The following is a 72,089-nucleotide window of genomic DNA, read 5'->3' as shown; positions in this document are numbered from 1 at the left end:
TATATATATATATATATATATATATATATATATATATAGGTTAGTTTTATAAATATATATAGTAAAACAATTACAATATATAAAAACACAGAAATACCATATCTTCAGGTAACAAAATAAGGAAAAATATTTACAGTACAATATATGGAAATAGGAGGATATGCATTTCCGGCGTTACACACGCTTTGTGGCGTATTCAGAGCAGAGCTATGCGTGTGTGTGGGGGGGGGGGGGGAGGTGTGGGTGGGATCATTTGTTCCCAATTGCCACCTTGAGCTTCTCAGTAATATCTGTGTCCACCGAATATTGTTTTCCAGAGTCTAGGTGCGCTGTGGCCCGTCTACTCAAGGCTACAGTCGTCATTAGTCAAAGCTTACCACTGCCGTCAATAAAATAGCACAGTACGGAGATGTGAATATATAAGGCTTCCGAACTGCGGCAGTTTAAACCGCCCGTACAGTCGTGGCTGGATGCATTCCCGTTTGTGCGCTACGTGACCTCTCGCCGGGACACGAATAACGGGTACGCGGTGGCTACGCGGCCGCCAGTTCCTTGTTATCTTCCGCAGACTCTAGCGGACTCACGTCTGGCCTCGTTACTGTGTCAAAGAAGGCGTGCTAGAGCGGAAACGCACTTACAGTAGAGCCGCATTCACGTGCCGCTGGAACATGGCCAGAGCGCTCTGTGGTCTGCACGCAGGACGACTGCAACTACATACGGCCGTGTTGCAATCTGCAATGGTTTTCCTATATCAAAGCATCACATCTTTACTGTTGCCATCTGACTGCGTCGACCATAAAATACTACAAAGCAAATTGCATCGTTAAGGATGTAAGACGTGTATATTACTATTGTCTATTGTCAAACCACAATTTATGAGAGATGTTTATATTTTATTAATAGGATTAAGCAGGAATAATTAATATTTGTCATTTTGGAAATAATTGTGTTAGCAGGGAATGTCTGCACCAAAGTATCGTTGGCGGGAGTGACCGCACATTGATATAATTTTAAAAAGGGCGGCTGAGACCGCGTATGGATACATTTTAAGAAAAGAGCGGGAAAGACCGCGCATTGATACATTTTGTAATGGTAGCAGGGATAGTCTGCACCAGAAAGCATTGTTGGCGGGAGAGACCGCACTTTAGCATTCGTAGGAAGTCAGTAGTAAGCAAGGTGTGAAGTGAGTCCGTAGTCATTTCATTACCAACAGTAAATATTTGAAGAAACGTTTTCAGAATATAATTAATTTTTGCCAGCAATGTTGCGTTACTTATTATAATCCATCCCAAAAACCATCAACGTAAAACTTTGCAAAATTTTATTGTTGTGAAGAAAATGTTTAACTATGAATTAAATAACTTCAGTCAAATTAATTAAAGAATAACGTCAGCTTTGCTATTAAAGAATGTCAGCTTTGGTTATAATTACAGCCACTTATTATGACAGCCCACCAGCAGCTAATGGAGTATAGTAAAACACAGTAAGTATATTCATGTCGCAGTTTGATGTAGCGGTCAGATGGCGATCCAGTAACAGTAAAAAAGGTAAGGAACAGTTTTGCGTTATTGCAGGTAACGACTGAGGGCCACGACGACGACACACTATGTTTCGTCGAAATAATCAGAAAATCACTTTTAATAATTTACATTTAAATTTGTATGCGAAGATTGCACTTATTATTATTATTATTGAGAAAGGCAATTTCAAAAGGAAGATTGCATTTGTTGTTATTAAGCAAGAGATAGAAATCCTAAGGGAAGGTTTCATATGTTATTGTAGAAGGGAAGGTTGCGTAACAAAAGAGATACAGAGGAGACGGGAAGGTTTCAAGGAGTATATCGATCCATACATTAAGGAGGATTCTGTTTTCACTTATGGATAAATTTCTCCATGTTCCAGCAGACTGTATCGTTAATGAGTATATCGGCCTGTACATTTAGGAAGTTTCTGTTTCCATTTATGGATAAATTTCGCCATGTTTCTCATCAAACAATACGATTTACCTTGTATAAAGGAAGAGCAATGTTTAACGTCTAGTCGAAGACGAGGTCATTGTACAAAGCCGAAAAGCTCGCGGTGGGGAAGAAGAGAATGGGGGAAAAAAGTCGGCTGTGCCCTTTCTAAGGAATCATTCCAGCGTTCGCCCTAAGCGATACAGAGAAATAGCGGGAAAAAATGTAGATGCCAGATGGGGATTTGTACTGTGGCGCAGGATTTCGCTGGGAGTGGAGTTCGGCTGTGGATCGCGCAAGCTTGGGCCAATGACCAAGTTGAGGCGAAACAAGCTCTGTATCATTTCCAGAATGTTCCGTTTGGCGGTCCACTGCGCTCTTATACAAATACAGCCAGAGAGGCACATTGCGCACTCAGGTATCAAGCTGTCGGCGCCAGTCAAACGCCAGCGTGCGTTGTGCCTCAGATGATTTCACAGCTTGGCAGACTTGAATGCGTTTGAGACATCCAAAGTAAATACAAATTCCAGAAATGAAAATAACAAACTGCCAGTTGACCTGTTCCAATGTAGTTTTCTTGAATAATATGCAGCTCTATGGTTAACAACGGTCCAACCGGTAGCGGGCACAAAGACAACGAGTCGACCTCGAAAGCGCGACACCATGCAACGTATCAGGTTGCCTCGCTATGAAGTGTAGCGCGTATTCCTCAAGTTTTCACGCTTGTCCCGTTTGTTTTCGTTTGTTGGTAATAAAGAGAGCCAGATGCAAGGCTCTCGGGGTGCCAGCGTCAGTGACGATTATGTACAGACCGAAGATCAGTCCCAGGTGTCCAGTCTTCGCACTAAATGGCGCCGTCTCAACACACTGGACAGAAACAGACTGGATCAAAGCTTCGACTGGCCACTTGATCTTCCGAAAAACCTCCAAAGATTCACGAGCGTGGAAGCTCAAAGCAACATTCGTGAGATGGTGATGAACTCAATTCTCTGTTATATACGTCGTCCTGTATCACAAGAGCGCCTATGAGCAGACTACACGCGACGAAGGTGGTCCATGAGACGCCCTCTGGTAACGGAATCATCGTAGGAAACCACCTTCGAGTGCTGGTTCGACACATAATCTCCGGTTGTCATACAAAGTGTGTGCTTCGCAAAAGAACAAATTATACAAAACCGTCTAATTTTTTTCTGGCTGCGGATAATTTTTTTTTTCATATATGACAGTGAACCGACAGTTCCTTTATGACAGGTCACCCTGTCTAGAACATATAATCTGACAATGGGAGACAGTGCCGAAAACCGGTAATTTGTGAATAAAAGGCAGCAGTTTGAAAAAACTACACTATTTATTTTAATTCTCAGTTTTATGACTAACTGGATATGGCCCGCCACGAATTCCACTCATGTGCTAGCCTTTTCATTTCAGAGTAGCAGTTGCAACCTATTTCATCAATTATTTGTTTAATGTATTCGAGTTTCTGTTTTCCTGTGCAGATTTTACCCTCTATAGATTTTACCCTCTATAGATTTTACCCTCTATAGATTTTACCCTCTATAGATACTCTCATACCATGCATGTTAATCCCTGATGTCCTACTATTCTGCACCTCCTCCTCCTCCTCCTCCTCCTCCTCCTCCTCCTCCTCTTCCTCTTCCTCGTCAGTGTTTTCCATATATTCACTTCCCCAAGTTCTGTGGAGAAACTCCTTACCTGCCTTATCAGTGGACTTAATTTTCGGCATTCTGCTTTAGCGCTACATCTAAAATGCTTCGATTCTCTTCTTTTCCGGTGACATCTTGGTACACTATACTGAGTTTCACTAGAGTTTCAATTTTTAAAGTAAACGCAGTAATGGGTATTTAACTAGCTAAACTATGAAAAGAGTAGAATATGAGCACAGTGAAATTCTTGATACAAAGCTTCCATGGCATTTTAAAATGCAATCCTTTTGGTTATACAGCCAAAAAGTCCAAGTTTTTCACTTTCTTTTTTTCCGATGAGTTTCATTCAGTTAACGATGAATGTTGTGGATGAGAGCGTCGCAAAGCAAGCGGCATTCCCAGCACCCTCCAGTGTTACAACAGAGAACCGCTGAAGTGCCGAAGAGACATGGCACGTCTGAAAATGATATTCGGTTGGTTGCTTTGTAAATTAAGTGAACACTAATTTTTAACCTGAATCAAATTCAGCTATCCTCAATATTAACTACAGGTGCACATCCACAGCGCATTTCTTCTCGAACAAAGATATTTATGACGCTAAACAGTCAGGCAAACCCGACGGAGCCTTATCTCGACCAGAGCAAACATGTAGAGAAGTGCGAGTTGCGCCATACTTTGCAAACCCGTGGCGCCAGAGACGCGGTTGTCGCCTCAAGGGGTGTTAAGGGATGTTCAAACGAAGCCGCAGTGGGGTGGGGGAGGGGGGGATGCCTGGAAAGATGATTAACAAATACAACTGTAGCATTATGCAAATAAAAATTGCCAGTTGTCTGAATTCGCCTACTGATCCTCTCGTATAAAACAAGAATCACTTAATTCTCCTCTTCCCCCCCCCCCCCCTCCCAGGAATGATATCCGTAGCTGCGACAGATGCCAGCTCTTTTCTGTGCAGGGCCTCGGATGGCGGGTAACGGAGACGTGACGTGGCCGACTACCATCGATCTTCAGCTTCGTTGTCTTCCATGGGGATGGCGGCTGATACAGCCTCGGTAGCCCTTTGTCAGGTTCACATTCCTTTCTTTATTATTAGAGGAATGTGCCGTAAATTGGACTTCCCCGCCCTAAAGAGGACCGCCTGGTCGTTTGTCTGCGCATTTCCCCGAACCTTAGTGAGTCAAAGTGTAAACAGTACTTGAGGCTTCCACCACTACGTAACGCGGACCATAAGTCGCCTTCTTCACGTGTTATTTATCAGTTATCCATTGTGATTTGATAACGGGGAACATTTTCCCATTTCGCTACATGTTTCGTTACTGCTCCCAGGCATTGGCAGGTAAGCCTGTCAACCAAAATGTGTTCTCGAATAGTCTGGTTTACGGTTAAGGCTTGCAATTAAACCGTTTCAGTTGATGGTTGGTTAAAAATTAATTATCTTAATAAAATCCAGGCTTAAACTGCCTGTCTGTACTGGTGCACATCTTTATTCTCATGGAATCTTCTTGCAGATACAAAGAGCATAACATGGTTGGTTGCTGAAAGAAAGTGGAGTCCATTAAAGTTACTGAAGCTCTTGACGGAGTTCAGAAGACAAAAATGAGTTGGAAGGAGCCTAATAAATAGTTTAATCTTTCGTAAACAACACTTCTCAGATTATTCAACATGAAGTACAGAACACCCAATTAAGCAGCAAAAGTAGAATAGCAGACATAAAATTTTGGATATAGGTCTTCAAGAAGAGCTGGTTTAGTATTGTCTTGATATGGAAGCTTCTAACAGAAACTGATTTTCGCTGGGTAATCTGCTATCGTTTGTTTTCTCCGAATGGCGTCTGTATATCCGCTGTTTCAATGTCAACACGACAAAGTGAGATTGTCATTACCTTGGTAACATTTTTTAAAGGAGAAATACAGAGAGAGAGAGAGAGAGAGAGAGAGAGAGAGAGAGAGAGAGAGCCGGCCGCTGTGGTCGAGCGGTTCTAGGCGCTTCAATCCGGAACCACGCTGCTGCTACGGTCGCAGGTTCTAATCCTGCCTCGGGCATGGGTATGTGTGATGTTAGGTTAGTTAGGTTTAAGTAGTGCTAAGTTCTAGGTGACTGATGACCTCAGATGTTCAGTCCCATAGTGCTTAGAACCTTTTGAACCATTTGAATTGACAGCTGGATATCGCGAGGGATGGACCCATCTGTAAAGGCGTGGAGTGATATGTAATGACTACAGAAGCAGTAACAGCAAAATGGGTCGATCAGAGGAGTTCAATGACTTCGAAAGAGGACCGGTCAGCGGATGCCACTTCAATAACAAATCGGTCAGGGACGTTGCAACCCATCTAAAGTTGGCCAAGTCGTTTGCCGACAATGTGAAGCAAAAACGCGAACGAACAACAACAGATAAACCAAGACCAGCTGAGGCAGTGACGAACAGGGACCGTCGAGCACTCCGAAGATTGGCTGTAAGAAATCGCATGAATCCACTTCGGAGTTCCAAAATGCTGCCAGCAGTTCAGATAGCACAGTGGCTGTACCTAAGGAGGTAGAAATAGTGGATACGAAGGTCGAGCAGGTTCTCATAAGCCACGCATTTTTATAGTCGGTGCTAAGCGACTCTTGAGACCAGGTAAAGAGCGACGCCGCTCTACAGTGGCTGACTGGAAACGAGTGATTTTGAGCGTTGAATCACGCTATAACGTGGGGTAATGTGACGGAAGGGTTTGGGTTTGACGATTGCCTGGAGTACATTAGCTACCACCGTTATAGTGTCGGCAGTGAGGTACGGAGAAGGTGGTATTACGGTACAGGGGTGTCTTTCGTAGTGAGGCTGTGGACCTCTTGCTGCACTTAACAAAAAGTTACATGTGCAAGGATATGAACACTTTCTACAACCTCGTGTTCTGCGTACAGTAGTGGAACAGTTCAGTGACGATTACTGTTTCAGCTGTCACAGTCAAAGTGCACCGTGTCAGAAAGTGGCAAATGTGATGAAGTGCTTTGTGGGCAATAACATTGCTGAAATGGTCTGGTTTCGCCAGTGTCCACACCTGGACCCAGTGGGACACCTTTGGGATGAGTTAGAAAGTAGAGTTCGTGCCTCATCGTCCAACCTTCTTTGGTTTCGGCTGTTATAGAAGAGTGGGCTGCCATTCCTGCACAGAAATTCAGAAACCTTATTTAAAGTGTCCCCAGGAGAGTTCAAGCTTCACCCAGTATTAATGTCCACTAATAGGTATCCGGATACTTTCAACCAGATAGTGCGCATTTTCGAACAAATTAACCTCAAGGGTCTTAAACACAGTACACGAATACGTAACGCCAAATTACCAATGTGGGAAGTGACTGTTACGAGTCGTTCTGAATCTTCAAAATGCTGCTACCTTCGTTACAGGTCATCATTTCAAAAACCCTTTCATTAGAGTACGGTTCATGAAGTCTGAGGTTGAAAATACTCCTTCTCTTTCGTATTTTTAGTTATATTTGTTGGTTGTGACTGCAGTTTAGATATTTGGTGAATAGTATCCCAACGTGTTCGTCAACGCCAGCTGTACTTCCCTCAGCCCAGTATCTCATCCTTGTTAGGAAGTGAACTACTGTACAATTAATAAGCTTGATAGGGAAAAAAGATTCCTTTTCCCCAAACACAAACTGCAGACATCTCTTCTGCAAATCTTAACACATTACAAAACAGGTTATCAGCGACAATTCCACCCGCTTTTCGATAGCTTGAAAGTCAGTGTAACTGTATATCCTCACGCCCTATAAGAAGCAAATTTCTCATCGCAAAAATTTCAAGTTACGCGTCAGAAGCCGTTAATCAGTGTGACAGTTCCTATGGAAGACGAAGTTGTAGCGAGTTATTGAAAATATAACACGCCGATAACAGGTCTGTTCCTGGTACTGGATATTGGACATTTAATTCGCAGCATCTCGCAGCGCAGTGAAAAATGGGCAGAGCGGAAACGAAGTTATTAAGATGGAAAATGAAGTGGATGACAAAAGAAGTTGTTAAGATGAGAAATGGATCCAAAGAACAAAGTTGTTGGGATGATAAATGAAGTGGACGGGCGTAGCATCTAACGCAACTAGAGTGCTGTTATAACTGCGGATCGCTTTATGAGTCACTTTAAATCCACACAAGATTGCTAGGGGGAATTTTCTGTACTGTGGTCGGTGTCAAAGTGCACAATTGTTGCAGGAACGTGGAACGTATGGATATAGTAACCCAAATTATATCCCAGAAGGTAATTAAGAGTATTGTTTCATTTCAAACACAACGTTCCTACCGGAAAACATCCATCTCATCCACAAGAAATACGACGGGCGTTGTAATTCAAATCTTTTGTCCACATGTGAAGGATCAGTGAACTGTGATACGTCTGCTTTGGTAATGCATTTATTTCAAATAATTTTTCCATTTAATCCAGTAAGTGTGTGTCTTACGACACTTACAATATCTGTAACTGAAGCCCAGATTCCCAGAGGGGCTAAACCATGAACTATTATCGATCAGAGATGTTTCCAGATATGTCTCAAGACATGGAGATATGACCCCTGTTCGTAATACCTTAGCAGAAAGTACAGGGCTATTACAAATGATTGAAGCGATTTCATAAATTCACTGTAGCTCCATTCATTGACATATGGTCACGACACACTACAGATACGTAGAAAAACTCATAAAGTTTTGTTCGGCTGAAGCCGCACTTCAGATTTCTGCCGCCAGAGCGCACGAGAGCGCAGTGAGACAAAATGGCGACAGGAGCCGAGAAAGCGTATGTCGTGCTTGAAATGCACTCACATCAGTCAGTCATAACAGTGCAACGACACTTCAGGACGAAGTTCAACAAAGATCCACCAACTGCTAACTCCATTCGGCGATAGTATGCGCGGTTTAAAGCTTCTGGATGCCTCTGTAAGGGGAAATCAACGGGTCGGCCTGCAGTGAGCGAAGAAACGGTTGAACGCGTGCGGGCAAGTTTCACGCGAAGCCCGCGGAAGCCGAAGAATAAAGCAAGCAGGGAGCTAAACGTACCACAGCCGACGGTTTGGAAAATTTTACGGAAAAGGCTAAAGCAGAAGCCTTACCGTTTACAATTGCTACAAGCCCTGACACCCAACGACAAAGTCAAACGCTTTGAATTTTCGGCGCGGTTGCAACAGCTCATGGAAGAGGATGCGTTCAGTGTGAAACTTGTTTTCAGTGATGAAGCAACATTTTTTCGTAATGGTGAAGTGAACAGACACAATGTGCGAATCTGGGCGGTAGAGAATCCTCACGCATTCGTGCAGCAAATTCGCAATTCACCAAAAGTTAAAGTGTTTTGTGCAATCTCACGGTTTAAAGTTTACGGCCCCTTTTTGTTCTGCAAAAAAAAAAAAAAAAACCGTTACAGGACACGTGTATCTGGACATGCTGGAAAATTGGCTCATGCCACAACTGGAGACCGACAGCGCCGACTTCATCTTTCAACAGGATGGTGCTCCACCGCACTTCCATCATGATGTTCGGCATTTCTTAAACAGGAGATTGGAAAACCGATGGATCGGTCGTGGTGGAGATCATGATCAGCAATTCATGTCATGGCCTCCACGCTCTCCCGACTTAACCCCATGCGATTTCTTTCTGTGGGGTTATGTGAAAGATTCAGTGTTTAAACCTCCTCTACCAAGAAACGTGCCAGAACCGCGTGCTCGCATCAACGATGCTTTCGAACTCATTGATGGAGACAATCTGCGCCGAGTGTGGGAGGAACTTGATTATCGGCTTGATGTCTGCCGAATCACTAAAGGGGCACATATCGAACATTTGTGAATGCCTAAAAAAACTTTGAGTTTTTGTATGTGTGTGCAAAGCATTGTGGAAATATCTCAAATAATAAAGTTATTGCAGAGCTGTGAAATCGCTTCAATCATTTGTAATAACCCTTTATTAGATATCGCTGGAAAGCTGTCATCGTGAAAATTGAGACTTTTGAAAATGTAATCTTTAGTGGATAAAATAATATAATGGCCGCAGATTTGACTGTAGCGTCCGTGAAATTATCGCAAAAACGTTAAAAAGTCTTGAAAGACTTGTGTTCGTAAAAATTTCAGTTAAGTCTGTAGACTCCACTTACGAATGGTAGGAGGTTGTGTACATGTACAACACGAATGTAATACGCATAATACGCAGTCCTTTAGTTACGTTTCTTTTTAGTGATAGTGAATGTAGGGTCTAATGATAGCTTGCAGAGAGGTATAAGTAGTCGTACTGCGCCCCCCCCCCCCCCCCCCCCCAGTGTGTTCGTGAATGGTACCGAAATAAAAATAGAAAATAATCTCTGTCGAATGGTTCACAGACATTACTGTGGCAATGATGCTGATGTATATGCCGGAATGAACCTACACGAACAAATTAAAGCTGCCAGCATCTAAGATACATATGTTTAGTTAGCTTGATCAGAAGACTGGTCTGTCAGCTTCATGACTCTCTCTGCTACATGTTAATCTACTGAAAACAATTATTTATTCTCCATAGATAGTCATATGATTGATGAATAATTTTATCAACAAGGTTGATCAGTTCCATTGAAAAAGTTTTGAGTCGTTTTCTCTTTGATTAATTATTGAAGAGAGAATGAACTCTGTGACGTGTGTAATACTAAAATTTTTAAATGAGCGAGGTGGCACGATTGGTAAGGCACTGGATTCTAGTTCTGATGTCCAGCCGTTTCGATGTAGGATATTCGTGGCTACCCTCAAATCACCCAAGGCAAAAGCTGTAACGGTTCCCCCCGGCAGACAACGGAAATTTTTCTGCCCGTCCTTCGTATCAGAACTTTGGCTCCCCATCTAATCACGCCACTGATTGGTCGTTAAATTCTGTGGCTAAGCTCCATGTGGCACCAATACTCAGATCTGTAGCACGTCAGTAATTTTTTTGTGTGAACTATCAAAATGCTGACTGTAACTAATACTTCTTCGCTGTGTCTAACTGTCGACCTTCTTTTCGTTTTACAGGTGAGTGTCTCTAGCAGCCTCCCTATCGACGAGGTGTACCAAGTAAGTTTAATAACGACCAACTGAAAAACATAAATTCGTGTATTGTACGTCTAATATCTTTTAACGGCTATTGCTCTCGAAATTAAATGCATCTACATCTATTTCTTAACTCATCAATCTTTAAATTTCTAACAGGTTAAGTAATGTAATAAATCTAGCTTAAATCAGTAAAAAAATGATCCCTGGATTGCCGGAGAATGAATTCCGGCCGTTTGTATCTGTTGGCTGCCTCCCACCGAGTAACTTAGGCACGCAAGTTGGAGGTAGTAAGCATTTAGGTCCAAACAACGCTGCTCCTGATGCGGTGTCACATCAGAAATGAGTACACACTTTCTAACTTCCTCAGAGTCAGGTTTACGAATTCCGAACAGGTTGCACCCATGCGAATTTCTCTCGTTATACACTTGTATGACGAGAATTACGATGTGTAAAAAGAATCGAATGTAAAGCTTTAAAAAAAAAAAATTCTATGAGCCATCTCACTGTACTACGTGCTTAGCGGTGCGTAAGTCCCACTATACTTTATCGGCGCCATTGCAGTCTAAAACTTGAAAAGAAAGGAAATAAACAAGGTTACGTTTGAAACTAGAACTGACTACATTAACTAAGTACAAATATTTGTGTAGCAGCTTGTTATGTATACACAGACAGTGACTTTAACGAACATACACACTGAAGCGCCAAGAAACTGGTATAGGCATGCGTACTTAAATATAGAAATGAAAACAGGCAGCATAAGACGCTGTGGTCGGCATCGCCTATATAAGACAGCAAGTGTCTGGCGCCGTTGTTATATCGGTTACTGCTGCACAATGGCAAGGTTATCAAGATTTACATGAGTTTGAACTTGGTGTTATAGTTGGCACATAAGCGGTGGGACACAGCATCTCCGAGGTAGCGATGAAATGGGAATTTTTCCCGTACGACCATTTCACGAGTGAAATTACAATGAAATCCAGACCTTTAGCTGCTTACAGGCGTTGATAAATATCAACGGGGACAGATGAAAACGTGTGCCCCGATAGGAAGATGGTATCTCTTCTTTCGGACATTTCCGAAAAAACAGATACCATCTTCATATTGATAAGGCTTACCGGCCAATGATCTTCTTCAGTGCGCATGCACTCACATTGCCCGAACGCTTACGGGAATCGGTAGATTGACTGCCGCGAGTAGTAAGTATAGTGGGCAGGGGCACTACAAATGTAGTGCGTTTGGACAGGAAGTTGCGAATGTGTGTCTTACGGGGAGCGTGCCAGAGATAAGTCCCTGCAGTAGCCCTATCCTCTGTGTCCTCGGTGGCTCAGACTGATAGATCGTCTGCAATGTTAGCAGGAGATCCCGGGTTCGAGTCCCGCTCGGGGCCCACGTTTTCAACTGTCCCCGTCAATATTTATCAACGCCTGTAAGCAGGTAAAGCTCTGTATTTCTCTGTAATTTCATTCTTTGACAGCTGCAAGAGCACCAATCTGTTATTTCGGACAGGGCTCGTCAACACCGACATTGGACTGGTGATGACTGAAAACAAGTTGCTTGATAGGACGAATCTTGTTTCAAATTGTATCGAGCAGATGTGTGTGTATGGGTATGGAGACAACGTCATGAATCCATGGACCCTGCATATCAGGTAGGGACTGTTCAAGCTGGTGGAGGCCCTATGATGGTGTGGGGTGTGTGCGGTTGGAGTGATATGGGACCCGTAATACGTCTAGATTTGACCATGACAGGTGACACATACGTAAGCATTCTGTCTGATCACCTGCATCCATTCATGCCCATTGTGCATTCCGACGGTCTTGCGCAATTCCATCAGGACAATGCTACACCCCATACGTCCAGGACTGCTACTAGGTGGCTCCAGAAACACTCTTCTGAGTTTAAGCACGTGAACATTATTGAGCATATCTGGTATGCCTTGCAATGTGCTATTCAGAAGAGATCTCTATCCCCTCTCACTCTTACGGATTTATGGACTGCCCTGCAGGATTCATGGTGTCAGTTCCCTCCAGCGCTACTTCAGACATTAGTCGAGTGCAGAATGAGATTTTCACTCTGCAGCAGAGTGTGAGCTGATATGAAACTTCCTGACAGATTAAAACTGTGTGCCGGACCGAGACTCGAACTCGGGACCTTTGCAAAGGCACTACACTATCTGTGACCTTTGCAAAGGTCCCGAGTTCGAGTCTCGGTCCGGCACACAATTTTAATCTGCCAGAAAGTTTCATTAGTCGTGTCCATTCCACGCCGTGTTGCGGCACTTCTGCGTTCTCGCGAGGACCCCATACGATATTAGGCGGGTGTACCAGTTTCTTTGTCTTTCAGTATATGACAATCACGAGAGAAAACTAAAGTGCGAAGGCATCTACGAGGAGTCCTCACACCGCCCTCATTCCTGAGGGATATTTTTTTATTTTTTATTTCTATTTTTTTTTATTTTACAGCAGAATGAATTGTTTTCATCTGCATGCAAAGTAGATCGTTGCCAATAAAATGGTAATTTTAAGGAATGTTGAAGTAATTTGTAATTCAATATTGCAGTTTTTACGAGGTTTAAGGGGCTCCGGAAAGGCTCAAAATCATGAAAAGTTCAATTTTTACTTTTTTGCGTTTTCTGAATCTGCAGACTATTACCTTTTAGTAGATATATAATTTATTCAATTCCGAAGACTACAACTATTTTTAAATTTTTTTTGAAATGTGTTCTACATGGGCGTGACCCACTGTGGCGCTGTTAAACTGCTGTCAAATGGTGTTATTATTAACGTCCGTGTTCATCAGGTACATTTTAGTGATGTGAGATAAAGTATGTGTTGTGGCTAACCTGTGATGGTTCAATATATATCGCTGGTGTGATTGTCGATTGTTTCATGTTTATTTACTCTGTCGTTATCTCGAAAATATTCGTAATTAATTCTGTTTCTTGAGTCTCTGTTTTGTTGAAGTATAATAATGAGTAAAAGTTAAGTGATTAGAAATCCTCTGAAGGCTTTTAAGAAAAGGAGAAATGTTAGAAAGCCAAAGGTATGTGTTATTACTGTAAACAATAAAGACGATGAAAATCCCCAACATAGCTTGCGTCCCAAAGAAGAAGACAGTTGGTGTAAATATAACAAAGGATTGCTAACTGGTGAAGTGTACACTCATAACCATAGTCTGCCTCATGCAATAATGGAGGTGATAAAACCTATTTTCAGAGACTTAGCAGCACCTGAACTGTTGAAAAAGTGTATTCACGGAAAAACTCAAAACCCCAATGAAAGTGTAAATACTGTTATATGGTCGAGAATCCCCAAGACTGTATTTGTTGGAATAGAAACACTTCACTTTGGTGTGTATGATGCTGTTGCGACTTTCAATGATGGCAACATTGTAAGGTGCAAGGTATTTAGAAATATGGGAATGAAGATAGGTTCTAACATGGTACGAGCGATGCTTGCTTTAGACAAGGAACGCCTTCGGGTTGCAGACAGGGCTGTAAAGAGTCTAGGAATACAAGCAAGAGTAAACAGGAGGAGGAACAAGAGGAAGCTGGAGGAGGAGTTTGCAGAGGATGAAGATAATCCATCCTATGGACCTGGAATGCACTAAAAAGTTAATCCAATCTTTGTCGCTCGATTCCCAAAACTTTTATTTTCTCATACTAATTACATGTTTTCTAAGGATCTTCCAAACATATTTGTTTCAAACTTTCAGTAAATGTTACACAGTACCTTCTGCATAATTTAACACAGCCTTTTTCCAAAAAACTGTATATTTTTGAATATGTAAATAAAAAATTGCAAAAAAAATGTTGTGAATTTTCATTACAATTGAAAAAAAATCATCTTTAATAACTGAACTAAAATTTTGTAAAATCCCTGTGTCAAGTTGTAGCCCATATTCCAATAAATAATCTGTAAAAAGTTCAACTTCCTACCTCAAATACTTTGTGAGGAAAGATGTAATTTATAAGCGTTATTTTAACATTGCAGGTATAGGGCGTTCCGGAGCCCCTTAAGGTATACGAATAACAATTGCATGGTGCACAAACCTCTACTTGGCAGGGTAGCTAGGTGGTGTGATCTCTCATACAGATCTATGTACTTTCCTATTATCATCTGTTCCTCTTTACTATTTTAGAAAATTTTTCCGAATTTCTTATATTTCATAAAGTGATAATACGTCATGATCTCTTTTCATCGTCGCAAATTTCTGTCTTCTATCCATAAACCGATAATTTTAAGATTTTCATTTCTTAATTTCTTTTAAGTCTACATGCATTTATAGCTGCAATATTATTAATCCTCCAAATGAATACCACATTCTGTGCATGTACGATTTCATATTGTGACAATACGACCTGTGTTAGTAACTAGGCGGCTGGTCACCTGTAAACGGCAGCAGCAAATAATAAATAAATATCGGACTGAGCTATTACCGCGCTGCCCTGGCGTAGATGTCAGCGGTAATTTAAACTGCAGTTCCTTTTATTTCAACCTGTAAAGTAGACCACTGAACATTATTACTAATTTATGATTATTTACATGTACATATTCTGTAAGGTGGATGGAGCACCGTCCATCTTACTCCATAATGTCTTAAGTGTTCATTAAAGTGTGGCGCATTCAGTACATGTACAATTTTATATTGCAATTTTTCTGCGCATCTGTCACTAGCCTAGTTTGATTACTACTGAGATACCTTAGAAGCATAGGACATTTTTAGTTTATTGCGTCATCATCGATTGTTTGCGATTTTTAATTTTTGAAATAAGTCTTCATCTAATTGTGAAGGATACGAAACGTCATGCTTCAGGATGACGCTGTTACTCGGTTGGTTCAAATGGCTCTGAGCACTATGGAACTTAACATCTGAGGTCATCAGTCGCCTAGACTTAGAACTATTTAAACTTAACTAACCTAAGTACACACACATACAAGCCCGAGGAGGATTCGAACCTGTGACCGTAGCAGCAGCGCGGTTCCGGACTGAAGCGCCTAGAACCGCTCGGCCACAACGGCCGGTCACACGGTTGGAGATTGCAGACTGTTCAGTAAATAATCACCTCTCTTTCTGTGTCTGCCGGTTTCCAATGGTCACCATTTCTTTGGCTGTGTACGCTGGATTTGTCCTCCTAAGTGCACGTCATACTTGCCTGTGCAGATGCACTCGAAACACAGGTGGCGAATACTGGTGGCAAAAGAAACACTCTTCGCCAGTGTTTGGTCGACAAAGAGAGGAGAGGTCGTGGCGTAAAGTTTCTGATCGCCAGATTTTGTACCAGTGTTCTGGATTAAATCCACAATTCGTAGGAGTCACGAAGGAAAGGCGCCATTTTTTGCTAAAGAAGAAAACCTTTCCAGTGTTGTGAATCGGGGTCGTCCAGACAACAATGTGATACGATTCTTAGATTTCTTTCCAGTAGTCGCAAGATGTCCCCTGTCAGTCCAACCTGACATGAATACGCACACGCGTTCTGCGTTAGTGAACACGATGAGTTTAGTTAAGTCTCGTTTGTACACAAAGGAAAATTTTGCATCGTACTAGCGTTCCATATTACTCGACATGAAAAGCTAGTGTTTTTTTCTTTACAACTTGTTGAAACAGGAAGTCTTCATTTTCAATATTTTATCACGACATTCGCATATTTGGCGGAAGTCCGACATCACAAATAATATTATCCGTAAAGTGCTCTGTAACTTTCTGACATTTGATGCCTAAAAGAAAATAACTGCAGACATTCTTAAGGACACGCAGAACAACCTGAGGATTATTTCTGACTTGTAAAGTAGAGGGCAGCTTTCTTTAAATAGGGAAAAAGCAAGGGAATTGCTGTAACAGAGAGAAAGAAGGGAATACAATTACAAAGCAGACAATGTGTGGAAAACCATCATAATATCTTAGGGAAATACTAAGAAGAGAGATGATACGGAACGAACACCAATCGGTCTTAGGTTAATCCGAGCGAATTACTTTGATTTTTAGCAAGGTTTCAAGGAAAGGGCAGCCGGTTTGTAAAGGAAATCGCCCAAAAGATGTTAACAGAATCAATTCTAGAGTACTGTTCCAGTGTCTGGGGTCCTTTCCAAGTGGGCATGACAGGATACATCGCACGAATTCAGACGCTCGCCTAGGATTTTAACAGTGTAATGTATCACATACTGAACTGCAACGGAAAACGGTCGGTGAACTTAAGCAGGAATCTTTCGAAGAAACAAGTCGTAGTTCTCACAAAACTATGTTGGGTGTATGTAGAGAACCTACATTCGATTAGAACTGTCTGAATATTCAGCTGTAACTATCATACAGTGTGTGTGTGTGTGTGTGTGTGTGTGTGTGTGTGTGTGTGTGTGTGTGCGTGTGCGCGCGCGCCTAAGTGCAGATATTTCCATGTGTGGTATTAAATATGTACAAGCATTGGTGTATTGGTTGTTAATTCTCTGCGTCAAACGTTCTTCCTAGAGACACATCACAAACTTTACGAGCTAGTGTTTTCTGAATGGCCGCAACTGCATCAACTGGAGTACCCCCGTCAATAAAGACTAACAGTTTAGCGTCCACGCATCCAAACTTCAGTACCTAACCTGCTGCCCAACGGAAAAACAAGCATTAGTAGATTGTTCTTGCTCCATGTTCTTGGAGATACGTACTATCCAACCCAAAAATATACGACTAGATATAGCTATAATTATTGATCTGAAAATGACCTAAATACTTCTGTAATGTTGTCCAGTAAACTGCCTCCGTCACCAATAGAAATATCTACATTTACACCAATTACATCCTGTGTATCGGTTAAGGGTCATGAGAATAAGATGAGAGAGATTAGGACGTCTATGGAATCTCATAGACAGTCGTTCTGCCCTCGATCTATACACTAAAAAAAGAGAAAATAGGTAAGCCCTGCGGTGGCTTTGAAGAGTTCAGCTTGTAATTTCACAAAATTGTGGACACTAGCATTTGTACTCCTGACACTGGAACAATCACGAGAAAAATGTCAAGTCAAATGTCAGCCGTCTATATATCCAATTTTATTTTATTTTTGATACCAGTTTCGGCGTTTCACTACGCCATCTTCAGGACCCCAGACAGACATGTAGAAAGAATCTTACCTCTAGTACAATCGAAATGGTGGCCAGCATATAGTAACTGGTATCCGGAGAGAATCCGAAGATGGCGTAGTGTAACGCTGAGACTGGTAGCAAAAATAAAATAAAATGAAATTGGAAACATAGACGGCTGAAAGTGATTTGGTTTGACATTTTGTACTCTACAGCCGAGGTCCCGCAACCATCCAGTATAGTGGTAGACTAACAGAGAATCACAAGTAATGTGAAATTCAACTATGCTTTGTTTAATGGAATATTATTCAGTTATTCCTTCCACGAGAACTTCTATTTTAATTTCGTGTGAGGCGAGCGAGCGCCATTGTCGACTGGGTTCGTCCGCTGCGTAACACAGAGGCCGCTGTTGTTGCTGCCGCGTCGCGTGGATGCTGTTCTTTTTTAACAATAATAATTGTTAAGTATTTGTTAAAAACAGTCTTGGTTGCAATTTTAGTTTCTTTATTTTTCAACGACGCGTTTCGCCTTATTTAGGTATCTTCAGGTTATCTTTTCTAGATGGACGCGAGAGGCACCAAGATCTGCATAACGCGTTTTCGTGATCTAGAAAAGATAACCTGAAGATGCCTAAATAAGGCGAAACGCGTCGTTGAAAAATAAAAAAACTAAAATTGCAACTAAGAGTGTTTTCAATCAGTACTGTTAAGCACTGGTTTGATGTTATCCCACATGTGTACTGGAAGAATTTCTAATAATTGTTAACTGTTTTGGCTCTCAGCACTATGCGACTTAACTTCTGAGGTCATCAGTCGCCTAGAACTTAGAACTAATTAAACCTAACTAACCTAAGGACATCACACACATCCATGTCCGATGCAGGATTCGAACCTGCGACCGTAGCGGTCACGCGGTTCCAGACTGAAGCGCCTAGAACCGCACGGCCACACTGGCCGGCTGTGTTAACTGTTTTCTGGATTGAGAAAGTTATCATAAAAGTAATAAGATTTACTAATTAGCTTCGTTGAGCAAAATTAATGTGGATGGATTAATATAATTCAGCAAAAAAAAAAAAAAAACTGGACTGTATTTTACGTCACAGTGATGAAAGAAAAATCGTAATTCAGTTATTTTCCGGATTAACTTCCTGTTCTCAATTGAGAATGCTGTTTGAAAGGAAATTTCAAGAAACAGAACCAGCTGCGGATGCAGAAAATAACACGACAGGTATATACGTTAGCTAGCGCGGCGTCCGTATAGTTCAAAGAGGTTCCTTCGTTCCCCACACGCACGGCAGCGCGTGAAGAACACGGCCCTTTACTGATCGTGCTCCGGAATTTGGCGGTGTTTGTCTTCTCGAGTGTCCCCCGGGGCTGTCAGTATGCAGGCAGAGGGTGGATTTGTAGGCGGGTGAGCGAGGGCAAATCTCGGAGACACATGCCGCCATAAATCATCCCCGCCCTCTCATGGTTGTGAGGGGGAGGGGGAAGGGAGGGAGCAGAGGGGGCAGGGAGATGAATTTCAAGCGTCGCTACCCCTCGCGTGCAGCTTAACTACGTCTGCTGCTGCAGTGTTTACTTCGTCAGCAAATGAGTATTTTTTGAGGTGAACTGACATGTTCAGCATTTCTTATCTATAGTAATAATATTTTAGTGCCCTTCTTCAGATGACTATACACTTATTTTGCTATAGTACCGCGATAAAATCTTCCCGGGTTGACAGCCGAGTCAGTGCGTTCGCCTGAAGATGGCAAGTAAGAAACTTGCTGAAAAGTTGCTGGAGAACAAAACATTGACTCGTCGAGATTCGCCGAGAAATCCTGCATTTTCATAAAGCATCATATTCGTCAGCATTATGTTGGTCGCTACTCAGCCGAAGAAAGTATATAAGTTTAATAACGCAAAAAAATACTTTATTGTGCTACGGGGTAACAGAAGTGAGAATTTCCATTGTTCGTAGACCGCTCAGACATTTCATGTCTGAACCTAGACTCAAATACACGATGTAAACTGTACAAGCTGCCAAAAAATTCCTTTTAGTAGAACGCAAGTAATTGATTTAAAACGTCTAGTAATATTTATGTCCATTTCCTACAGTTGCCCCAGAAAAAAGTTCATCTCGGGACAAAGTATTTGTACTATTAGACACTGGACGTTGCATCCGAATTAGACGTGACATGTGGAAAAGTTGTGTACAGTAGAATGGGAGAGTTCATTAAACAGGATCACAACACTACAGAGTACTTGCTCCGCCCCCTCCCCCAACACAGGTGTACTTACGAAACCGATCGGTACGTCTTGTTTACAGCTGTGGGTACTGACATCGAGAGGGTGGGTCGCAAACACATAGCCAACTAAGGCCAGCGTGGTTGAGCTATTGTCATACGCCGATCGTTGATAGCCGTCGAGTTACCTGTGCAGACGTTACTGCAACTCGGTTAAACGTTAGAACTGAGGGGTGATTTACTACCGCTGAATTATGCGATATTTATTTAATTTCTGGCGAGGAAAAAGGTGTTGCGAGGGCAGCTGTACGAATTTATCGAGAACGCTTTCCACAACGAAAACTTCTACATGGTAGACATTGGTTGCTGCTCACCAAACGTTTGTGTCACCATAATTCTCTACTTTAACTCGATTATTTGGCAATTTATACGTATCGAAGTACAGTAGTTACCTTTACCTTTACCTTTCTACATATAATTCTGTACACGAAACGTATTGTCTGTTCTGATATGCTTCCATTTTATTATTGAATAAATCATGACAGGATGTTACTTAAGAGCACTTATTTAATTTGCATAGGTTGAGAGATACCGGCTCTTTACTGCCCCACGCAGAACGCAGAGGCCTACAACCCGAAGAACGTACATTGGAAGCTGAGGAACAAATTCTGGACCGAATCCACGTAGATCTTAGAGTACTAGAAGCATCGCCCGCCAAGTGGTTGTATCTCTGTCGTTCATCGCACTATGCGACCTTTTCGCTTTGAACGCGTACAAGCGTTGAAAGAGGAAGATCTCCCTCCGTGACGAGAATTCGCTTAGTGATTTTTGTTACAAATGATTTTGTAAGCAGAGTACTCATCGCAAATCAAGTGTGTTTGACTCGCGACGGAATGACTACTTTCCATGACATGCACACGTGGAGTGTACACAATTCGCGCCAAGTAGTAGCAACACATTTTCAGCTCAGCTCTTCCGTAAACACATGGGCGAGTATAATCGATTACTGCATTATTGGGCATTATTTTTCACCTGCACGACTGACTCGTAACAATTACCGAACCTCTCTAGAGGAATCATTGCAACCAACTTTATTAGAAGATTTTTTGTACGTCATAACATGTGGTTCTTCCACGATGGTGCTCACCCCACATTGATCACAGAGAAATATGATTTTTGAATAAACGATTTTTCAGGACGATGGATAGGACGTTTTGGTCCACGTCGTTGGCCAGCATTCGGTCCTGATTCGAATCCAGTTGATTTTTACTATTCGGGACATATTAAGGAACTTATTTATGCTCAGGAAATAAACATTGTGGACGAGCTTACGCAGAGAATTTTCAATGTTGCAAGTACCACAAAGGCAAACGTGCCTGTGTCTGAACGAGTGCAACGAAATTGCGTTCGTCATAATGAAGCTTGTGTCGAATCGAATGGTAGCCATTTTGAACCCTTATTTTAGTATTGGTATAAGAGGAAACAAAGTAATGTGGGTTTCATTTTCGTTAGGGTACTGTTGTACAAATTGGAAATAGTCTGAATTCAATTTTCTTTGTGATATTTATGTAAAATGACGAAACAGTTGATTGTAAGTAATGAAAACGGATTACGTGGTAATTGGGCGAGTTTGTACTAAGGGAAACACACTTCAAATGATGTTAGCTTTTCTCCGTTATGATAAAGTTGTAAAAGAGAAAACATCTGATTGTACTTAATTCATTGTTTATGTAGAACGAATTACGCACTATTGACAACCCAGTGACTGTTTACATCGCTTGTTTCAGTAACATCTGACCGTCGCCCAAAGTCGTTGTACACAGAATTGCCGCTACAAATAATCCTGCAAATATCTGTCTTTCAGGAACACAAAAATAAAGAACAATCCATTAGACTTCTTTGTCAAGCACATCGAGAACTATCGGCTGCATAGACCTAATTTTGGCAACTTATACTGTTTACGCCCACCCTGAGGAATGTTGACAGAATCTGGTGTGAATCCTGAATATCGCAGAGACGATGTTTTCCCATGACTTAGCTACATCAAAAGACGACCTCAGATGGATGAAGAACGGACGTCAATTCGCCTCTGCTCAGCGTTTATGGGCTATCGGCGGTCCTCTACAGGTGAGTTTTCAGGCTCGTCTCATGTGAAACGATGTTCCGAAATCTATGTTAATTATAATAATAAAATAAACACAATGCAATCTGTAAAATTATTTGTGTCAGACGACACGTTACGGTTGCGTGTGTCTCAAAATCATCAGCACCGATGGGGAGGCTACAACTTGGGTAACTCAAACAACTCAGCTAAACTCCGCCCGAACAGGCCTCGGAGGGCCCAAAGGTACTGACCGACCGCCGTGTCGTCCTCTGCCGACGGGCGTCACTGGATGCGGATATGGAAGGACGTGTCGCCAGCACACAGCTCTCCCGGCCTCGTCAGTTTTCGTGACCGGTGCTGCTACTTCTCAGCCAAGTAGCTCCTCAGTTTGCCTCACAAGGGCTGAGAGTGCACCCAGCTTGCCAACAGCGCTCGGAAGACCGGACGGTCACCCATCCAAGTGTTAGCCGAGCCCGACAGCGCTTAATTTCGGTGATCTGATGGGATCCGGTGTTACCACTGCAACTCATAGAACACATGGATAAAATACCACGGGACCAGCGTCGTACTTGCATGTTCCGCATAGCAGTGGTGTCAGGGAGGTGTGGCAGTGACGTCAGTTACTGTTTGGGCGCAGCCAATGAGACAACAGCGGACAGACATGTTTCGTAGCTTTATCCCGAGACGAGGTTTCATTCACCAGCTCACAACCAGGCTATTTCTTTCCAACCCAACGTACACCTCCGACTGTGCTAAAGACTCATCTGACACCATAACCTTCGTTCGAAGTAAGTAAACAGTGCTGAATTTTGAGTGGGAGGATTCTAGCCGGCCAAATGCGTCCCGATGTTGCTAGAAAAACATTGCCTGTTTTCTCGCCTTTCACTGGTTACGAGAAACTATCAATCGGTTGGTTGTGAGAAACCGACGCGATACCAAACTTTGAGCAGTAGAGGAACACCTCCCCGATCTGTAGCCCAGTATACCCGACAAAGGAATTGTCTATAGAACACGATTTGTCCAGAAGAAACAATTTCTCACAGTCATCCACAATGGACGGGTTTATAACACTCCTGTCTGCTACTGCTATACCTTAACCTCAAAACTGGGGGCAGTTTACAAAACAGAATTATTTTGTTGGAACGATTATGGTATAAAGCAACAGAGCAGTGTTACCCTCTGGGAGGATTTTTGTTAAGTTGACCGTGTTGTACCTAACGGAAATGGCTTACCGGAAATGAAAGTTAGAATTACGTAAATATTTGAACAGTACCAAACAAAATTTTGCCTATCTGCACTGTTCAACGGATAAAGAAAACGGCCGCCAGCCTCACTAGGCAAGAGAATGATTAACATTCTCGCTTAAGAAAGTAGGTATAAGTAACTACAACGGACAAACACAACCTAGACTTGGCCACACGCGAGTGCAATGAACTCTGATACACATATGTTTTAAGATTGAAGCTAACAACTGGAGCAGCACAAAAACTATTTGCACAGTTATAACACGTACAGAAAAACACTATCACTTTCAGGGCTTACACAAACTGAGGGGTCTTTATACTGTTAATATGCACACAAGAGAGACAAACACTTAGTAATCATGAGTATATAATTTCCTACTATGCAATTTTCCACTTTTGCTACCATGAGACATAAAATTAATATTTATGTAAGATACTGACTCACTTTCTACGATTAACAACAGGTAGTAATGTGATCATTTACTAAGCAAAACGTTATAAGCCTCAGTCTTGAGAAATTTTAATTTGAATTTGGCAACAACACATTAATAGTCAGTTTTACTAGGAAAATTATTTCGGCAAGCATTATTAACTTTAACTCACTTTCTTGCCACATTAACTTTAACTTTCACTTTACTATATTCAAGAGGCATTAATTAGCAAACTGAGTTTTAACGTACTTTCAATAAGGACACTCGGTAATCACTTTAGTTCAAACGGAGAGGACCCTGAGAGGTGTTATGATGAGGAGAAAAGTCAAGTTAGGTACATAAATTCAGATATAAATTACCTTATATTTCAGCACAATAACACATCCATTAAGCTGATCCTTCACTGTACATCGTTATAGTGTTACGTTGCAATGATTTCGCAATGTGGTGGCAACTGCATGTTGGTAGGTGGAATTGCAGGCAGAATTGCTGGAATCTGTCATTTCTTGGTGGCGATGATAGATACAAATTCCAGGATAGCCCAGCTATTTATCCATCCATCCGAGGCCTTAGAAAGAAGCAAGAAAGCCTCTCTCGAAACCAGCACTATGCAACTTTTATACGGCAGTGCACGGACTCGTAGCTCATCTCTGACTGCTGGCTCGTCCTCGACTCGTAGCTCGCCTCCGACTGACTCTTTTTCCACCTGGGCCAACCACATTTTGCGCGCGCTACACAGTTCCGTTCCCGAGGGGAACCACTACACCTCTTATACACAGAATAACTAAGAGCCCTAAGTGAGGATCAGCAGTTTACATAACAGCAATCAAATACATTAAATAAGACAGAACATTTTCACATATTGACACCTCTACAAAAAATTATTCATACAAAATTACAATTATATGCAGTAAGTTTTGTTCCCTCCAAATGGGACAAAGAATTTTAAATTACAGATACACTACTTTGCATAGAATCAAATCACGACATCAAAGGCTTGACAAAGAAAAGAGTACACAATTTTATGTTATCGATTCAAACACATTTACAGACGATCAACAATGTAACATTAAATAAAGCAAAAAAAAAAAAAAAACAAAATAAATCCATACAGCATAAGAGCTGTGGTGTTACAGGTTTAGTACGAGTTTGGTTTCGAAATTCGTTTTGATGCCTCACAGACATTTTGTGCCTGGTTATCTCGTAATTCTGTACTCACATACTGCCCTCCTATCGAAAGAACTATCACCTCTCTCATTTTACGCATGACCGACGGTAACCGCTAAAATCCTAAATCGGAATGTGGGACCGAAACCAGTTCGAATTTTGTCGTTATGAGAGTACTGAAGCCGATCTATTTTAATTGTTAAAAACCATTCAAAAGCCAAGCCCGCATAAAATATTTTTTATTCAAGACTGTTGAAACCGGTTGTCTTGAATAAAAAATATTTTATGCGATCTTACCTTTTGAAGTGTCTTAAGCAGTCGAGACAAGATAGTTCATTACTGTGCGATCACTAGGACGCCACCATTCGCAACCATATACAGCCTATACTGTGTTCATCATAAAGATAAACGTTATGTAAGTATTACACCATGTATTCTTCCGCGTTTGCTGGAATCTCATTCGATTTTGTTTCACGTGGAGCACAAGCCAACCTGTCTCGAGTGCAGTCAATTACAATAATAGGGATACGTGATATGTTGTTCGTTACGAGCACATCGGCCGAGCGATAATACCCCGGATAACAGCGTTACCGGGTGCGTTTAACTTGCACAGCACTGGCAAACAGCTGGTCCAACTAACCTACAGTGATGTGAGCAGATCCAATTAAGACGTGAAAAGACACGAGCAGAGAAGCAAATGTAGCTTCGAATGTCATTTAACTCTTAAACAAAATGAAATAATATTCGATAAAACACACGCAATGTTACATGCTTCTTAGGGGTCCAGACGAAAGCATAACATGGTCTCCTTATGAGCTAACGTAGCCTCGAAGCACTATGGGACTCAACATCTGAGGTCATCAGTCCCCTAGAACTTAAAACTACTTAAACCTAACTAACCTAAGGACGTCACACACATGCCCGAGGCAGGATTCGAACCTTGCGACCGTAACAGTCGCGCGGTTCCGGACCGAAGCGCCTAGAACCGCTCGGCCATCACGGCCGGTCGTGTTACTTCACATAAGTTTTATTCTTATGAAAACGAAGTGTAAACTTGCCGTTGGTGCAGTGTTTGTACCGACGCAGATGTAGTGTTCGTTTCGGTTTACACACTCCGCCAGTTGTCGGGCAGTCGGGCTGTAGCGCCGCACCATGCCACGCCCTCTCGCCGCTCGCACGCGCCTTGCACGTGCCGCAGGCAGCGCCGGCTCTGGCCGCCAGCCAGTCCGATGCTGGCGCCATAACAAATTGTTTTCCCACCGCCCTCCATCTCTGCACCAATATTCTGCTGCCGTCGTGCCCCGCTTCCCCACTCCCACCCTCACCTCCCCTCTTTCTTCCTCACAACCTGTATCTTTCCTTCTCCATCGACAGCCCCAGAAGTTACTCCGCTCTTCGCAAGGAGGGCTCCTGGAGGAAGAGACGGTTATACGAGGTGACTTTTTTTTTTCTTTCTTCAGGATACGCGTGCTTTCTTCTCCTGTCCCGTTTACCTTTCGGAAAGCGTTTGGTGCAGTTTGGGCTAGGGGATTCGTAAACAAACTCACTGTTCAACTACTGTAAAGTGCTCTATTCGACACTACTACAAAATTTCGAGAAAAATGTTATTTTAAGTTCTTTCCGAATGTATAGAGAAAAGTCATGAGGTGTTTATAAAATTTAATTTTACTTCATTCTGCATACTACGGGATGTTGCTTGTAGGTTATTAAGTCTTTATTCGGGTTCGGGAGTTGTATTCAAGGTCTGGCTGTAAGTTCTTTTCTAATTTTGATCTGCTCATTAAGCTGTACTATACACTGTTGCTTTAACGGTACATCTACTTTAACAACAGTTTTTGAACTGTTAAATATAGCAAATATTGGTCACACATGTCAGAAATATTCATGAAAAGCAGTGATCGGTTATAAATAAATTTCCTATCACAGAATAGAAGTAACTACAGAACTTATCAATGTAGGGATGTTCGCGTTTAGTAACTTCGGCCAGTTGTAGTATTTGAATACACTATCAGTGACAGCAGGCTTTCATCTTACTCTCACTTCTGTGTTAGCATTAAATAGTTACACTGTCATATTGTAATTTCTGTATAACGAATAAAAAACCAAATGCTATAGAGTAATAGAGCAAATTATTTTTTTTTTAGTCATCAGTCTCTTGACTGATGTGGTTCGCCACAAATTCTTCCTCTACTGTGTCAACTTCTTGATCTCAGAGTAGCGCTTGCAAACTAAATCCTCAATTATCTGCTAGATTTTTTCCAATCTCTGTCTTCGTCTACAGTTTTTACCCTCCATAGTTGCCTCTAGTACCACGGAAGTCATTTCCTGACGTCTTAACGCATGTCCTACCGTCCAGTTCTGTCTTCTTGTCAATATTTACCGTATATTACTTTGCTCACTGATTCAGCGAAGAACCTCCTCATTCCTTACCCTATCAGTCCACCTAATTTTCAACATTTGTCTCTGGTACCACATCTCAAATGCTTCGACTCTCGTCTGTTCCGGATTTCCCATAGTGTATATCTCACTGCCATAAAATCTTGTGCTCGAAACGTACATTCTCACAAATTTTTTCGTAATGTTAAGTCCTATGTTTAATACTAGTAGACGTCTCTTGGCCAGGAATGCACTTCTTACCGGTATAAAATCGGGCAAGGAAAACAAAAGAAACAGAATCGGGCTCGAGTATTCTAATCCAAAACGCAGCACACTGCACTAACTACGAGGGTGAGTCAAACGAAAACCTTAAATTTTTTAAAAATATTATTTATTGTGCAGAAGTGGTACAAAGCTGTATCACTTTTCAACATAATCTCCCCCACGCTCAATGCAAGTCCTCCAGCGCTTACCAAATGCATAAATTCCTTTAAAAAAAAATCTTTTGGTAGCCCGCGCAACCACTCATGCACCGCGTGGCGTACTACTTCATCAGAACGTAACTTCTTTCCTCCAATTGCGTCTTTGAGTGTCCAAACATACGGAAATCACTTGGGGCAAGGTTGGTGGAAGTCAACCCAGGTATCGTCCCCAAGTAACGATTCTTGCAAGGAAGCCATCACCTTTTCGTTCAAAGCGCCGAAAAAGTTCTTCACACATCGTTCTCTCATTTCAGGAGTCAGCTGCCGTGGCACCCATCTTGCAGACACCTTGTGAAACTGGAGCACATCATGCACAATGTCTTGTTCTGACCCATGACTAATCTGTAAACATGCTGCAATGTCATCGAGTGTCACTCGGCGGTTTTCCTTCACTACGGCTTCAACTGCTGCAATGTTCTGTGGAGTCACAACTCGTTGTGCCTGACATGGACGAGGAGCATCTTCCACTGAAGTCACACCATTTGCGTACTTCCTACTCCATTCGTAGACTTGCTGCTATGACAAACATGCATCACCGTACTGAACCTTCATTCGTCAATGAATTTCAATAGGTTTCACACCTTCGCTACGCAAAAACCGAGTAACAGAACGGTATTCTTCCCTGGTGCAAGTCACAAGTGGGGCGGTCATCTTTATATTGATAGTGCGACGGTATGTGTGCATCTACACTATGCTGCTACCTGCAGACCATTCTGCACGCTGTTTGTTGCACGCTTACCAACTTACAGGATAACGGCGCGAAATTTCGATTTGTTATTACAAATTTGTTTTCATTTGACTCACCCTCATAGCTATCACTGCAACACAGTACTAAAGAGTGGGACACGTCATTACAGTGTTCCTGATTTGGCTTTCTTTGAAGTCCATTTTCTGCAAAAAATGTGCATGGGACAAAATGTTGTACTGTTAGTATGCAAGAAATCACACCAAGGCACCCGAATGCACGAACTTTGATTGACCCTGTATACAGGTTACTCTAAGAAATGACAACAAAGTGTGTTTTTATACGGCTTGTTTCAAAACGTAATGCATGAAAAAGCGGGTGATTTAGTTAGGTGCTGTGCCACCAATAAAGTCAAACGTAATAAACAAGTAATATGCCTACAACAGAAACGTAAGAAACAAGTAATATGCGTACAACAGGGCCGGCCACGGCGTGCCGAACTTCACGCGTGCAGGGCTTAGGCCGGTATTACACTATCAAATTTCTTTGTCCAATATCTTTGTCCAATATCTTTGTCAAAGATATTTGATAGTGTAATAGGGACTTTATCAAATGTCGTCCAATATTTGATCAAATCTAGGGCCTCGCTGTATATTTGATCAAAGAAACCGCTTGTCTTCTGTTCACTGCAATGTGACATGTTACCACATGGAGCGCTAGCATCGCTGCAGCGTTCTGTCGTCTGTAGTGTTTTTATAATCATTGCCGGTAAATACAATTGGTGTGTGCCGACAACTACAAAATTAATAGAGATGTCAGAAGCTGATGAGGCGCTTTACAACGGGAGGCACCCTGAATACAAAAATAGATTAAGAAGATTGGAGACCTGACCTGACCTGACCTGACCTAACCTAACATAACATAACCCTCTCTTGTAGCAAGGAATCGGAGTGTTACAGTGAGCCTGTGTTCTGAAGATGTAGCAGTTCTTAAGTGAATATTGTGCTTTTTGATATGAGGATACACTTCATTGAGCACATACAGAAACGTATGCTCATCCATTCTTAAGTAATTGATGTACGACTTGACGTCCACCACTATAAGCTCACGTAACAAGTTTTGCTGAATGCTTTTATCATGTCGTCGTAAAACCCACGGCTTCATCCAGATTAGATTAGTTTTTCGTTCCATAGATCCGTGCTGAGGAGATCCTCGTGGATGTGGAACATGTCGATTTTTTTTAAAGCTGAAATAACACTATCAATAGTATGAATAAATACAATACACCATTTGTTTCTATTAAAAATTTCGCCAATGGAGTAGAAGTAGTTGGCCAGTAGTAATATTTTCAGGCTCCTTTTAAACTGATCTTTATTTCTAACTAAATTTTTTATGTTTCCTGGCAAATTATTGAAGATGAGTGTTCCTGAGTAGGGGACCCCTTTTTGAACTATAGTAAGTGCTTTTAAGTCCTTGTGCAGATCATTTTTGTTCCTGGTATTGTATGTATGAACTGAGTTGTTTGTTGGAAAAAAGATATATTATTTACGACAAATTTCATTAAGAAGTAAATATACTGAGAGGCAGTCGTTAGTATATCCAGTTCTTTGAAGAGGTTTCTGTAGGACGTCCGTGAATTTACTCCACAAATAATACGTATTACACGCTTTTGGACTCTGAAAACTTTTGTTTGACTTCAAGATTTACCCCAAAATATTATCCCATATGACATTATGGAATGGAAGTAGGCAAAGTATGCAAGCTTTTTCATTTTTATGTTGCCTATGTCTGCTAACACTCGAATTGCAAATACAGATTTGTTAAGGCCTTTCTGCAGTTCTGTGGTGTGCTCCTCCCAACTGAATTTATTATCAAGTTGTAATCCCAGGACTTTTAAGACTGTCAACCTCGTATGTATGGTTCCATTTTTCCCCCACTTCTTTTCCGCATGTGCACACAATGCAATTTGGGTACGTACAAGTGCTGCGGTTAATAACAAGTTGTTGTCAGCCATCTTGAACTTTGACGAAAAATTTGATGACAGTGTAACACCCCTTCTAGCGCTACGTCAAAGATCTTTGTCAAATATATTGGACGGAATATTGGATCACATCTTTGATCAAATCTTTGACAAACTCTCTTCAGTTTGGCGTAATCGTCACCGCGCTATTTACCCTTCGGTTCACAGGTCCAGTGGCTCTTTACACAAACAGAGGGAGTCTAGCGATCTTTCGTCCTTGTAAAAATGAATTGGTATGACAGAAAAATTCTCAATATACAAGGTGTTCGATAGTTCCCGTTACAAATTCCTAGGACTTGAATAGGGAAACGTCATCCAACGATGCTGCAGAGCGTCGAATTTATACGCACCGGCGCCTGTAAATGTAGGCCTGTGTAATATACAGCGTGATTCCGTCATGACGTTACAAACTTTCTAGGATAACGGAGATTGATAAATGTATCAGTCTGAGGTAAGGGTCCTTGATTCAGAAACGAACGAGTCGAAAGTTACAAGCGAAAATCGTTCTGATACCTCTGGCAGTGGAATTCATGTATGAGTACTGTTGTTACTGAGAATGTAGGGCAGTTAACTTTTATAGGTGGTAGTATGGTCCAAACCAAGAAACGATGTCTAGTAGGCATTTTAGAGCCCACGTTTTACTGGAAGTTTTTTCCTTGTTCTGGTCCATACTACCAGATCTACAACTGCACCGGTACATGTAATCCACTGGCAGAGGTATCAGAAGCACTTTCTTTTTTAACTTTCGACACGTTCGCTTCTGAGCCAGGGACCCTTTCCTCAAACTGATACATTTATCAATCTCCATCATCCGAGAAATTTTGTAACATCATCAAGGAATCAGCCTGTATGTACATAAATTTACAGGCACAGGCGCCTATAACTTCGACATTCTGTAGCACCGTTGGGCGACGTTACCGGACCGCCTATTCAAAATGTTATGTACTCTCGTTTACTAGTCCTAGAAGTTTGTAACGTAAATTTCCGGACACTCTGTAGATATTATACAGTTGCATAAGCAACGGGTACTTCATATTTGCTATGAATCTATAATACAATACCATGTAGAGTCCGCCGCGATAGCTGAATGGTAGCCGGCACGGTAGCTCAGCGTATTCGGTCAGATGGTTAGCTGGCTTCTGTAATAAACAACTGAGTTAATCGATCAACAAGGAACTTAAACGAGTGTCTTACGACGTTCGCCCCGAGCAGAAGCAACGAACGAAAGCGAACAAAAAAAAAAAAAGTGGTCAGCGTGACGGATTGCCGTCCTACGGGCTCGGGTTCGATTCCCGGCTGGGTCGGGGATTTTCTCAGCTCAGGGACAGGGTGTTGTGTTGTCTTTATTATCATTTCATCCCCATCCGGCGCGCAGGTCGCGCAGTGTGGCGTCGACTGTAATAAGACCTCCAGCAAGGCGAGGGGCCTCCCGGCCAATGACGCCAAACGCTCATTTCCATTTTTACTATCTACGAAGAGTTTAAAGATCAAGTTCACAATGAAAGAGCAAAAACTTGCAGTGATTGATAGGCGGGATTCATTGTTCTGTCCATCAAGAAGCGCTTTGTGCTGAATTTACAGGCATGCATCACGCGAAGAAATTGATAGTATTAATAGTAAAATTCCTGAAGTGGCACGCACCGTTCCACTCATGTTGAAACAGTTTTTAGTGAAACTGCATGAAGAATGAAGAGTGTGGGGATTTTATATATCACTGCAAAGTATGTTGGTTAAATGAGGGGCAATGCCTGGAATGAGTTTTCGGTTTAAAACTCGCTATAGTTGAATTTATGGAGGAAAAAAGAGTGCAGGAACGTAGATCGGAACATCCGCAATGGATTTCTGACAATTTTAAGTGGACTTCTCTGCACACTGCCCACAGTGAGACATTGCAAGGTAACTTCTTTCCGATTTGATGGGGATGTATTTAAAAAGGAAATCGCGTTGTAGAGGGAAGATATTCTGACACATATAGTCCAGTTCCCTAAGCTCATTGGTGTTAAAGACAACACGAGGTTTGAAAAATTGTGGCTTTGAAACAATTACAAGGATAGTTTCCTAAACGTTTTGACGACACTGCCACTCAATCTTCAATCTGATTTGGAGACCGATTGCCGTTTCAGTTGATTGGTTGGTTGATGTGGGAGAGGGGACCAAACAGTGAGGTCATCGGTCCCAGTTTCAGTTGAAAGCGCCCCTGTGTATACGTAGATACTATTAATGGCTCAGCAAGGTCATTCCCGCTTAAAAGACGAATCCCTTTGACGCTAAAACTGTCCAGGATATGTACATTGCTTTCCTCAGGTAGAGTTTCCACGTCTTTATCGTGAAGCTGCAGGAGTGCTGCAATATTTTCACCTACGTGTGTGTGAGAAAGACTTTTTTTAAAATATGAAACTAAATGAATCACCATTATGTGGGAAAATGATTGCGAAAATCTGTGAAATTGTCTTCGTCCGTCCGTATGGTGGCATTGTGGTTCAAATGGCTCTGAGCACTATGAGACATCAGTCTCCTAGAACGTTGTTGTTGTTGTTGTTGTTGTTGTGGTGGTGGTGGTGGTGGTGGTGGTGGTGGTGGTGGTGGTGGTGGTGGTGGTGGTCTTCAGTCCTGAGACTGGTTTGATACAGCTCTCCATGCTACTGTGTGCTGTGCAAGCTTCTTCATCTCCCAGTACTTACTGCAACCTAAATCCATCTGAATCTGTTTAGTGTACTCATCTCTTGGTCTCCCTCTACGATTTTTACCCTCCACGCTGCTGCCCTCCAATACTAAATTTGTGATCCCTTGCTGCCTCAGAACATGTCCTACCAACCGATCCCTTCTTCTTGTCAAGTTGTGCCACAAACTCCTCTTCTCCCCTATTCTATTCAATACCTGTTCATTAGTTACGTGATCTACCCATCTAATCTTCAGCATTCTTCTGTAGCACCACATTTCGAAAGCTTCTATTCTCTTCTTGCCCAAATATACATGGCTACACTCCATACAAATACTTTCAGAAACGACTTCCTGACACTTAAATTTATACTCGAAGTTAACAAATTTCTCTTCTTCAGAAACGCTTTCCTTGCCATTGTCAGTCTATATTTTATATCCTCTCTACTTCGACCATCATCATTTATTTTACTCCCTAAATAGCAAAACTCCTTTACTACTTTAAGTGTCTCTTTTCCTAATCTAATTCCCTCAGCACCACCCAACTTAATTCTACTACATTCCATTATCCTCGTTTTGCTTTTGTTGATGTTCATCTTATATCCTCCTTTCAAGACATAGTCCATTCCGTTCAACTGCTCTTCTAAGTCCTTTGCTGTCTCTGACAGAATTACAATGTTATAGGCGAACCTCAAAGTTTTTATTTCTTCTCCATGGATTTTAACACCTACTCCGAATTTTTCTTTTGTTTCCTTCACTGCTTTCTCAATATACAGATTGAATAACATCGGGGACAGGCTACAACCCTGTCTCACTCCCTTCCCAACCACTGCTTCCCTTTCATGCCCCTCAACTCTTGTAACTGCCATCTGGTTTCTGTACAAATTGTAAATAGTCTTTCGCTCCCTGTAGTTTACCCCTGCCACCTTCAGAATTTGAAAGAGAGTATTTCAGTCAACATTGTCGAAAGCTTTCTCTAAGTCCACAAATGCTAGAAACGTATGTTTGCCTTTCCTTAGTCTTTCTTCTAAGATAAGGCATAATGTCAGTATTGCCTCACGTGTTCCAACATTACTACGGAATCCAAACTGATCTTCCCCGAGGTCGGCTTCTACCAGTTTTTCCATTCGTCTGTAAAGAATTCGCTTTAGTATTTTGCAGCTGTGACTTATTAAACTGATAGTTCGGTAATTTTCACATCTGTCAACACCTGCTTTCTTTGGGATTGGAATTATTATATTTTTCTTGAAGTCTGAGGGTATTTCGCCTGTCTCATACATCTTGCTCACCAGATGGTAGTCAGGACTGGCTCTCCCAAGGCCGTCAGTAGTTCTAATGGAATGTTGTCTATTCCCGGGGCCTTGTTTCGACTCAGGTCTTTCAGTGCTCTGTCAAACTCTTCACGCAATATCGTATCTTCCATTTCATCTTCATCTTCCTAGAACTTAGAACTACTTAAATCTAACTAACCTAAGGACATCACACACATCCGTGCCCGAGGCAGGGTTCGAACCTGCGACCGTAGCAGCAGCGCGGTTCCAGGCTGAAGCGCGGCAGTGTGTACCGGATAAAAATTGTCTTATGTTTTCAGGGCGACAAAAATAAAAAACAGAGAAAATTTCTTTTGTTTTTGATCTGTGTTGTTGAGAAATGTGAAACAGCCGTATGCAGTGCGACTGGATTGCCGTTTAAATGAGCGCATCTGCTGTTTTCCCCTCCTCCACTTCCCCGCGCTGAGACAGCGTGGATTGGTGGTGGGGGAAATGTGCCGGAGAGGTTTAGCGCTATGGGTCCGCTCGTCTTCACGAAGGGCCAGCTAGTGTTTCATACGTGGAACTATCCACGAACAGAGTCGTATGTGGAATGTGGGCATGCCTTCATTCAAAAATTTCCCATTGTATGTGTTCTCACTAATTCGACGATAACACACAAGACAAAGTATACGCGAGTCGCAGATTTATTGATACGAGGCGTGTGCAGATTTATTGATACGAGGCGTGTTTTTTAAGTAAGTACCGTTTTGAAATTTAAAAAAAGACGTGCTAAGATATCTCAATAATTTTATTTTTACATGAAAGCCTGTTCCTTAATCTACGCACTGGCGCCATTGCAGTCTGATTCTTCCTTGTTTACGTTGTGTACTGAGTGTTTAAGATGCCGCCGATAATCGTGGGTCCCGCTGACTGTGAAGTACGCGCTGTTATATGATTTCTTAGTGCTAAAGGCCTAAAAGCGATCGATATTCATCGTGAGATCTGTGCAGTTTACGGAGAAAACATTATGAGTGATGGAATGATAAAGTGGGTGAGAGCTTTTAAAGATGGCCACACAAATGTGCACGATGAACAACGGAGTCGGCGTCCCCCGGTCGTTAATGAAAGTTTGGTGCAGGACGTGGACAGTAAGGTGAGAGAAAATAGACGCTTTACGATTTCCTCCTTGCGGGATGACTTTCCTAATGTTTCTCGTAGTGATTTTTATGGCATTCTGACCGAGCACTTGAATTACCGCAAATTGTGCGCGCGTTGGGCACGAAAATGTTGACGGATGTGCACAAAACCAAACGTTTAGACAGTGCATTGACTTTCCTTGAGCGGTACCACAGCGACGGTGATGATTTCTTAAGCCAAATTGTTACGGACGATGAAATATGGGTGGCCTACGTCACACCAGAATCAAAGCAGCAGTCCATGGAAGTTGAGCAAGGGCATCGTTTTGCTGCAAGACAATGCCCGTCCGCATGTGGCGAATCAGACCAACGATCTCATCACATCTTTTCGATGGGAAATTCTAGATCATCCTCCGTACAGCCCCGATCTTGCGCCCAGTGACTACCATCTGTTCCTGCGCTTGAAGCAACACATGGGCGGTCAGCGTGTTCAAGACGATGACGAAGTCAAAACAGTGGTGATGCAGTGGTTAACAAGTCAGGCAGCAGACTTTTATGAGGAGGGTATTCAAAACCTGGTACAACGTTATGACAAGTGCCTCAATATTGACGGAAATTGTGTAGAAAAGTAGATTAAGGTACAGGCTTTCACGTAAAAATAAAATTATTGAGATATCTTAGCACGTCTTTCTTTAATTTCAAAACGGTACTTACTTAAAAAAACATGCCTCGTAAATCCACAAGGCGTTTCTCGAATCAACTTTAACAATGAAGTTTGTTTTAGCACGTTCATTATGTAAGTCTTTTTACCCCATCATCGGAGTGTAAATGTAGGTCGTATTGTCTTACGTACGTGTGTGACTGAAATTGCGGTTTCAACGACATCGTCGATCGCACCCGGGGCGCCACTTACCAGCTACACAGGAGACGACAAAGTTAAACCTCCCGCCAGCGCGCCGCTGGGCGAGGTCGCTCTTTCATCTCTTGCTTTGTCCGATGGGTAGCACCACGCATGCACGCCACCAGAGAACGCTGAATCCAGATGACCTTACTGCCTGGGACTCTGATGGACCGGCGCGGCTTTTTAAGCAGTCGCACACAGAGCTTTCCATCCACAGATTTAGTGAATTCAGAATTGTTAAGGCTTTCGTGGCCATTTGTTGACAAACTGCCTATTGGCTTCTGTCTCGGGTTCTTCGGCCGACGTTCATCTGATGACTTTACTGACGTTTCGCCAGCACGAGTGGCTGGCACTGTCAAAGCTTCACCCTCCATTGCCGGTGGTGAATTGGAGCAGAGCTCGCGGCCGCAGACTATATGTACCTGGCGCGCCAACGTCCGAGGGCTTCTCCGCGGTCATTTCTGGTGCGGTTCGCCTCTTGCTACCTGCGACGGTCGATCGCTGCAGTGCGAGAAACCAGGATCCGTTTACCTTAAGGCTTTGCTCTTACTTGTTGAAGCTATTCCCGTCAATCTAGGAATGTACCGCAGAAATGTCGGGTACGGCCTTCCTGCCATACATTCCCAAAGTGATGGACAGAATCGGCCGTATATTGCGCAAACACGACGTAAGAACGATTTTCAAACGGACAAGAAAGATCAATGAGTGTCTTAGATCGGCAAAGGAGAAACGGGATCCACTTGCAATGTCGGGAATAAGCCGCATACCATGCACATGCGGAAAAGTTTGTCGGAATGACTGGACGATCGATCAACACCAGGATCAAAGAACATTTGCGATATTTGAAGTTGGGGCAGGTGGAGAAATCGGCCGTGGCCGAGCACGCACTGAATGAGACCGACCACGTAATAAAATTCGCCGACACGGAAACTCTGGCTGTAGAGAAGCACTATCAAACCCGCTTGTTTAGAGAAGCTGTAGAAATACAAAAACACGAGAATAGCTTCAACAAGAAAGAGGAGAGCCTTAAGTTAAACGGATCCTTTCTTCCCGTACTGCAACGAAAGACCGTCGCTGGTAGCAAGAGGAGAACCGCACCGGAAATGACCGCGGAGAAGCCCTCGGACGTTGGCGCGCCAGGTACATCTAGTCTGCGGCTGCGAGCTCGGCTCCAGTTCACCATCGGCAGTGGAGGATGAAGCTTTGACAATGCCAGCCACTCGTGCTGGCGAAACGTCAGTAAAATCATCAGACGTACGTCGGCCGAAGAACCCGAGACAGAAGCCAATAGCAGATCGTCATTTAGTGAATTTACATGTTTCGCAGGATTAGTACGGAAGATTGCAGCGAGGACAATAGATCGACGTGCTATTAAACTTTACTACGTGTCAATGTGTTATAAGAGTGTAACAGGATTCAAGACCATTTGTTTCTATAAACATCATCACTCCCATCGTATGTAACTCAGCACGACAGAAGAACCTACAACACTTCCAATTTACGTATGCGTATCTCATTGATCATGTGTGCGTTTTGCAAACAAACTTATTAATATATTATGCTTTGTAGATTGATTTAATTTATTGGCCTCCTTAACTACCGATACATGGAACTGTCATCTAAATTTATTTAATTCATTGCCTGGTAGGACGATAATGTCATTACTATTGGTGGAAAACAGCTAATCAACTTTCTTTCAAGACGTGGAGTTACCTCACGTCTCTTGGGAATCAAAGATGGTGTCAGACTTCGCCTACACTTCCGAATCTTAGTGCTGACGGTATTATACATACACAAGGTGATTCGGCTGCCTCTACCGGCGGGTTTTACACATCCCACAACGCCTTCGAACACCGTGCGCAAGTTTTTCATATTCTCTTGCTCACTCTGCACAAACTGTTGGTCCTACAGAAAAGATTTCCTTCTGGGATACGTTTTCGCTAGAGACAGCAGTGTTAGAATTATTCAAGAAAAACTTACAAAAGTGACCTCGAAAACTATGGCCTCCAGCGTATTCCAGTGAAAAGTTTAACAGCATTAAATATCCTACAAAAACGTCCTATTAATTTTTTTCTGTAGGGCTGATAGTTTGCGCTTACCGAGGAAGAGAATGTGAAAATCTCGAGCGTGGTTTTTGAAGCCGTTGCAGACTGCATAAAACCCATGGCTAGGGGTAGCTGAATTACCTTTCATATCCATATCAGTGCAACATAATTGAGTAATTCTGTACTGTGTTCTTTATATTAATAATGGCGCGTTAACAGACATGACTGAATAATGGTCTAACAACTTTTGCATTTTACCTGATAATGGCACAAAAGCCGAAATCGGGATAGTACAAAAGGCAAATGTAATACTACACAGTCAGTTGGTCGTTTAATCTTTTAAAAAGTTTTCTAAATTCTGCTATTACATCAGGGGAAACGTTTTGTAGCCACTGGCTGCTCTTAATTAGGCGGAAAAGTGTCGGTCAGACTGTCATGCATAACGAAGTGACAGTTCGTAGTCAAGGCAAGTGAAAGTAGAGTTCATAAGAATTTTGTATTTTAAACTGATCGCGAATTCAGTGACAAAGATGAATGATATGTTTCCGGCTTTTCATATGCATTATTTATTTCTCTTGCATGGCGCAAGAACAAGGCTTAATATACAGTCACGCACTGGGTAAAAAAATGTCGCAATACAGAGCGTTGTACGTTTGCCAGTTATTCTACCGAAAAATTGGCTTCGTTGCTCATGACTATGGCTGGTGACTCCTGAGTGGGCTGTTATTCCTACTGATGTTTAGGTTTACTGTTCCGCTGCTATAGAAATTACTTTAAGCGTTGTTATTTGTCGTTCCACTTTCTTTCCTGATAAAAAGCGGTACTGCATTGTCTCTCCAATCTGATACCCGACGTAACGTGTGTTAGAGCGAAACTGCTGCGGAACACGCGATGTGTTCTTTTACTGGTGGCGTAAAATGAATTGTCTCGTTTGCAATACACCGTAAGGCCCCTTCTAACAGTCCCCTTTACAACGTAATATACTGGCTACAAGACCGTGTTGCGAGAGACATAAAGATTAAAAACGAAGGGCTTTTACTAGGACGCATTCACAAGGGGTGCGCACGTAACACGAAGCATAGACTACGATTTGCTTTCTTCTGTCTCGAGGTCTATAAAAAGCCCTTTATGGCGACTGAGATATAAAATCTTGAAGAAGGGTCCTATACGTCATGATCTAGACTTCAATTTGCGTCGGCTCTCAGCATCCACCACGCATTTAATTACTTAGGACACTTGAACGATGATTGCAGTTCCTGAAATAAGCTGTTCTGATAGCCACTATGTTTAGAAACGTTCCAGTGAGGTATTCCGCTCATAATTGCAGACGAAATGAAGGGATTGGTTCCTTTACAGCTGTCTCGCAGGTTAATACTGAGACCTGGTTACAAATACAAGGGGTATTTGGAAAGAAAGTCCTGATCGGCCGCAGAATGGAAACCATAGCGTAAATCAAAAATGTTATATTTGAAAGAGTTTGCTACACCTTCGAGCTACTTCTCTATATAGTCGCCGCTCCTACTTTGACATTTATCGTAGCGTTGTATCAATTTTCCAATACCCTCGTCATAGAAGGCAGCCCCCTGTGCTTTCCGCCAATTGTCTACGCTGTTCTAGAGCTCGTTGGTCTGTGCCACAATATTATCTTCATAGCCAGCTATTCGTCTGAGCAGAGATAAAACTCAGAGGGAGCCAATTAGGGGCTGCATTGTGGGTGATCGAAGACTTCCCGTCGAAAACGCTGTGGGAACATCTTCATGGCCCCAGCAGAATGCGGCTGAGAATTTAAGAAATAAACGCTTAACAGGTATGTTATGTGGGCTGCATAGCTTCAGGCGAAATTTCTCATCAGGTCCGCCTCCTTGGCAGAAGACACTATTTTCTAGGCGTCTTTACATGCTCACTGTGCGCTCAGAACTGAAAACAGCGTCGTGATGCGGTGGACGGGCGTACTATGGACACTGCCCAACACATTTGTGCAAAGTTTCATCGGATCATCGCAGTGGTTTCCGTATCACGACCGATCGGAACTTACTTCCCGACTAGCTCCCGAAGTTTCTAATGTAATAATGGAATGAAGGAAAAAATAGTTCAGTGTGTAGTTTTACACCTCTGTGGGTGTCGTTGTGGCCTGTGAAAGGTCCGAACAACGATGGCTTTCCTAAATTCCTAAAGACACGTTACTGACGCGTTACTCAGTGATCATACGAGGATTGGAAATTTAATAGAGGCAACTATTTATTTACAGCTCGTCCAAAGTAGATACGTGTTTTAAAGTTTTACTGACCTTCAAAGTAGTCATCAGCATTGTGTATAATACGTTGCCAGGGATGTGGAAGTCGTAGGATATTCTTAGTAGTGTCAGTTGTGTTGATAGTTCGAGTGGCGCGATGTATTGCCCGACGAATTTGTAGCAGTTCTGAAGCGAATGCCGTGAAGTGTTTCCTTTAGTTTGGAAATCGAGTTGAACTCAGGAGGGCTTAAGTCATGGGTGTGCAGAAGGTGCTATAGCACATAGCAGCCCCTCAGTCAAACAAATCAGTATGTGGCGTCCGTTGGCGATTCGTTACGTCACATACAAAAAAATTATAATATATATATATATATATATATATATATATATATATATATATATATATATATATATATATATTATTTATCAGCATGATTCTTTCTCTCAGGGATATTGTCTTTTCTTATCAATTTGACTTATGTGCATAAGTAAATATGAAACGGGTTCTTGAAGTGCCTCAGTTATTCATGTACCAACATTAGATTTGAACGTGATGACTAAAATATAGTTGCCGTTAACTGAATTGAATGTAATTTTGTTAATTTCTATTTACTGATTGCAAAGCAAGGCTTGAGAGAATTTCGATTGTTGCCGTGGAGCGGCCAAGATAAAACTTACTGAACTCACGGAATCTGTATAGTTTAAAAACATGAACTTTAACTAAAATTAATTATCTGTTGCAATTTAAAAAAGGTTCTTATAACGAAATCTCTCGCATTTACAGTTACTGTTATCACTGAAAAATAAAGTAATACTTCGGCGCGTAATGGCCGACCAGAGGCTGCATCGGAAGATGAGCTTCTCGCAGCGCAAATTACTGAAAAAATGCTTATTAAAAATAATTAGCCACTGCGAGCATTTGAGGTGACAACTATTACAAAGAATTCATTTTGTAATAATAATAAGTTTATTTTAGCAATAAATCCGAATAACTTACATAAAATATGTGTAGCCGCTCAATGGGTGCCTTCCGTATAGCGAAACAAAACAGTGTGTCTACCACAAAATACGTCCTTCCTTCTCGGCCGTACAATCGCGTCTCTTTTGATCCTTTTTTATGTTCATAGACATTAAATAAAGATGCTACTCTTTAATTATCGCTGCATATCAATTGTTTCAAGAACATTAACTCTATCTTTGACACCAATTATATTCATAAAATACTTAATTACGGTTCACAACCGATAAAAATGTCAATATTTATGTGACGTACCGCCACAAGTAACAGCTTGCACTGTACGTGATTAAGCATTGTCCTGCAAAATGATGGTCAGGTTGTGTGTCATGGAGAGGGTTACTGTTGAAGTTCCGGGAGCGCACGTTCCAAAAAGAGTTGAAAATATATTAATTGCTGTCACATATGTTTCGCGAAACCACCACGACGATAACATGAGAGAAACTGGAGGAGATACGGAGGATTAGCGACTGGCGTTCTTCCCACACATCGATCGCGATCGGGACGTCGAATGTGGGAAATGGTAGTGTAGTGTAGCGGCGGGGCGGTTTCTAGAATACAGAGGCGACAGAGCTTCCGGAAGTGTGCCAGCCAGCTTTCGCCTGCCCTGGTGACCCGGGAGGCGGTCAGCGGAACCGGCTCTGTAGCTGCGACGCGCCAGGCCTCCGTGTGTTGTGCTCCGGCTGAACAACTGGGGCGACTTCAGGGCGTCTGCAGTGGTGGTAAAGAGCCGCTTGCGAAAGCAGGCACTGGGGAGCAGTCGAGACAGCCGCGAACTCCTCTGCTTTGAAAGGCGGTTTAGTTACTCCCTACGCCGAGATGGACACGGCGCCTGTCACCTGGGCAACTTTGAATTTTGGGGCGGCTGTGGAGCAACGAGATACTGGCGATCAGAACGACTGTTGGCGCCAAACTGAGGTGGTCATCATTTCACTAGGGGCCACCCTTGACCGCTGCTGGCAGAGGGTGACGGCGTCACATTTGGAACTCCTACCAAGGTCGTCCCGTAATTTTTAGTGTCAGAGACACGTTACATTTCAGCGAAACATCCCTCTGCCCTTTCTGGGGCTATCTACACTTACGGTCAATAAAAAAGTGTCTCTACTTCCATTCAGTTCACAGGGTGTGCAAAATAATACTGGCGAGAAAAGTACCTATACTGATAATAGAACTGTCCTGTATGTCTGTCTGTCTGAACACGATAATCTCCAAAGCTACTAGACGAATTTTCATGGGGTTTTGACAGCTAACTTGAGCGTAGCTTGGGGCAACATACAGGCTTTTTTTTTTTTTTATAAAAATCTGAACACAAAAAAATCGTTTTCTAAAGTCTCATCTAAAATAGTCTGCTCAGCTTAGCAGTTCGGATGTTTACTTGCCGTAGTGCGCCACAGAACCATTAGATATTACTGTACACCAGAGAACCAGTAGATGGCAGTGCTAGCTTTATAACTCAGTTACAGATGTATTTTTGGAATTCTTCATTTGTTTGGCCATAGTGTCCGTAGTTGCTTTATAATTCTTGAGGTATTTTTGTTCTGTCGTTGCAACTACAAATCTGCGGATTTTTTTCACCAGATGCGTTTCGATTTACTGAGGTAAAGCACCATCAGTGGTGGTGATTTTGGGTTGATTTCTCGCTTACGTCGCGAAATGCCTTCTGGTAGCACATCGTCGTATTTCTGCGTTAGACACTGATAATTTTGGTCTAATTTTTAGTTGTTCTGCAACACTATGCAAGTCTTATGTTTTTCACAACAGTTTTATGCACACCACTGTATTTTGTTTGTTTTTGTACTTCAAGTATGTGTTGTGGTTTGAGTTTTGTACTACATAATTTCCGAACATTTCTCGCGGTGAAAAATCAGCACTCTTGCTAAAATACTTTAAAAAATGGATTAAAAACAGTCTTTAGTGTAATGAAATATTTATGTGCAGTGGTAACCGGTTTCTGTCAGAATGTCATCATCTTCAGACCATTTACACCATGATGGTAGACGGTGGTGCCCGCATCTCGTGGTCGTGCGGTAGCGTTCTCCCTTCCACGCCCGGGTTCCCGGGTTCGATTCCCGGCGGGGTCAGCGATTTTCTCTGCCTCGTGATGGCTGGGTGTTGTGTGCTGTCCTTAGGTTAGTTAGGTTTAAGTAGTTCTAAGTTCTAGGGGACTGATGACCTCAGAGCCATTTGTACCATTGGTAGACGGTGGTGGTGAACGGAGCAGGTGTAACACCACGAACGCCAACTGCTTGTCGTGAAGCCACGACATCTGCTCCGTTCACCGCCAACGCCTACCATCATGGTGTAAATGGTCTGAAGATAATCACATTCTAACCGCAACCGGTTAACATTGCACATAAATACACTACTGGCCATTAAAATTGCTACACCACGAAGATCACGTGCTACAGACGCGAAATTTAGCCGACAGGAAGAAGATGCTGTGATATGCAAATCATTAGCTTTTCAGAGAATTCACACAAGGTTGGCGCCGGTGGCGACACCTACAACGTACTGACATGACGAAAGTTTCCAACCGATTTATCATACACAAACAGCTGTTGACCGACGTTGCCTGGTGAAACGTTGTTGTGATGGCTCGTGAAAGGAGGAAAAATGCGTAACATCACGTTTCCGACTTTGATCAAGGTCGGATTGTAGCCTATCGCGATTGCAGTTTATCGTAAGGCAACATTGCTGCTCGCTATGGTCGAGATCCAATGACTGTTAGCAGAATATGGAATCGGTGGGTTCAGGAGGGTAATACGGAACGCCGTGCTGGATTCCAACGGCCTCGTATCACTAACAGTCGAGATGACAGGCATGGCTGTAACGGATCGTGCAGGCACATCTCGATCCCTGAGTCAACAGACGGGGACGTTTGAAAGACAACAACCATCTGCACGAACAGTTCGACGACGTTTGCAGCGGTATGGACTATCAGCTCGGAGACCGTGGCTGCGGTTATTGACGCTGCATCACAGACCGGAGCGCCTGCGATGGTGTACTTAACGACGAACCTGGGTGCACGAATGGCAAAATGCCATTTTTTCGGATGAATCCAGGTTCTGTTTACAGCATCATGATGGTCGCATCCGTGTTTGGCGACATCGCGGTGAACGCACATTGGAAGCGTGTATTCGTCATCGCCATACTGGCGTATCACCCGACGTGATTATATGGGGTCACGTCTCGGTCACCTCTTGTTCCCATTGACGGCACTTTGAACAGTGGACGTTCCATTTCAGATGTGTTACGACCCGTGGCTCTACCCTTCATTCGATCCCCGAAACCCTACATTTCAGCAGGATAATGCTCGACCGCATGTTGCAGGTCCTGTACGAGCCTTTCTGGATACAGAAAATGTTCGACTGCTGCCCTCGCCAGCACATTCTCCAGATCTCTCACCAATTGAAAACATCTGGTCAATGGTGGCCGTGCAACTGGCTAGTCACAATACGCCAGTCAGTGCTCCTAATGAACTGTGGTATCGTGTTGAAGCTGCATGGGCAGCTGTACCTGTACACGCAATCCAAGCTCTGTTTGACTCAATGCCCAGGCGTCTCAAGGCCGTTATTACGGCCAGAGGTGGTTGTTCTGGGTACTGATTTCTCAGGGTCTATGCACCCAAATTGCGTGAAAATGTAATCACATGTCAGTTCTAGTATAATATATTTGTCCAATGAATACCCGTTTATCATCTGTATTTCTTCTTGGTGTAGCAGTTGCAATGGCCAGTAGTGTATTTTATTGCGGTAAGTACTGTTTTAAATCCGTTTTTAAAAACTCGAAATATCCATATTTAGAGGGATAGTAAAACGCATTTTGGAAAGGATTGTGTTGCATCAAAAGCATCAGCAAGCAATCAGATGTATTGTACTGTTGCCGTGTGTCCTACTTTTTTTTTTTTTTTTTTTTTTGAAAAAAGTGGTCTGCTTGTTATTTGAAATTTTGCCTAGGTTCCAAATGTTTGTTGGTATGTGTCGCGATCGACTTTGCGTCAGCAATCGATTATGAGGTTATATCACAGTTGGCGGAAACAGTAGGCAATGTAAGGCGAGCAGTGCAGCGAGGGAACAGACCCGCCTGTGGGATCTCCGTGCGCTGCCGCGTCGCTGATGGCCGCAATTTTGTATTAATTAAGCGGCTAAGTGGCAGCAGGCAGGTGGCTGACCCGGTTTAATTTCCGCTACCAGGACAGGTGTAGGGAGTAAAAAAATACTGGAAGGCGGTAGAGGAACCAGCAGACACGCGTTCCGGGGTTTAGGCGGGCAGCGCGCCGCAGCACAGGTCGCCGCCCGCGGGCGGTCACCCCTTTAATTTTTATTTTCGTCCCCGCCGTCCTCTGAACCTGTTAATTAAACGCAGCGCGCGCGCCGCTGAGCTCCGCATTGTCACCAAATTGGACACCGGCCACTCGGTTTGCCCACTACGGTGGTCCTCCTCCTCCTCCTCCTCCTCCTCTCTCTCTCTCTCTCTCTCTCTCTCTCTCTGTATGTGTGTGTGTGGGTGTGGGGGGGGGGGGGCACTGGGCGGCAACAGGAGGTTGCTTGCTTTGAGACCTTCTGTTAGGCTGTGCCACCGCTGGTGTGCTACTAAAGGGGTCACTATAGATGGCATTCACTCCTATGTTTTTACGTATTGTTTGTTTTCTATTCGACATGCCGATATTCAGTTATTTTCATGACTTTCGCCTTAATATTCGTGATGAGACACGATACGCAGCACAGATGGAGGAGATAATGTGAATTTGTATAGCAAAAGTCCCGAAGATGGTAACGGAGTCTTACCGAAACCGTTTACCGAAATAAATGCTTTATGCCGGCCGCGGTGGCCGTGCGGTTCTAGGCGCTTCATTCTGGAACCGCGTGACCACTATGGTCGCAGGTTCGAATCCTGCCTCGGGCATGGATGTGTGTGATGTCCTTAGGTTAGTTAGGTTCAAGTATTTCTAAGTTCTAGGGGACTGATGACCACAGATGTTAAGTCCCATATTGCTCAGAGTCATTTTTTTAAATGCTTTATGAGAGATCTTGGCTCTTTGAAGATTTTCTTCTGGGTTTATTACGTTGCAAATCATCACTATTGTTGCATAATGTCAGGAGTATTCTGACTTATTAATTAAGTATTCAGGCCTCAAGGATGACCAAAGCAGCTCTGGATCAAACGTAGGGAAAGGAAAAAATTTCTGCAACGCCGCCATACAATTCGGGAGCTCCACCAGCAGCTACTTCCTCCTCGTTCTTCCATTCTTATTGTTTCCTCTTGGATTTTGTACAAGTTCTGTGTTATCCTTCTTTTCCTTCAGCTTAACATATTTTCCTGAGAATGTCAAACATCTTCCACCGATCCGCGTTGTCGAATGCTTTGTCTAGGTCGACATAACCTATGAACGTGCCTCCATTTTTCTTAAGTCTTACTTCGATTATCAATCGCAACGTCAGAATTGCCTCTCTAGTGCCGTTATCTTTCCTAAAGCCAAACTCGTCGTTATTTTTTTTCCTATTCCATTCTTTTGCGTATTATTCTTGACAGTGAACTCTGGTGGATAAGCTGTTACGCTAATCATGCGATAGATCACCCTAGCGATCTTTTTTTTATTATTACGTGTCAATCGCTTCACACTTGTTCGAGTACTATTACTACTAAACTTTGTGGTTGAGTTGTATATCTGCGACGGAATCCAAACAAACGACAGATGCTGTGTACCACTATATTAACAACATTTTGAGGTGTCTGAGCAGCGTACAAAGTATAGATGTATTCTGTTCTGTAGTGGAGTTCCTGTTTTTGACGTTACGTAAAGTGAAATGAAACGTCATATACGTATGTACTCATGCAGATGCCCTATCTGAAAAACATCTGCTCATGGTGAAACGACACTGTATTTCACAATATTTATTATTTTACAAACCTGTCAGATGCAGACATAAATACGTCTGACTGTGACATTTTTGTGAAATCAGAGATTTTAAACCAGAGCATGTGCAGAATGTCACTTGATTTCCACAAATGACATTTGTTAAAGTTTGATTTATGACTAAAACTAGATAATTATTTCTATAATATGTAACTATATAAAATATGTGACACATTAAACAATGAACTGCGCGACTAAACAGAGCACAACCCGAACTAGACCACCAACTTCGAGAATACCAAGTGGGTTTTACGAAAGGAAAATCCTACCTGGAACACACCTCATGTCCTACCAAAAAATCGAGAGCAAAATCATATGTCGTCACTAACTTTCAAAAAGCATACGACTCAGTAGATCGGGAATTTCTCATCTTTATACTAAAAGAAGTAAACCTAGACAATAAAACCACAAACCTAATCATAGAAACCATTACGAACACATACTCCAAAGTTAAATTCACAGGAGAACTCTCTCTCACCCCTGATGGTTGGCAAGAAGATGGACTCTCCTCACTGCTTTTTAAATGTGCTCTAGATAAAGTAGTCAGAGAGTGAAACACGAAGATCCATAGTGGAAACCGACTAGAAAAAAAAACACAGTCATCAGAGACAGTTGCCTAGCATTTGCAGATAATACGGCTCTACTAGTCGAGACCTGGGAGGAAAAAATAACAACAAACATAATAAATCCACCGCAGTGTCTTGAGAGAGTGGGAGAAATATAACAAAAAGTTCTTCTCCTGGAATGCAAAAGAAAGGCACCGAAATAATGTGCATGACCAACCAGAGCCCAGTTGAAAGGTTGGAAGTCAAAGAAAGGAAAATATTAAGAAATACTCTTCCCCGCCCCCCATCCCAATTCCATAACAATAAACTAATCCAAATCAAAAACGAAGCCCTTTACCAAACAATCGAAAAACTCTGGCACAGTGAGGAAAAGAACCGATTTTTGTGGAGACATCCTCTGAATGAACCAGAACACACTAACCAAACATAAATCCTGTATAATAAACAAATTTTTCACTACTTTAGCAACAAAAAAAAAAAGAACCAAAGTAGTTTAAGGATACGGAATTGGGCTCAAAAGAGCTCCTAATTTCAGAAAACATGTTCACAGATAAAACTGCAAAATAAAGGACATGAGCCGTTCAAAGTCAAAACCAAACGAACGATCCATATCTCTGAAGACGAAAGGAAAGCGAGATCAGAAAGAATGCAACATTACTGGGCTAATAGAAACGCAAAGAACATTAAAAAATAAACGTACCCCCAAAGTCAAGTGAAACGAAAGAACAACTACGGCACGCAACAAATTACAGCAATTGTTCTGTGAAGAAAAATAAGTTGAACAATTGTTGTAAACTGTCTTGTAGTTCATTATTTAATATATATTTATCTTGCTGAATAGTTCCACATTGCATTTTAATAATAATTCTGTCGGTTTAGTCCTAAATCAAACTTTAACAGCTGTCATCTTTGGAAATCAAGAGAGATACGCGTAATTGAAAATCTTTGATCCCACAGGAATTTCACACCCGCACATATTTATTTTTGTACCTGTCGATGCAGTAACAGCCAAAAATCGTTTTCTAAAATAGTAATTATTGAGGAATATTACACCATTGTCGTTTCTGTTTTTTCGTTCTTAATGCGATTCTGTCTGTTTTAATTATTCGGAATTTGACCGTCTGGTTTTAAACTTTCTTTGCTTTTTGCGTTTAATTTGATTGGGAAAACGTTGAGATTGAACTAAACATATATATGGATAGACATGAGAAATGAAAGGTTGCAATAAATTTTTCATCTGTGATTATTACTTTACGTATGAAATATTCTGTTGCAGATTAATAAAAATGAATTTCATTGACTATTCCAAGATAATGATTCAAGTATTACCTTTATTCAGGTACTAAAGCTGTTTGTTCAAGAATGAAAATATTATTGTCCATCGAACTTAGCAAACATTTTCACGTTGCAGTGGATTTTTGTTTAACTGGATATATCCCGACTAGCTTTGAAGCATGAGACTATCTTTACTATATGATAATGTTTTGTTTTTTTATATTGCGAAGTTCTCCTGAAAAATTATCCACTTTTAAATACACTTCACGATATGTTCAGAATTTATCACTTTTTTCGAATGAAAATTTACAAAAGTTGCAGCTTGTATCCACCTGTGAATGCACAAGATAAAATCTACTATCTCTGCGTCTGGAATGCTGTGAAATGAAACACTATTATATTCCTTCACCTCTACCTGTACCCGTTTTAAGATGTGGTCGTTATTGGGATCGTATATTTAAATCTGCCGCTGCTACAGACTGCTCGCTCGCGGCGCAGCTCCGCACCGCCAGCGATATCCAATAAAATGCTGAAATTTGTTAAATAAAATGGGTAATGTCCGGTGCGAACTTTGCAGTAATTGTGACAAACAGATTTGACTTGACAAATATATTTTAACAGAAACAATTAAAATCTTTACACACCATTTACAATCCCTGCTACAAATGGCGTCGAACATCGACTTGTGACAAATGAAGACTACCTAAGATCCTAATGCAGCGTCACGGGTTCCTCTCCCATTCAGTCCGTGCAGAAGACAAGCGATTCTATTTCAATATATTGCCTATTTATATCTTAAGTAATTCTTGTACAGTCTTTGTCATTTTGATTACATATCGTTTCTTCTGTGGAGGTTTTCACATCCTCTTCCACAGATAATCATTTATAATAGCAAAATTCATAATTAACTTTTTCCTCACAAAATTAAGTGTCCTTTTGAAATTCAATTAACAGAAATACATATAAATTATTTGTTACAGTGAGCATTATACATCGAAATGTTCTTTCAATTTTCACTTTGGATGCGTGCTCCCAGAGAACGTTACAGTTCATAATAAAATAATAAAATATTTTACCAAGAACCAATGGAGTAGTCAGTTAATGGGATTATGTTTTCATAAGAGCCGAAGGCGCGCAACGTAGTCTTCGACAGGTAACATTTTCATTTTATCTCGTGTAACGCAAAGTCGAGCGTAACACCTCTTATGCCCTCGAGACATTTTCGAGAGCGCAGCCTGTGTGTGGCGTGTGGTCGGAGAGATAAACTTGCCACTCAGCGCACCCTACGTCAGACACATAGAAGGCGCCGATGCGCTTCCTCCTCTTTCGCCGGGTCCCTTGTTTATCGGTGAAATTTCCATACTAATTGAATTAGTCTTTTTAAACCCAATTAACGGAGCGCGTTTATCCGGTGGGAGTAGTGGGAGCTCCGATAACAAAGTACACGTAATTCCAGTACACTAGCGAACGCCGCTGATGAAATTTCGTTTGATTTCGTTGTCCAGGAAGTTTCGGCTGTAAGTTGATCTCGTAAAGTTTGCCGCGCAGGGTTGTGAGACGGGTTGTGATTCCTGAGGCTCCAGACAGACCCACCCAAATCTAATTTTGCGCCCTTTTTATCAGCAAAACAATCCTTCACTTTTAATGTGACGAAATTTTTGAAATACTCCGCGAGTGCTTGAATTTTGCGCCGTTCTCACAAATATGTGCTTGTAGGTAAGTAACATAGTCTCGAACGTGAGGCAGCTGACAAGGGAACCTCCCCATCGCACCCCCCTCAGATTTAGTTATAAGTTGACACAGTGGATAGGCCTGGAAAAACTGAAAACAGATCAATAGAGAAAACAGGAAGAAGTTGTGTGGAACTATGAAAAAAATAAGCAAAACATACAAACTGAGTAGTCCATGCGCAAGATAGGCAACATCAAGGATGTTCTAAGGTCAGGAGCGCAGTGGTCTCGTGGTTAGCGTGAGCAGCTGCGGAGCAAGAAGTCCATGGTTCAAGTCTTCCCTTGCGTCAAAAGTTTACTTTTTTATTTTCGCAAAGTTATGATCTGTCCGTTCGTTCATTGACGTCTCTGTTCATTGTAATAAGTTTAGTGTCTGTGTTTTGCGACCGCACCGCAAAACCGTGCGATTAGTAGACGAAAGGACGTGCCTCTCCAATGGGAACCGAAAACATTTGATCGCAAGGTCACATAGGTCAACCGATTCCTCCACAGGAAAACACGTCTGATATATTCCATACGACACTGGTGACGGCATGTGCGTCACATGACAGGAATATGTTTTCGACCCACCTAACTTGTACACTTGGCGAATGGGTAAAAAGATTCTTCTACCTTGCCCGATTTAGGTTTTCTTGTCGATGTGATAATTACTCCCAAAAAAGTGATTAAAACATAAGAGTTTGTCACATAAACTGCAACAAATGAATGCAACAGTTTCACAGTTGCACGGTTTTCCCTGTGCTCTGTCAAAACATGTTTTTAACGTTTTCAAATTTTTCCGTGCGTAGACCGTCAAATCCTGCATATGTCCAAGCAAATCTGAACATGTCCTGGAATTTTGGAGAGTGAAGTTGATTATGTGTGAGTGCCTGAACTTTGATAATTGCCTGAAAATAAAATTTTTTTCATTCGAGGGTTGATTTGAACCCTGGACCTCTCGTATCGCAGCTGCTGACGCTAACCACGGGACCACGGAGCTCCTTAGTTCATATTGTCCTTGTTGTTGCCTATCTTGCACATGGACTACTCAGTTTGTATATTTTGCTTTTTTTTATAGTTCCGTACAACTTCTTCCTATTTTCTCGATTGATCTGTGTTCAGTTTTTCAAGGCCTATCCACTGTGCCGACTTGTAACTAAATCTGAGGGGGGTGCGATGGGGAGGTTCCCTTGTGAGAAGTTTTGCCAGCATGTCCGTTATAACTAAAACAACATGATAGTAAAGTTCCAGGAACTAATCAGACGTGTACTGAGATCACAAAATGAGATTGGCTGAGGCTGAGCATTTCTGTTGCCAAGCTGAAAACTTCCTAAAGCCAAAATCGCGTAAATATTTCTTTATTTGCAGCAACCTATTTCAACAGACTTTGCTGTCATCTTCAGGCCTGTAACTTAGTGCATATACATGGAATGTATTTCATATCATGAATTATGGCATAATATTTGAGATAAAAGGTTTTTGTTTGGCTGATACGTGATTCCTTAATCGTACCACACTTACACCCCATATCTGAAATACCATAAAAGAGAAAGCGGGATGGAATCATGGTTGGTAGTCACAATTTATAATTAAGACAGTTTATCGACATTACCCCTTTTTTAAAAAAGGGGACAATTACAAATTGTGGACGAGCCACTAGATAAAACTTTGCAAATACAGCTAAAACCCAACGTAATCAGTACTCTAACGAACAATTCCAAATTAAGAAAGTAGGTTTATTGACAAACTTGAGAAAACTCCCATATAGGACTTCCCTCAAAATAGATACAATGGAAACAATTACAGGTAAAGGGTGACTTAATAACACCTGAACACTAGTGCCAAGCTAAGAATGCCATTACATAACATGACAGAATCACTTAAATAAAAAAACTACAACAGAAAAACTGATCATTTATTTTATTTATTTTTTAAAGTTCACGTGCTCAGATGTGCTAATAAAAAAATAACTAGAAAAGGCTGCACAAAGAACTCAGCAGATGCTATGCAGTTTAAGGTTTAGCCAGTTGCCAGTCCCTAATAATTAAGAAAACAAGTTCATATACAACAGGTTGCATACGATATATATATACAGGATGTTACAAAAAGGTACGGCCAAACTTTCAGGAAACATTCCTCACACACAAAGAAAGAAAATATGTTATGTGGACATGTGTCCGGAAACGCTTACTTTCCATGTTAGAGCTCATTTTATTACTTCTCTTCAAATCACATTAATCATGGAATGGAAACACACAGCAAAAGAACGTACCAGCGTGACTTCAAACACTTTGTTACAGGAAATGTTCAAAATGTCCTCCGTTAGCCTCCGTCGCATGGAATCCCTGATACGCTGATGCAGCCGTGGAGAATGGCGTATTGTATCACAGCCGTCCACAATACGAGCACGAAGAGTCTCTACATTTGGTACCGGGGTTGCGTAGACAAGAGCTTTCAAATGCCCCCATAAATGAAAGTCAAGAGGGTTGAGGTCAGGAGAGCGTGGAGGCCATGGAACTGGACCGCCTCTACCAATCCATCGGTCACCGAATCTGTTGAGAAACGTACGAACACTTCGACTGAAATGTGCAGGAGCTCCATCGTGCATGATCCACATGTTGTGTCGTACTTGTAAAGGCACATGTTCTAGCAGCACAGGTAGAGTATCCCGTATGAAATCATGATAACGTGCTCCATTCATCGTAGGTGGAAGAAACTAAAACGAGCTCTAACGTGGGAATTAAGCGTTTCCGGACACATGTCCACATAACATCTTTTCTTTATTTGTGTGTGAGGTATGTTTCCTGAAAGTTTGGCCGTACCTTTTTGTATAACTTTCAAAGGCGATATGTGAAAAACTCCGGTAGTGTCCAGGTTCTTAAACACTGGCAGGCCTAGGCCTCGGATGACATTTCACTCCCCGCCAAAGGGCTGACACAGTCAAAAGTTCTGCCAGAATCATAAAGGCATTTCAATAACTCTGAAGCATAGAAACACTCAGCAGAACCTTTGACTCACTTACACATGGACAACTGTATTAATAGAGTGCAGGATTTTAAAAACGGCAACATAAAATCATTTGATTGCAAGAGACACAAAGCACTAGTAAAACTTCTGAGAAAATTTTCAATAACGGCCACCAATTAACTAGGCCAACTGAACTCTTCCACACCGTCTTAAGGTTCGACTATGGAAGTCTCACCATAATAATAAAGTTTAAAATCTCTTGAGTGAGTCGGTGAACAACAACAATTACGACTTTCTCCATATCAGGTACACAATACGAGGGAGCGGCTTCCACAGCTTCACAGCTTCCCTTTAAATTTTGTTCCCAGCGATGTCACAGAGCTTGTATCTCCAAGCTGCCCATGTCGGCAAAACGCCCAACCAATTTCACACCACAACGTGTAACTTCAGCGAAGATTACAACGTGCAACGGTCATCGCGCTCGTTCGGCAGCCGTTGACACTCGTCTCCCCGCGTATGTCACGAGATCTCGAGGGTTACCCGTCGAAGGCTAACATTCAACTCGCTTCGCCCGCCAACCCGGAAGATAAGATTCGCGAAAAGCAAAGATAACTTAGCTCAACCACAGTCGATCTCAACGATACATGAACAAAATAACACTGGCGCCAGCTCGCCACGGCTCATTGGCATTTACGCAACGGAAATGGAACTGTCCATTTGCATACTTTCAAAAATTTTTGTTATAAAACGTCATGGTAGTGGATAAAATGTAGCACTTTATACAGCGGTTGTCATAAATAAAACATTTGAAATCAAAAAGCACATTGTGCGCATGGCCATGTCCATATATGTAGTTCTCATCGCTGATCCCTGTGTCACAAAAACCACAGTAGACTATAAAATACTCAGTAGCACATGTCTTTACGTTAGCTGAACATGTTCTAATCATGTTCTTAGAAGGCGTATAAGGCACAATAACTCTTAAGTGGTTTCCCATTTACTTATGCCCGTACGAAACCGTTGTCCGTAAAAAGGCTTGCTTTATATGATCAAGTGAATAACGGAAGTTTTAGATATGAGTTTGATGAAGGTATCCTCCTTTCTTTTCGTTTGCCAGTGGTGCTGTTATTGTATCGTACTGAAATCGTTCTGAGGCTACAATCCTCCATTTTTCTGTTTCAGTTATTTTACTTTCATTTTCATCCATGCTCCATCCATTTTCTAGCATGATCGGGCACTCGTATCATCATCTTCTTCGTGATGATGATTATGATCATCTTCATCATCATTGCCTTATCCCGTTCGACTGCTGGCTCGGCATTATTATATGGATTGAAGTAATGTTAGTGGATGTCGTCGGATAGCCTTCATGATTCCTCAACACCCCCCCCCCCCCCCCCCGAGCTTCCCACAGGGATGGAATAAGTGTACAACATCTGTCTGCGTCTAGAGTAAGGCACGCGTTCAAGCGTCAGATCGTTTCTCTAAATGTTTGCGCACCGTATTTCTGATGCGGTACGTGGTTAACCAGAAATGAAGAAAGAAAGGAAACTGTCAAATTCTACAAAACAATGTCAGTACCAGCCATGACATGTGGAATTTAGTCGTGGATTATCACAGTTATAAATGAAGAAACAATACAAGCATCTGACATGCGATTGCTAAGAAGAGTAGCTGGGTAGCACTATACGACAGGAAAAAGAATCCGCCTAGCGAATTAATTTTTTTTTCAAAGCAATGTAATTACAGATTCACAGTTTTCAGAATTTTTCCGTTACTTTTACTATGAAACCTCGCTTCTTGCCAAATTTAGTGACTGTAGGTCAACGCGAAGTGCCTTACGTGTTCTCATGTACCATGCTATTTTGTTGGGAACTGGCATTCTTAGTCGCTTCCTGTGTACAAAGTAGAGGTTGACTCTTACATAGTAGATAACAGCAACCACCCACATTTAACAATGCTGTTTATTTATTTAAGCAGCGCCGTTACCGGTTTCGAACATTACAGGTTCATCTTCAGACGACTAGTTGACCTTAAAATACATTTTACGTTAGCTTTCGCTTTTTGTTTTCCCAAATTATGAAAATTTCTTAAAGTGATGGTGCCGTTGAAAAATCCGCGCCATTACGTTCCAGTACTGACTGCTTGTGATCATGCAGCACCGAAAACTGCGTGGTGCGCTTTTTTATGTATATGAATATACATAATCTAACGCACCATTCACACAACAAGAAGTTTCACCACATGTATAAATGTGAGCCACTTATTTTGTGTGTGGATACACATAATCTAAAGCACCACTCACACATCAAGAAGTTTCACCACATGTGGTAAAACTTCTTGACGTGTAAGTGGCACTTTAGATTATGTGTATCCATATACATGGAAAAAAAGTGCATCGTATAGTCTTCGCTGCTGCGTGATCACAAGCAGTCAGCACTGGAACGTAATGACGCGGATTTTTCAACAGCAGCACCACCACAAGGAAATTTCATCATTTAGGAAAACAAAAAAAAGTTAATCTAAAATGTATCTTAGCGTGAACTAGACGTCTGAAGATGAACCTGTAATGATCGAAACCGGTAACAGTGCTATTTAAATAAATAAATAGCGTCGTAAAAAGCGGCTGATTGCTGTAATCTTTTATGTAAGATTCAACCTGTATCTCATGAATGATCCGCAGCTCGTGGTCGTGCGGTAGCGTTCTCGCTTCCCGCGCCCGGGTTCCCGGATTCGATTCCCGGCGGGGTCAGGGATTTTCTCTGCCTCGTGATGACTGGGTGTTGTGTGATGTCCTTAGGTTAGTTAGGTTTAAGTAGTTCTAAGTTCTAGGGGACTGATGAACATAGATGTTAAGTCCCATAGTGCTCAGAGCCAGTTGAACCATTTTTCTCGTGAATGATTTTGTGCGCATCAAAATATGTGGCGTAAATAGCCGTATCTTCTGATTGCACCGACTTAGAAGTTTGAGTTTTCTTACAACGCGAAGAAACCGTAGATCTGAGTATGCGACATAAATATCAACTTGCAAAATGATTTAGATAAGATATATGTATGATGCGAAAAGTGGCAATTGACCCTGAATAAGGAAAAGTGTGAAGTTATTCACATGAGTACTATAAGAAATGAGCTAAATTTCGATTACGCGGTAAGTCACACAAATCTGAAGGCTGTAAAATCAGCTAAATACTTACGGATTACAATTACAAATAACCTAAATTGGAACGATCACGTAAATAATATTTTGGGTAGAGCAAACTAAAGACTGCGATTCATCGGCAAAACACTTAGAAGGTGCAACAGGTCTACTAAAGAGACTGCTTACACTACGCTTGTCCGCCCTATTGTAGAGTATTGCTGTGCGTTGTGGGATCCGCATCAGGTGGGACTGACGGATGACATCGAAAAAGTACAAAGACGGGCAGCTCGTTTTGTATTATCGCGAAATAGGGGAGATAGTGTCACAGACATGATACGTGGAGTGGCAATCATTAAAACAAAGGCGTTTTTCGTTGTGACGAGATCTTCTCATGAAATTTCAATCACCAGTTTTCCCCTCCGGTTGCGAAAATATTCTGTTGGCGCCCACCTACATGAGGAGAAATGATCATCACGATAAAATAAGAGAAGTCAGGGCTCGCCCAGAAAAATTGAAGTGCTCGTTTCTCCCGCGCGCCGTTCGAGAGTGGAACGGTAGAGAGACAGCTTCAAGGTGGTTCATTGAACCCTCTGCCAGGCACTTTATTGTGAATAGCAGAGTAATCACGTAGATGTACATGTGATACGTCGGCTCGTTCATGAGAAAAAATGGGGTGTCAACAGATAGATGGACAGGCGTACAAGAAAGTGGTCCTATAAAGGTTCCCTTTTTACCGTTTGAGGTACGGAACGCTAAAAATGAGCAGAAGATTAGATTAGATTAATACTTGTTCCATAGATCATGAATACGACACTTCGTAATGATGTGGAACGTGTCAGGTTAATAAAAGATGTCTGTACAATATATTACATTACACAAAATATTGCATTACACTAATGTTTAAGTTGGTTTTTTTTCCTCCCTTAATTTATATCTAAAAATTCAGCCAATGAGTAGGAGGAGTTGTCATCTAGAAATTCTTTTAATTTATTTTTAAATGTTGGTTGGCTATCTGTCAGGCTTTTGATGCTGTTTGGTAGGTGACCAAAGACTTCTGTGGCAGCATAATTTACCCCTTTAACCCTGCATCATGAAGATCATCCTTTCTCTTGGTGTTATAGCTATGCACACTGCTATTACTTTTGAACTGGGTTGGATTATTAACAACAAATTTCATAAGTGAATATACAGGGTGTTTCAAAAATGACCGGTATATTTGAAACTGCAATAAAAACTAAACGAGCAGCGATAGAAATACACCGTTTGTTGCAATATGCTTGGGACAACAGTACATTTTCAGGCAGACAAACTTTCGAAATTACAGTAGTTACAATTTTCAACAACAGATGGCGCTGCGGTCTGGGAAACTCTATAGAACGATATTTTCCACATATCCACCATGCGTAGCAATAATATGGCGTAGTCTCTGAATGAAATTACCCGAAACCTTTGACAACGTGTCTGGCGGAATGGCTTCACATACAGATGAGATGTACTGCTTCAGCTGTTCAATTGTTTCTGGATTCTGGCGGTACACCTGGTCTTTCAAGTGTCCCTACAGAAAGAAGTCACAGGGGTTCATGTCTGGCGAATAGGGAGGCCAATCCACGCCGCCTCCTGTATGTTTCGGATAGCCCAAAGCAATCACACGATCATCGAAATATTCATTCAGGAAATAAAAGACGTCGGCCGTGCGATGTGGCCGGGCACCATCTTGCATAAACCACGAGGTATTCGCAGTGTCGTCTAAGGCAGTTTGTACCGCCACAAATTCACGAAGAATGTCCGGATAGCGTGATGCAGTAATCGTTTCTGATCGGAAAAATGGGCCAATGATTCCTTTGGAAGAAATGGCGGCCCAGACCAGTACTTTTTGAGGATGCAGGGACGATGGGACTGCAACATGGGGCTTTTCGGTTCCCCATATGCGCCAGTTCTGTTTATTGACGAAGCCGTCCAGGTACAAATAAGCTTCGTCAGTAAACCAAATGCTGCCCACATGCATATCGCCGTCATCAATCCTGCGCACTATATCGTTAGCGAATGTCTCTCGTGCAGCAATGGTAGCGGCGCTGAGGGGTTGCCGCGTTTGAATTTTGTATGGATAGAGGTGTAAACTCTGGCGCATGAGACGATACGTGGACGTTGGCGTCATTTGGACCGCAACTGCAACACGGCGAACGGAAACCCGAGGCCGCTGTTGGATCACCTGCTGCACTAGCTGCGCGTTGCCCTCTGTGGTTGGCGTACGCGGTCGCCCTACCTTTCCAGCACGTTCATCCGTCACGTTCCCAGTCCGTTCAAATTTGTCAAACAGATCCTTTATTGTATCGCTTTTCGGTCCTTTGGTTACATTTAACCTCCGTTGAAAACTTCGTCTTGTTGCAACAACACTGTGTTCTAGGCGGTGGAATTCCAACACCAGAAAAATCCTCTGTTCTAAGGAATAAACCATGTTGTCTACAGCACACTTGCACGTTGTGAACAGCACACGCTTACAGCAGAAAGACGACGTACAGAATGGCGCACCCACAGACTGCGTTGTCTTCTATATCTTTCACATCACTTGCAGCGCCATCTGTTGTTGAAAATTGTAACTACTGTAATTTCGAAAGTTTGTCCGCCTGAAAATGTACTGTTGTCCCAAGCATATTGCAACAAACAGTGTATTTCTATCGCTGCTCGTTTAGTTTTTATTGCCGTTTCAAATATACCGGTCATTTTTGAAACACCCTGTATATACTGTGAGGTTACTGTGAGGATCGCTAGATCCTTAAATAGATGTCTGCAGGATGACCGTGGGTGGGCTCCAGCAATTATTCTGATTACACGTTTTTGAGCAAAGAATACTTTTCTACTCAACGATGAAGTGTGATAGAGAAAGGACATCACTTTGTGTGTGCACGAGGAAGTGGAGAGAGAGAGAGAGAGAGAGAGAGAGAGAGAGAGAGAGAGAGAGAGAGAGTGGGGGGGGAGGGGGGGGCAGGCTACCACACTCTCTACCTGCAACGCGGCCCTAGCAAACAAGGGAAAAGCACCTGGGAACACGTTGTTCACACGGTGATGGAAGAGCGAGAGAGGCAGTAGACAGCGGCTAACTAGCAGACGCCGTGCAGAGGTACAGTCCGGAACAGCGGCTGAACTTTCACCCGGCGCTGGTCGGCGCGAGCGGAGCTCACGGGGGCGTGAAGCGGCGCGAAGCACGAGAACGCCGAATGCAAAGTGTTGGGCGGGCAGCAACAAGTTGAACGACTACCGTGCACGGAAGGGGCATGTTACGTGCGACGGCTAATGAGCGGCGGAAGTAAGAGCAACTGCCCGCCGTGTCCACGTCGCTGCCCTGCTGTGCATAATACAGCAGGGCCCGGGAACTGTGTGACAACTGCGACACGAAAACGGCTAAGGATGCTCCCCTGGTAATTTCCACACTGCACGGTCTATCCATCGAAGAAATTTTGGTTCTTTTCTTCGTTGCGTCACTGGACTACACGTTCTCGTCCCATTTGTTGGTCACGGCGAGCAACAGGTATGTGGCACTAGCGGAGTTCCAGAATGAGATTTTCACTCTGCGGTGGAGTGTGCGCTGATATGGAACTTCGTGGCAGATTAAAACTGTGTGCCGGACCGAGACTCGAACTCGGGACCTTCGCCTGCCGCGGGCAAGTGCTCTACCATCTGAGCTACCCAGGCACGACTCACGCCCCGTCCTCACAGCTTTACTTCCGCCAGTACCTCGTCTCCTACCTTCCAAACTTAAAGAAGCTCTCCTGCGAACCGAGGTCCCGAGTTCGAGTCTCGGTCCGGCACACAGTTTTAATCTGCCACGAAGTTTCACTCGCGGAGTTAACTTCCTCAATCGAGTAAAACTGCAGTCGACGAAAACTATTTCGCATTTCTTGTAACTTATTTACAACAGAGTAACATAAATAAATTCAAGAAAAATAGTCTCTCAGTATTGGCTTCTGTTTCTTACACAACCCTATTGTTGGAACTAGATGCTGCGAAGATTACTGCAGAATTCCTTGTACGCTTGAGGAAGAAATGGCAATATCGTCAACAAATCTACATATTCATCTACGCGGCCACTCTGCAAATCGCACTTAAGTGCTCGGCAGAGGGTTCATCGAACCACCTTCACACTATTCACTATTTTTCCACTCTCGAACAGCGTGCGGGAAAAACAAACACCCGTATCATTCCGTGCTAGCTCTGATTCCCCTCATTTTGTTATGATGATCGTTTCTCCCTATGTAGGACGTGCGTCAGCAAAATATTATCGTATTTGGAGGAGAAAGTTGGCGATTTAGATTATGTGAGAAGATTCCGTCGCAACGAAAATCGCCTTTGTTTTAATGACGTCACCCCAAATCCTGTATCATGTCTGTGACACACTCTCCCCTGTTTCTTGATAACACAAAAAGAAGCTGCCCGTCTTTGAACTTTCTCGATGTACTCCATTAATCCTATGTGGCAAGGATCCCACAGCACGTAGCAGTACTCCAAAAGAGGAAACACGAACGTAGTGTAGGCAGTCTCTTTAGTAGATCTGTCGCATCTTGTAAGTGTCCTTCCAATAAAACGTAGTCTTTGGTTTGCCTTCCCCACAACATTTTCTATGTGTTCTTTCCAATTTAAGATGTTTCTGTTTTGCAGCTGGTAAACATGTCTGGTCTTTCAGACGAAGTACAGCAAGGCATACATTTTTCCAGTATTCTGTTTCGACTAAGCTGTTTGAGATGGATGGGTATGAGAAACTTTGGTCGTACTGCATTTTGAGCTGAGATGTTCCACAAGCCTACATTGACAACTGTGTTTCAGCGTCTTCTTTAAAATCAAGGGAGTCAGCTGTGTTCATTGGAATTACATGAAATGAATTCATAAGTTTAGCTGACGAAAACAATATTGTGTACATCTTGCAGAACAAAGGCCTTAGTTACCTTTCTTCTTTCTCTGCAACTGCAAAATTTCTATCGTCGTTCGAAAAGCCGTACCAACTCACCAAAAAATTGGGTGTTATCTCTTCGAGCCGCAGCAGGTCAAATGGAGAAGACCTCCGCGAATAGCACTTGAGCTTCAGAGGCAAGCTCTGCTTCGCACCATTAAAAAATTACAAAATGAATATCTATTCGCTTATACCTAAAATGGCACTGTGGCGTAGAGAGAGGGAGGGAGGGAGGGAAGGAGGGAAGGAAGGGTGAGTAATGAGAATTTTAAAATTAGGTTGCGTGTTGCCTAGTCAATAGGTGGTAACTTTTCAACGTGCGGACCGGCTGTTCATCTTCTGACTGTAAATCATGAAGATTTCTTAGATTACGCGAATCGTAAAGGTCACGCTCTTTATTACTGTAACTTTCGCCAACACGGCGTATACAAAGATGTCTGTTGTGGGGGATACTGAGTATACTACGCAGACGTTACGTTCTTGAAGGGCCAGAGAAGTGATAAAGTGGAGACTTAGTGGTTTTGCTGGTTACTGCGAGGCAGGAAGCGGTTGAGGATTGCACTTAAAAAAACTAATGAAATTAATTTGGACTTAATTGTGACCTAAGATTCTGCAAAGATGGCTGACAACCACGCTCTGGTTGGCTACAAAAACTGTCTGTCAGGCGTGTTCTGGAGTCCCCGAGTTCCATTTCACGCTTGCCGACGCCTGTTCGGTTGATTTCGAGTGAAAGTTCAGAGGTCGTGACTGGCCAGACTGCTAGAATTCTCTTCTCTGTTCCGTATTGTTTCAGTGCTGCAGGTAGCCATGTACTGAGTTTTCCAACAAAGCCACTCGCCATTGTCCCGCAACATAACCAATGGCTTTTGAATACAAGATCGCATTTAAACCAGTAACGTGCTTCTGCCAAACTGCACCCATGTATTTCTTGGCTAAGAACTACGAGGAGACATAAAACGTAAAAGTGGACTCTCATGCGTTTCCGGATCAGGGATTCCATGTTACGCATCGCATTAAAAATTACCGTGTGGAAGTACCGCTCCCCCCCCCCCCCCCCACACCGCCCGCCCCTAAAATTAGTCTCCGCCTGAAATCAGTTGAAGCGCCGAGAACCCTAAGGCATAAACCAAGCTGTCATTGATTTTAGAGATTTTATCATATATGGGTGCTCCTGATCTCTTTTGATCTTATGATTACCAGCTTTATATCTTTAGCCCCAGCCTGTATGAATATTCACGAAAAGCTGTGTCACCGATTTGCCAGCACACTGGACTCGCATTCGGGAGGACGACGGTTCAATCCCGTCTCCGGCCACCCTGATTTAGGTTTTCTGTGATTTCCCTAAATCGTTTCAGGCAAATGCCGGGATGGTTCCTTTGAAAGGGCACGGCCGATTTCCTTCCCAATCCTTCCCTAACCCGAGCTTGCGCTCCGTCTCTAATGACGTCGTTGTCGACGGGACGTTAAACACTAACCACCACCGATTTGTCGGATATTCATCTCCATGTAGGCCCAGAACACAAAGTATAATTTTGTTTCTCTGCGCTGCTCATTTATTATTTAGGTAATCAACGTAATTTAGTATCTGCATCCTGTAAAAAGCAGTAATACTTCATAATTGGAGGTGTATCGGCTGTGTTATCTGACCCTCAAGCCACAGCATGTGCTCAATGAAAAAGATAACAGTGACAATGAAGTGTTTGAATACGTCATCTCTCTCTCTCTCTCTCTCTCTCTCTCTCTCTCTCTCTCTCTCTCTCTCTGTGTGTGTGTGTGTGTGTGTGTGTGTGTGTGTGTGTGTGTGTGTGTGTTGCATTTAGAGTCTATTCTTTATGTCCTGATTTAGTTTCACGTTAATTACAAACTTTACAACTGTAAAGAGCCGTTATTGTCACTCGCCTATACATGGAAATTTGCGAATCAACATAAAAAAAAAATGTTCAAATGGCTCTGAGCACTATGGGCTGGCTCTGAGCACTATGGGACTTAACATCTATGGTCATCAGTCCCCTAGAACTTAGAACTACTTAAACCTAACTAACCTAAGGACATCACACAACACCCAGCCATCACGAGGCAGAGAAAATCCCTGACCCCGCCGGGAATCGAACCCGGGAACCCGGGCGTGGGAAGCGAGAACGCTACCGCACGACCACGAGATGCGGGCGCACTATGGGACTTAACATCTAAGGTCATCAGTCCCCTAGAACTTAGAACTAGTTAAACCTAACTAACCTAAGGACATCACACACATCCATGCCCGAGGCAGGATTCGAACCTGCGACCGTAGCAGTCGCGCGGTTCCGGACTGAAGCGCCTAGAACCGCAAGACCACCGCGGCCGGCCCGAATCAACATCAATAATAAATATTAATTAATATATCACAACATAAAGTGGGTACATTATTTTTTTTAGGAAGTATAGGATGTTGAGACATTGTTAAAAACCGATTCAGACCTTTGAGACTGGTAGTTCGTGTATAAATTTGATTTTCACGAACACCCATTCTTCTCGGAACCTCGTTTATGTGCTTTGGCTCCAACTGATCGTGTACGGTTAAAAGAAATAATTATACAAAATACGAGTCCTGTGAAGGAACTGAGGCGCCTGCCTTTCTTAAAAATGAAACGACACCTGAATTTACTTAAAAGTTACGTCCTCAGCGCTAAAGTTTAATAATAATTACGTTCAGGTGAACCACCACAGTAAGGGGCCTAAGATGGAAAACCCGCTGGAAAATTTAAGTTAGCAGTATGAGAGGCACAACTGGGGCCCTAGAATATGCATCACACTGCATTCAGTACTGATGTGCCGCTAACAAAACCAAAAAGCACTAAAAGAAAAGACAAAATGTTTCATGCAGTGTAACAAAATAAAATAAAATGATTAAAAATTAATTTTCACGTCAATCATTTTGTAAAGTAAACGACGGACTGCTGCAGCCAAAACGGAATACAGTGTAGGTCACAAGTCAGTTGTCGAAAATGGATTTAGTGCAATAAAACTAAAGAAATGGAAATACAAAAATAATACAAAATGCTGTTCTAAGCAAACACTGCATATTTTAGACGCCTCCTCCTCCTCCTCCTCCTCCTCCTCCTTCTTCTTCTTCTTCTTGATTGTCGCTTAGGCCTGGGAGGCCATAAGCTGTCTCAACATTCCTCCAACAGTCATTTCTGTTCCTGGATTTCGTGGTCAACTCTGCTTTTCTCAGGCCCATCGCCTCCGTATCGCTGTTGATATCATCCTTCCGTCTTGACGGTGGCCCTTCTCTGCTCCTTGTGCACCCCATGGATCCTGCGAATGTATTTCGATGTGTTCAAATAACTTCCGGGAATTCAGCCAGGTAACACTTTCAGCGACCGCCGATATTTCGGCGGGAGAACACCCCGCCATTTTCAAGGCAAACTGCAACGGACAGGCGGCGTGCATGCAAATTTAATACCTCGGTTCTGCGACAGAAGCAGGAAAGATAACACACACACTGAACACTAGTGCCACCAAAGATGACCAAAGTCAGAGCTATCGATAGTGAGACTATGAATTCACAGGTGAGGCAGCATTGACTCTGTTCCTCTGTTTTTTGACAAGGGAGAGAGCCGGATTCCAAACAGAGTTTAAACAGAAACCTCCATCCCTGTTAACGAGGTTGCTCGCTAGTTTAATCTCAACTGCCTCCTTAATGACACTGTCCCAATAGCTGGACGTGCATGCCAATATCTCGGTGTTATTATATAACATGGGGTGACCAGTATCCAAGCAATGTTCGGCAATAGCAGATCTATTTGGCTGCTGTAATCGTGTGTGCCGTTTATGCTCAGTACATCTGTCCTCCACGGTCCTGATAGTTTGACCAATATATGCCATACCGCAGCTACAGGGAATACGATACACACCTGCCTTACGCAATCCAAGATCATCCTTAACGGAACTCAAAAGTGCTCTAATTTTAGATGGAGGTCGGAAAACACATTTCACATCGTATTTCCGTAAAATACGACCGATCTTATTGGACGTGTTTCCTACGTAAGGCAAAAAGGCAGTAGACTTAGGTGTTGACTCAGAATTATCATCAATCACCCGATGTACAGTTGGTCGATAGCGCAACACACGTTCAATCTGTCTATCACTATAACCATTTTGACGAAATGTAACTTCAAGATGGGACAGCTCAGCTGGCAAAGTCTCAGCGTCAGAAACGACATGTGCCCTGTGTACCAAGGTACGAAGTACCCCTTCACGCTGAGCCGAATGGTGACAACTATTAGCTTGTAAGTACAAATCGGTGTGAGTACGTTTCCTGTAGACTGCATGTCCCAATGATCCATCATCCTTCCTCCTAACCAACACGTCGAGAAAGGGAAGGCAACCATCCTCTTCCACCTCCATCGTAAAACGAATGTTCGGGTGGATCGAGTTCAGATGTTCTAGAAAGACATTCAAATTTTCCCTACCGTGAGGCCAAACAACGAAGGTATCGTCAACGTATCTAAAGAAACAGGCGGGTTTTAAAGGCGCCGACTCCAATGCACGTTCCTCGAAGTCTTCCATAAATAAATTTGCGATCACAGGAGACAACGGACTACCCATCGCAACTCCATCTGTCTGCTCGTAATACTGGTCATTAAATAAAAAGTAAGTGGATGTCAACACATGCCTAAACAGGGATGGAGGTTTCTGTTTAAACTCTGTTTGGAATCCGGCTCTCTCCCTTGTCAAAAAACAGAGGAACAGAGTCAATGCTGCCTCACCTGTGAATTCATAGTCTCACTATCGATAGCTCTGACTTTGGTCATCTTTGGTGGCACTAGTGTTCAGTGTGTGTGTTATCTTTCCTGCTTCTGTCGCAGAACCGAGGTATTAAATTTGCATGCACGCCGCCTGTCCGTTGCAGTTTGCCTTGAAAATGGCGGGGTGTTCTCCCGCCGAAATATCGGCGGTCGCTGAAAGTGTTACCTGGCTGAATTCCCGGAAGTTATTTGAAAGTTGTATACGCCAGGAGAAACTCAGGTCTCATATTTCGATGTGGTCTTTTATCTTCCATCCCCATTAGGTGTCGTGCCCACGCCAGTCTTTTTCTACGTCCTTCGGCCAATATCACCAAGTCAGCATAGGTCTGCCAGTTACCGGTTTTTTTAATATCCTTCACTCTTGTAAAAGAGTGTCCCTCAGTTGTCAGTGCTAGCAGACAAACAACACTGCGTGAAATAACACCAGAAATCAATGTGGGACGTAAGACACCCCTAACCGTTAGGAGAGTGCGGCGAAATTTGTCGACAATGGGCTGTGGGCTAGGCGAGTGCGTTTGCTGACAGCACGACATCGCCTGCAGCGCCTGTCCTGCGCTCGTGACCATGTCGTCGGTTGGATCTTATACGACGGGAAACAATGGCCTGGTCAGATGAGTCCCGACTGGAGTGCCAGTGGTTAAGTTCGGCTACCTGGAGTTCATTTGTAACCAATCATGGACTTCATGTTTCCAAACGTGTCATTGGGCCGCAGTTGTTAGCTATTGATTTAAAGAACAGTCTGTGGAGATTACGAGCGAATGATTTCGCCATTCACGTTTCCCGACGGGAGTACAGATGAACATTTGTGGGGCATAATCGAGAGGATAGTTGGTGCTCAAAATCCTGCACCGTAACACTTCCGTAGTGAAGCATACTGGCAGATTAAAACTGTGTGCCGGACCGAGACTCGAAGTCGGGACCTTTGCCTTTCGCGGGCAAGTGCTCTACCAACTGAGCTGCCCAAGCACGACTCACGCCCCGTCCTCACAGCTTTACTTCTGCCAGTATCTCGTCTCCTACCTTCCAAACGTTACAGAAGCTCTCCTGCGAACGTTGCAGAACTAGCACTCCTGAAAGAAAGGATACTGCAGAGACATGGCTTAGCCACAGCCTGGGGGATGTTTCCAGAATGAGATTTTTCACTCTGCAGCGGAGTGTGCGCTGATATGAAACTTCCTGGCAGATTAAAACTGTATGCCGCAATATCATTTCTTTCAGGAGTGCTAGGTCTGCAAGGTTCGCAGGAGAGCTTCTGTAAAGTTTGGAAGGTAGGAGACGAAGTACTGGCAGAAGTAAAGCTATGAGGACGAGGCGTGAGTCGTGCTTGGGTAGCTCAGTTCCAGCGCACACTCCGCTGCAGAGTGAAAATCTCATTCTGGACTTCCGTAGTTATGGACGGGTATAGAGGCAACATGTCTCAATATTTCTGCAGGAGACATCCAATGACGTGTTGACTCGGTGTCACGTCGAGCTACTCTACTGAGAAAAAGGAGGTCCGACGCTGTATTAGGACGTCTCGTAGCTTTGTCATCTGAGTTTACAGGAACACAGCATCTACATCTACATTTATATTCCGCAAGCCACCCAACGGGTGGCGGAGGGCACTTTACGTGCCACTGTCATTACCTCCCTTTCCTGTTCCAGTCGCGTACGGTTCTCGGGAAGAAAGACTGCCGGAAAGCCTCCGTGCGCGCTCGAATCTCTCTAATTTTACATTCGTGATCTCGTCGGGAGGTATAAGTAGGGGGAAGCAATATACTCGATACCTCATCCAGAAACGCACCCTCTCGAAACCTGGCGAGCAAGCTACACCGCGATGCAGAGCGCCTCTCTTCCAGAGTCTGCCACTTGAGTTTGCTAAACATCTCCGTAACTCTATCACGGTTACCAAATAACCCTGTGACGAAACGAGCCGCTCTTCTTTGGATCTTCTCTATCACCTCCGTCAACCCGATCTGGTACGGATCCCACACTGATGAGCAATACTCAAGTATAGGTCGAACGAGTGTTTTGTAAGCCACCTCCTTTGTTGATGGACTACATTTTCTAAGGACTCTCCCAATGAATCTCAACCTGGTACCCGCCTTACCAACAATTAATTTTATATGATCATTCCACTTCAAATCGTTCCGTACGCATACTCCCAGATATTTTACACAAGTAACTGCTACCAGTGTTTGTTCCGCTATCATATAATCATACAATAAAGGATCCTTCTTTCTATGTATTCGCAATACATTACATTTGTCTATGTTAAGGGTCAGTTGCCACTCCCTGCACCAAGTGCTATCCGCTGCAGATCTTCCTGCATTTCGCTACAATTTTCTAATGCTGCAACTTCTCTGTATACTACAGCATCATCCGCGAAAAGCCGCACGGAGCTTTCGACACTATCTACTAGGTTATTTATATATATTGTGAAAAGCAATGGTCCTATGACACTCCCCTGTGGTACGCCAGAGGTTACTTTTCTCCATTGAGAACAACATGCTGTGTTCTGTTTGCTAAAAACTCTTCAGTCCAGCCACACAGCTGGTCTGGTATTCCGTAGGGTCTTACTTTGTTAAGCAGGCGACAGTGCGGGACTGTATCAAACGCCTTCCGGAAGTCAAGGAAAATGGCATCTACCTGGGAGCCTGTGTCTAATATTTTTAGGGTCTCATGAACAAATAAAGCGAGTTGGGTCTGACACGATCGCTGTTTCCGGAATCCATGTTAATTCCTACAGGGCAGATTCTGGGTGTCCAGAAATGTCATGATACGCGAGCAAGAAACCTGTTCCAAAATTCTACAACAGATCGATGTCAGAGATAGAGACCTATAGTTTTGCGTATCTGCTCTACGACCCTTCTTGAAAACTGGAACTACCTGTGCTCTTTTTCCAATCATTTGGAACCTTCCGTTCCTGTAGAGCAGTGGTTCCCAACAGGTGGTCCTCGGACCCCCAGGGGTCCGCGTGCTATGCCAGAGGGGTCCGCAAGATTCTATTAGAAAAAAAATATATTAAATATATTTCGTATGATAGATTTTTTGTTTTGGCCGTTCAATATTTTTTCAATAATGAATATGTCAATGTACCAAAAATAGAAAACGTATAAAAAGACACTTAATTTGTCATTTTAGGTACTTGATAGTGTGATATGACAAGGTACCAATCATGATCGATGAGGGGGTCCTCGAGAAAATTTTGTTGGGAACCCCTGCTCTGGAGACTTGTGGTACACGGCTGTTAGAAGGGGGCAACTTCTTTCGCGTACTCTGTGTAGAATCTGCCTGTTGCCCTTCATCCACGGCTTGCAGGACATCGTGTCTGAAAAGGCAACCTGAGTATTGCGCGGAACTAAAGCGCTCCTTTGAGCTTTTTTTTTTTTTCATCGTTATCCCATTAAAAGTCCGTTACTGTTAAAAGCTCTAACATGACAAAAAATTTGTGAGAATGTACGTTCGTAATCTGCCGGTAAGAGCACTGACAGCGAAAGGCAACGTTCTGGGTTCGAGTCCCAGTCTGGCACAGTTTTAAGCCTCCAGCAGCGTGGACGGACAATAAATGCAGCGGCTTGTTGTGCGCGGACAGCAGAGACACTTGCGCAGACAAAACGTAGCGTGCGGAGCGGCCCTTTCGGCACGCATTGTCGGCCAGGTGGGGGACCCGTGGAGCTGGAGGCGCGTGTGGAGTGGCGGTGAGGCAAAGCCCGCCAGCCTGCGATACCGGTGACGTCACGGCGCCGCAACAGCTGCTCGCCGGCTCGTCCGCCTGCCTTTTGTTTTCTTTTGTGGAGGAGGAAGAGCCTCGCGGGTCTCATGAAGGCATCCCGTGTTTTGTGCGGCGTCTCTCGTAAGACAATGAGCGGGAAATGGCGCCGGCTCGCGGCTCCCGTTAAAGCCGACGTCTCCATCTGCCGCTGCTGCTCGGGATGTCACGAGCGGTGCCCTCGGCCCTTTACTGCCGCATTACTCAGTTTCGGGTGCGTCGCTTCAAATGCCGCCCACCGGACGTTCCTCCTCCTAAGAATTTTGCACATACCTTCTTCTTCACCATCCTACCAGTATATCCACATAATTCTTCCTCGGTGATGCAATAGCTCCCTACTTAGCAATCATATACAACCGCTCGCTCAACGATAGATCTGTACCTACAGATTGGAAAATTGCGCAGGTCGCACCAGTGTTTAAGAAGGGTAGTAGGAGTAATCCATCGAACTACAGACCTGTATCATTGACGTCGGTTTGCAGTAGGGTTCTGGAGCATATACTGTATTCAAACATTATGAATCACCTCGAAGGGAACGATGTATTGATACGTAATCAGCATGGTTTCAGAAAACATCGTTCTTGTGCAACGCAGCTAGCTCTTTATTCGCACGAAGTAATGGCCGCTATCGACATGGGATCTCAAGTTGATTCCGTATTTCTAGATTTCCGGAAGGCTTTTGACACCGTTCCTCACAAGCGACTTCTAATCAAGCTGCGGGCCTATGGGGTATCGTCTCACTTGTGCGACTGGGTTCGTGATTTCCTGTCAGGAAGGTCGCAGTTCGTAGTAATAGACGGCAAATCATCGAGTAAAACTGAAGTGATATCAGGTGTTCCCCAGGGAAGCGTCCTGGGACCTCTGCTGTTCCTGATCTATGTAAACGACCTGGGTGACAATCTGAGCAGTTCTCTTAGGTTGTTCGCAGATGATGCTGTAATTTACCGTCTAGTAAGGTCATCCGAAGACCAGTATCAGGTGCAAAGCGATTTAGAAGAGATTGCTGTATGGTGTGGCAGGTGGCAGTTGACACTAAATAACGAAAAGTGATCCACATGAGTTCCAAAAGAAATCCGTTGGAATTCGATTACTAGATAAATAGTAAAATTCTCAAGGCTGTCAATTCAACTAAGTACATGGGTGTTAAAATTACGAACAACTTCAGTTGGAAAGGCCAGCGTTGCTCGTGCCGTGGGTCCTCAACCGAGAAACCTAGCGCTACTGGCCAAAGCTCTGGAGTCGCAATGGCTCCACATCGCCGCCATTACCTTCCAGAACCTCACAGAATTTCATCCTGAACGTCTCGCTCTGCAAAGGTTGGTTATTCAGGCTTTTGACACATGGTCACATAATGTGACTGGACAGTGT

This window comes from Schistocerca nitens, chromosome 9 (assembly GCF_023898315.1).
Source record: "Schistocerca nitens isolate TAMUIC-IGC-003100 chromosome 9, iqSchNite1.1, whole genome shotgun sequence".
Classification (NCBI taxonomy): Eukaryota; Metazoa; Arthropoda; class Insecta; order Orthoptera; family Acrididae; genus Schistocerca; species Schistocerca nitens.
This window is presented reverse-complemented; position numbering follows the sequence as displayed.